Source organism: Dipodomys merriami, unplaced genomic scaffold (assembly GCF_024711535.1).
Source record: "Dipodomys merriami isolate MVZ:Mamm:240054 unplaced genomic scaffold, mDipMer1.0.p SCAF_7, whole genome shotgun sequence".
NCBI classification, from domain to species: domain Eukaryota; kingdom Metazoa; phylum Chordata; class Mammalia; order Rodentia; family Heteromyidae; genus Dipodomys; species Dipodomys merriami.
The window spans coordinates 10,336,572-10,408,660 of record NW_027206290.1 but is presented as its reverse complement, the minus strand read 5'-3'; positions in this window follow the sequence as shown (position 1 = coordinate 10,408,660).

Sequence of the window (72,089 nt, the reverse complement as noted above, 5' to 3'; positions counted from 1 at the left end):
TGACAGTTTACAACTTTTTAGCTTTAAGTTATTGTTCAGAGAGGGTCTTGCTCAATTTCCTTCTTGCTTCAGTCTCAGACTATAATCCTCCTACCTATATCTTCCATATAACTGGGATTATAGATATACACCCATATCAACCTTATTTATCGAGAAGCATCTTGCTAACTTTTTGCCTTGACTGGCTTTGAAGCATGATCTTTCTAATCTCTGCCTCTTAAGTATCTATAAATACAGGCATTAGCCATCATATCCAGACCCAAAGTTCCTTTATCAGTATTTTATTGGATTTCTAGAATATTGTAATAGGTTTATTATAATTATTGTTAATCTTCAGTTGGGAGTGGAAATATGAATTGTGTTCGTTTGTTGATTGAATATTTTTGTAAAAGATATATGGTATTACAGATACTATGTTAGGACTGAGTTATAAATGCAACATTCATATAATTCTGGTCTTAATAGGATGACAGACACATATTCTCTGAAGTAGACCAGCAAGTCTCTCTTATTATTTTTTTTTTTCATTTTTCTTGTTTGGTCAGTCATGGGGCTTGAACACTGGGCTTGGGCGCTATCTCCGTGCTCTTCAGCTCAAGGCAAGTACTCTACTGCTTGAGCCACAGCAGCACTTCTGGTTTTCTAGTGGCTTTTATTGGAGATAAGAGTCTCACAGACTTTCCTGCCCGGGCTGGCTTTGAACCGTGATCCTCAGATCTCAGCCTCCTGAACAGCTAGGATTACAGGCGTGAGCCACCAGCGCCCAGCCTCTCTTATTCTTTCAAAATTTTCAAGTCCAAGTCAGGTTTTTTCTTGTTTTCAAACTGTTTTAAGGTTCCTCCCTGTGTAAAGCTTTTGGAATATTAGAATATGGAATTAATCTGACACTTCTGAAGATTTGTGCCAATTACTGGCATAAATAGAAGATAGAGACCATTCTTTCTAGCTTTAGACAATTTTTCTCAGTATTCATATCTCTGGAGAATGCCTATATCTTGGACACAAATAGTCATATTGTCAATACTGTCCATATGTTGTCTAGATTCACAAGTCCAAATGTTATGTGAAACAAATCTCTACTAAAAGTATAATTGGATGAAAATAAAATCAATCTGCAAGAAAAGTTAAGTCTATAATCCTATATACTGCCATGGGCTGGAAAGGTAGTTTAGTGGTAGAGTTCAACTCCTCAGCACCACATAAAAAGAAGAGAAGTGGCGCTGTGGCTCAAGTGGTAGAGGGCTAACCTTGAGCTGAAGAGCTGAGGGACAGCGCCCAGGTCCAGAGTTCAGGCCCCACGACTGACAAAAAAAGATAAAGTGAAGATAAGCAATTAGAAAACATTGTTACATTTTTGGTAGCAGATATTACAATGATATGGTCATACTTTCGAGATGAGTCTTTTTTTAAATTTTATTTTCTTGTAAAGGTACTGTACAGAGAGGGTACAGTTACATCAGTAAGGTAATGAGTACATTTCTTGTAGAGCATTGTTTTCCCCTCCTTGGTTTCCCTCCTACTATCCCTTCCCAACCCCACCTCCTCCACTTCTCTCCCCCACCAAAGTTATAAAGTTCATTTCCAACCAAGTGTCTTGTGAGTCTTATTGTTGCAATGGGTCATCCTGTATTCTTGTTTTAGCATTTTGTTATTCCCCTTCCGCTCCCCAAATTAGATAAATGTATATCCAAGTTGCAAGGTGCCAAAATCAAATACAGTGAAAACAGGGGAACAATATACAAAAGAAACAATAAAAAGGCAACGTTTTGTAATTTCCTAAAATAACAAGATATTACCTGACACATTTGATAGAAATGAAGTTATTATCAACTTAAAGTTCTTATGAAGTTGAGATTCTCATTCATATTACTGTAGGCTATCCTATATTTCTTGGTATAGGATATATACTCAGATCCAATTTATCTCTATCTGTAATAGATTTGTATTTGTTTTTTTTCATTCATCTTGATTCCTTCTTTTAATTATCCACATGGAAAAACATCTCTTCTGGAATACTGTAATGGCCTTCATGTTAAGAAGATTACATAGCAGCCTTAAATTGCAACATTTGAGTTTGGACTCTTCATTCTTTTATAGTTCATCTCTGTAATACTAAACAAATCAATTAGTCTTCAAATCAAAGGTGTCAAGTATGTTACATACTTCTTATGATCATCCATATAAAATTCCATACACAAATAGAGTGATTTGTGATTGGCATGTAATAACTCATATTAACTCACTAATATTACTTTATCTGTAGAAATTAAAATGTAGTAGTTATATTTGCATACAGCAGTGACATAATCCAAGTTATGTCTTGTACTAACCTATCGTAATCTCCTAATTAGTGAAAAGGCCTAGTATGATTTCATTTCTTAAGTTGATGTTCATAAGCTAGACTACCATAGTATGGGTAGTTTAAACCGTATTCACTTATAGTTGATGTTAAGTCCAAGCTAGACCATAAGCCTGGTTGATTCTAGGTAAAGTCATTCTTCTAGTCCTATTGGCTGAAATTGGGACAAGATTTCAACATGAAAATTTTTGAGTGAGACAATTCAATCCATAGCATTAATGAAAGCTTAGTGTCAGTGGAAAATGAGATGAGAAGATAAAAATAAGATGTGACTCAATTCTGTTAAAGATCCATGGCATTTAAGATCTACTTTGCAGAAAAATGAAGAAAGCCTTCTAATCAAAGATGACTTTAAATTGTTTAGCAGAGATGGTGAGATGAGTGACACCTGTCATATATTTAAAAAAAAGCCCAGCACTGGTGGCTCACGCCTATAATCCTAACTACTCAGGAGGCTGAGATCTGAGGATTGTTGTTCAAAGCCAGCCCAGGCAAGAAAGTCAGTGAGACTCTTATCTCCAATTAACCACCAGAGAAAACAAAAACAAAAAACAAAAACAAAAGTGACAGCTCAGGGACCGTGTGCAGGCCCAGAGTTCAAGCCCCACGACTGATATAAAAACAAAAACCTAAGAAAAGAAACAAATTAAAGGGATGATAGGAGCATATGATGTCTTTGTGACTTACAGAAGTTAGCCCAATCTTCACTCACTGATGCATGGAAGCACTGATCTTAACCAATGAAAATTCTATTGGGTCTTTAAAATGAAATAGTGAATAAGAGATGGTGCTATCTCCAAGGATATTCAGGCCCAATAAATGTTGGACTAGACTAGGAAGGAAGTTTAAGGAATGACTCTCAGGAGATAGTAGTGGAAATGATGCATACTTAGACCCAGAATGAAATTCAGAAGATGGGCTTGCTCTACTGCTCCAAATAATATGGATCCATAGTAGTTTCCACTACAAGAAAAATGTATGAGCACTTGTGAAATGTTTAGAAATTAAAAGATTTAAGTCTAACAGATTATTAAAATCAGATTTACAGATCAATGTAGACATTTTATCCCTAGTGAACTGATCAAAGAACCTCAGTCCTAGTTAATACTAATTTATAATGGAAGATAATGACAATCACATGGTTCCGATGCATTATGTGACTATTCATTATCTGGTAAAACACAAAGCCAATAAATTTTCTACCATATAGTCTGTGCACATAGCTAACATGTGCTACATTTTTAAACTTTAATGTGCAATTCACCAAATAAATTCTTGCCACAGACAGATACAAAACACAATAAAGACCTCCAGAGTGAACTCAGAATGTCTTGATTAGTACTTTGGGCAAAGCAGCATTCTAACTAGTTCATGGACACTTTCAGCTTTACTTAAATTCCCAATAAAAATTCTTTGTGACCCTGGGTGAAAATGGGAGGTAAGTTGGGATTTTATAGCAAAGGGCAAAGTGAGCTCAGGGGGAACAGGTCATAACTTTTGTTTAAAATGAACTTGCCAATTGGAAGAGGGTGGGAGCCAGTTTGTACAGCTGCAATAGAGTGTGAGAATGTTTCCAGCAACTTAATACATGTACTGTCTTTAGGCACCATGCAGTGGAAATTAGAAAATGGTGAAAAACAATTGCATCTGTCTCTCATTTCTTCTTCAAAGAAATGAATTAGTGCAAGAAAATAAGATACATTGCTATTCATGTATCTGTGAGAATTTTTCTGTTTTTTGTCATAAAGGAAAATTATAGACTTCACACACACAATAAAAAGGAAGATATTAGGCATATGTTGTTTTGCTCAATGTTTTACAGCTTAGGAGTTTTGACATTTTCATGATTTTATTAATGACTATATTTTGTATTAAGCTAAAATTTATGATTTTCATTTCTATAGGTTTTTGTGGATACCAAGGAATATTGTTGCAAACAGAATATTCAAGCAAAACCTTTGGGGAAAATAAAAATTTTCCAAGTATCTTGCCAATAATCAGCAGAGCCAGTTACAGAGAATTTGCACTTCATTGTGTGTGTGTGTGTGTGTGTGTGTGTGTGTGTCTGTGTGTGTGTGTGCTTTAAATAAATTAAAGGGTTTACCCCCATACACACACACACACTATTCTATACACTGCAGGTCTGTATTGCTCAAAATCCACTAGTCATATCTGGCTATGTAAGTAAAAATAAATTTTGAAATTAATATCTTTCCAAATGCCTGTGATTTATACCTATAATCTAGCTACTCAGGATGCTGAGATGTGAGTATCACAGTTTGAAGTCAGACTGAGCAGGAAAGCCCATAAGACTCTGATCTCCCATTAACCATCAAGAAGTTAGAAGGAGAGCTGCGGCTCAAGTGGGAAAGCATCAACCTTGTTTGACAAAGATAAGAAACAGTACTGAGATGATGAGTCCAAGCAGAAGTACTGGCATGCAACACACACACACACACACACACACACACACACACACACACACACACACACACACACACACACACACACACACACACACACACACACACACACACACACACACACACCAAAACAATCCTCATGTCCTAAGTTATATCAGCTCCATCCATGTTCTCACTAGCTGTGATATCCTTGAGTACCATGTAATCCAACACACTCTGTAAAACATTTCCCCATCACAGTCATATTGAAGAGTGCGGTCAGTGTTTAACTTTGAGAGAATCATTATTGTCAATGAACTGATTGTTAAACAATACAGAAGAAATTAACTACTTAGTTAAAATGCTTATTACAAATTTCTTCAAATAGCTAAGATGATAGGAATGTAATAGTAAGAAACATAAATTACTTCACATCAATGAGTTTGCAATTCTCAAAACTGCATCAGACCCTTTTGGGATTGTTTCTTCTTTAGAATGCAGTACTATACATTTGTTTAATTTTGAGTTAGTACATCGGATTCTATATAGCCATATCAGTCCACTGATGATGTCTTGCTAAGCATAGGAAAAGAACAAACATGCAAGTAATGATCAAGCAATAATACTTGAAATGGGTATTGTTTTCTGCTCCTACATTGCAATGTCAAATTTACTTATAACTCAATATAAAATCAAGAGGAAATGATGCCCATGTTGTGATCAATTGGGCACTCTGTACTCTGCAAGTTGTTTATCATGCCACTGAGTATTCCAAGACTGAGGAACTTCAAGTAATTGAAGATAGAAGAGTTGCTGTGATGTAATCTACAACTGAATGGACAGAGAAATGCTTGCATGCTGCACTATTACTATATATACATCCCAAATTGACAGCAGCGGATAGATTGACCTTGTATAGAAAAACAAAACATGAAGATAGCTTTGTTTGAGGTAAGGCTCCATGTAGTCAGAGAGATAAAGAGAACAGAATGTGATGATTTCTTAAATATGAATATCTTCCTAAGTTTCTATTTTTTGCAAAAAGATTACCTGTTACACTTAGTAGTTACCTGTAATATATATGCATCATGATATTGTCAGTTGATATTTAAGGATAATTTTTGTCCATGAGGATTGCATACTTAACCTTACAGTTACAAAGGATAATTTTCCTTGTTCTTAAATATTCTTTAAAGATTGTGGGAATAAAATGTGATACATTAGGAAGAGTCACTCTCATCCTTACATTCTATTAATTTGCTTCCTTTCATTTGCTTCAGAGTCCATGTGTCCATATTTGAAATAAATTTGCACAATTATCTCAATCTGTAAAAGATTCTAGTAATTCTACTAGATAGCTCTTAGCCATGGAGAGCTATTAGCCATCTCTGAAAGCCTTGTTCTATCTTTGGCTCTCTGCTCTTCCTTACTGTTAATTTCTAGGATGTTGTTCATTTAGACAATGCATTTTATTCATCTACTATGATCCACGTAAGATTCCATCTCTTCTTTCATGAATACACTTTTATTGGGTGTAGCAACATCCTTGGCTCAAGGAAATAGCAGTGAAAATCAGAAACAAGATCACCCTCTTGAGGCTTAATGTATTCGTAAGAAGTAATAATAATAAAATATTAAGTATCTAAGATTAAAGACAAGGCTATATTAATAAAATAAACTATGTAGGCTAGAAAATGTAAGTGGTTTGTCTCTAGTAGATTGTCAGAATTACATCTTTGAGGAAAGACAAATCAGAATATTTCCAAACAGAGTGCTGGAGGAATCCATAGAGCATTGGTAAGGAGAGAGACACACACACAGAAACAGAGAGAGAGAGAGAAACAGAGACAGAGACAGAGACAGAGACAGACAGAGACAGACAGAGACAGACAGAGACAGACAGAAAGACAGACAGACAGACACCGAGAGACACAGAGAGATAGACAAGTGGAGAGAGATACAGATAGATAAGGACAGAGAGGGATAGAGACACAGAGACACAGAGACACAGAGTGACTGAAGGCCAGACAAATAAGAATGCTGTGAGGCTATGGAACTTTGTTTAAATATGTGACTGAAAGTCAGTGCAAATTATGAGAAAAGAATTGCACAATCTGTTGTAGGATTTTGAGAGATCCCACCTGGCTTCTACAAGAGAAAGATTGGAGGATCAATAACAGAATCCAGAAGAGCCTTTGGCAATTCACTGAAGTAGATAAGTGAAGAAAATGACAGAGACTTGAACTACAGTGAGTATAGTGGACAGGATGTAAATTAATCAAGCTCAAGATAAGTTGGAAAATTAGATGAAATAATATTTGTTGATATGTTGAATATAACAAGTGAGGAAGAGATTATTACAAAAGAAAACTTAAATTCTTGTTTAAAGCAACTAAGTAAAACTCAAGCAGGTACAGTGTATGTGTGCATGCTGTGTATGCATGTGCATGTGTTTGTGTGCATGTATTTGCTGGGGTTGTTATAGAAAAGTCATGCTTGTTGGTGGCTCACACATGTAATTCCAGCTTACTCAAGAATCTGAACTCTGAGGATCACAGTTCAAAGCTATCCCAGGCAGGAAAACTTGTGAAACTTTTATCTCCAATTAACCACTAGAAATCTGGAAGTTGAGCTGAGATTCAAAGTGGTAGAACACTAGCCTTGAGCACAAACAGCTTAGGGACTGTATGTAGGCCCTAAGTCGAAGCCGCAAGGGTGACAAAAAAAAAAGGCATGCTTTACATATGAAAACTTTGAATTGACTTTAGCCATAGCAGTAGATATAACCAGTTGAAAGTTGAAAATTGTGTAAACACTTTGGAGACTGAGAGTTATCAATGTGCTGATGACCTTAAGACACCAAGGAACTGATTGACATGATCTGTACAGAAAGAACAGGGAGCAGAGGCTAAAGGAGTCAATCCTTGAACCCTGAATTATACTGAAAAAAGCAAAGAAAGGAACTGACATATGGGAGTTGGTTCTTCCATTAAACTACCAAAAAAAAATAGAGGTCTCAGCCAAATTATTCAGTGCTATTTTTGTTCCTCATATCTCCCTAGTAGATTCTTACTTAATTAATTAGTGAGAAATAATCTTATCATGAATAAACTCTCATGATATAATTGTGGAATAAACATACATACTTGAATAATTTTGTGATCTGGTAAAATTTTTTGACATATTATGTGAAAAACAAATGATAAAAAGTGACACTTCAATCTAGTAAAACATGGAAGACAATCATGATGTAGTCCTGTCAATCAAATATTCTATTTCTTTTCTCTAAATTCTCAACATTTAAATAGGCAGTTCAACTGTCTTAAATTTGTTTTCACCTCTTCGATTACATAATTAAAATCCCTTCATATTCTGTGTCATATTACTTTGTTTAGAGAATAAGGTCCCTTTCTATCACTACACTTATATCTATTACTAACCATAGTGGAAAGCCATCTATGCTGAATGCATACAAGTTTCCATAAGAGCTCAGTCATAATCCATTGGTTCAGTGAGTCAAATTTTAAGTTCAACGCATGTAAGACTAAACTCTGTGGATATAGTCTACAGGCTCTCTGGTAGCACACCTATGCCTGCAGGCAGGTATCTGCAGATGATTGGCTTCAGGTGTTTGCCTGCAGGAGCTCATTGAAAGTCAATGCAAATGAGGCCATTTTCCATAGCAGAAGATATTAACCTGCAGGAACCTCGTAGGCACAGGTGTATTTTGGGACTATAACAGCATAGTTTTTAAACATATGTATAACATTATACATTAATCATAAATACTAGGTCAGGTAAGTAAGAAGTATCGAATAAAATGGAGGAAAAGGAGGTGGGATAATAATAGGATGGTTCATTTGGAGATAATATTTTAAGTACTTTTCTCCATCTTGTGCTTGATGCCTGCTACAAAGTTACTACTCAAATTTCCATGGTTGTTAGAAACAATAGTTCTTAAAATTATTAAGGTAACATAGTGGTTAATGAGAGCTGAATTAAATTTATTTGAAATTCTAATATGCTTTAATATTTGAATAATATATTTTAATCACAAGAACCAAAAACCAAATTATCTAGTAAATACTTGAAAAAAAATCCTTTGAATGTACTAAAGAGTTAAATGCAATGTATTTTTTGTATTTTTTTTTTTTGAAATTAAGAAACTGTTGGTGGGGATTTGAAAGAAGCCACAATGTCTTGTGCGTATCATGTAGCCTTCAAATTTAAAATGTACATTTGACATTTGCAAGGGATTTAGTTAGCTCCACTAAAATTTCTTATGCAGGTGGGTGCTTAATAAATAATTTTTGATGATGAGCAGGAATGTGCTGTATATAGGATTGAAGCATATGCTCTATGATATTAAGAAGAAAACATATGTTTAACAACATTTCAATCCAAGTCTGGGACATATTGCCTCCATCCTTTATAGAACAACTTCTCCAAAAAGGCCTCCTTCTCTTGAAATAAAAATGTTTTAAAATCTAGGAATGTTCTCCTGATTTAGTTCTTCTTCCTCCATGCCAATAGTATAACCTTCAAAAATATAAGGCTGATGATGTCTGCCTTTCTTAAGAACTTTCAGGGTCTATATGGAGCACCAGGGACCCTGTCCATACACATGATCTGAATCCAGACTGTTTTGGCTTTCACTCTCTCCCGACTACTTCATTCATCAGCAGCTGCATTGTTCAATGTTCTCTGCACACCACATGAAGTTTCACACCTCCATGCTCTTTTTAGTACTATTTAATCAGCCTGGAATGTGTTTTCTAAGCTTCTCTGTATGTTAAGCTTGACTCGGAATTTAATTCCTCTTTTATAAGTTCTTTTCTCAGCATTCTTCCCAGATTTTCTGTTCTTCCTCTGTTCTGTCCCATTTGATTTCTCAGCTAACTTTCAAGTTGGACTCTTATTTGTAACCTCACACTTTCTCTTAGCTTGTATTTATTAAGTGTGGGATAGAGCAGAGGCAGCTACAGGGATAACTATGCTAAAGTAATATTCTTCAAGAGATTATTCACATATATTAAAGTCATTCCAAGTGTTCCATTTATTACTTTTGGTAAATAGCTTTTAAATTTCAAAAGTAATATAGTTTTAGAAGACAAACTTAAATATTAAAGTCATATATAATATACAGAGAAAATATGTAAAGTAGAAAATAGTTAAATTACCTCAGTTTCCTAATTCAATAATTAACACTTATACAGATTGATGTATATAGTCTTTCAGAGCTGGACTTTCTATTTGTAATTAACACAACATTTTTGTACATATTTATTGAGTACAATATGATAATTCAGTACAAACATGCAATTGGTAATGCTCATATTAAGATAATTAGCATTTCTTCTCAACATTTTTATATATGCAGGAAATTTCAGATTATTTTCAAGTATAAAATACATAAAACTGGGGCTGGGAAGGTAGCTTAACAGTAGAATGCTTGCCTCACATGCATGAGGCCCTGGGTTTGATTCCTTAGCACCACATAAGTAGAAAAAGCCGGAAGTGGCACTGTGGCTCAAGTGGTAGAGCGCTAGCCTTGAGCTGAAGAGCTGAGGGACAGCGCCCAGGCCCAGAATTTAAGCCCCAGGACTGATAAAAATATATACATTTGTGTATATATATGTATATATATATATATATATAACTTTTTAAACTCTTGTATTATATTTATATAATTGTATAGCATGGTTTCAATTCAACACAGCAATTTATATAATGTATCATGATTAATATCACACCTTTCGTTATTCTCACTGATTTCATTTATTCACACCACTCACCCCCTAATGTTAATTACTTCTATTTTCCTGTATGTATGTTGAATGTTTCTAATGTTTCTTGATTTTTTTTTTTTGGTCAGTCATGGGGCTTGAACTCTGGGCCTGGGCAATGTGCTTCAGCTCTTCAATTTAAGGCGAACACTCTACCACTTAAGCCACAGCACCACTTCTGGGTTTCTGGTGATTAATTGGAGATAAGAGTTTCCTGGACATTCCTGCCTGGGCTGGCTTTGAATTGTGAGTCTCAGATCTCAACCTCCTGAGTACCTAAGATTACAGGCCACTGGCAGCTGGCTGTGTCTTGATTTTTCTCAACTTGTGGTATACTCACTATTTTTGCAGTGCAATCCAAGGGCTTGAATTCAGGGCATGGGTGCTGTCCCTGAGCAGTTTGTACAAGGTAATGCTCTATGACTTGCACCACAGCTTCATTTCTGGCATTTTTATTTTTAGGTAGTTTATTAGAAATAAAGTGTTTCACAGAATTTCCTGCCCTAGCTGGCTTCAAACCATGGATCCTCAGATCTCAGCTTTCTAGCCTCCTTAGTAGCTAAAATTTACTCTAATTACCAGTTTTTATTTTGGACATGTCAACATTATATTGCATATATTTGTACATATTTACTTCTCTAGCAATCTGTAAGACTCTTAGCTCTCCAAAAAACTGGTTGTGGAACTGTAGCTCAAGTGGTTGAGCATTAACTTTTAGCAAAAATCTACAGTGCTCAGGGCCTGAGCTCAATCCCCAAGACAGGCAGAATGAAGAATGAATGAATAAATACATACATGAATGCATGCATTCATACATACATACATACACAAATAGAGAAATGTAAGAAAATATACAGATAAATTAATAATTGTAATAAAGGATGCTTACTTTGTAAAATAAGAGTACTATGCTTCAACTTGATTAATAATTTTCCCTTATCATAATTACAGCATATTCTTTTTTTTTTTTTTTGTCGGTTGTGGGCCTGAACTCTGGGCCTGGGCACTACCCCTTAGCTCTTCAGCTCAAGGTTAGCCCTCTACCACTTGAGCCACAGCGCCACTTCCAGCTTTTTCAAACCCAGGGCCTCATGCATGCTTGCAAGGCAAGTACTCTACCACTGAGCCACCTTCCCAGTCCAATTGCAGCATATTCTGTAGAGTTATATGCTTCATATTTATCTTAGAAGACAAACTGGAAAGCAGCAGGGAGGGGACATTTTTATCACAGCCAAATATTGCTCTGTGTTCTCTGGGAATATGTTCAATATCTGATGATACAATGGACACAGTGGAGGATGAAACCATGAAGAGGTATCGAGACCTTTCCTTCCCATTTGTGCTAGTTTCCTCAGCCATATCTCCGCAAATAATTATTTTTCTCTGTAGACACAATTTTGACCACATGGCATTGAACCTAACAGCTTTCTTTAATTAATTAATTAATTAATTAATTAAAAACAACAACAACATACACCTGATGACTTAACTTTCCACACTGAGTTGACTCCTAGCCTCTCTTGAATGAGTGGGAAGCCAGCAATATAGTCAGTCTCTTCTGTAAATGTGAGGGGAATTTGCTTTCTAGATTTACTTCTGATTACCAATAATAGTTTGTACAATCAAAGATTCCAGTACAATGGATGCATTCCAATAAAAAATTTTATAGAAGTTGAAAATAAAAATCTTATACATATTTACTCACCTTGCCAGGAACATCTTTTAACATGTTGGGTAATTTAGTATTTCCTGATAAATTGGTGACTATTTCTCTGGTGTTGTAATGATCACTAATTAAAAAAAGACTCATAATTTTCTTTTGTAGTGTGTTTTCTTAATCTCATTTTTGAATTCATGAATTGTAAAACTGGAGCCATAGGGCTTCATATTATTTCAATTGAAATGTTAAATTTGAATATTTGGTTACTGTTCATTTTTCTAGACTACTAATATACTTTTATATATTTTGAATTCTTTCTCAATCACACTAATTATTAGAAAGCTGTAGTCAGAATTTCCCATGATCAAATTCATAGTCCTGCATGCTTGGGATTTGGTCTTGGTGTGTGCATTTAAATATTTCAGCTTGTCCCCTCTGTCCTTGACACTGGAACAGGAACAAATCTATTCACTACATGATACTAGGATTAAAAATATCATAACATATTGGGGTAATATCAATGTAATTCATCCATTAGCAAACATTTTTTCAGCAAGCAGATATCTACAAATAGAAGATTACAAAACCTCATAACAACATTAGTTCTAGCTGAAAGAATTTGCCTGGAAGTCCTGAAACCCCATAGAATTGTATCAAACTGCTACTTGACATCCAATTGTCAATTTTACTTGACATATTAATCCATCTCTCCCTTGGCTATGCTTTGGTGAGTCAACTGCATTGAATTAATCTGAAAGCTAGTGGATGGAATTGGATAATAATTTTGTGAAAGCAGAAAACCATGGGAAAAATGCACAAACTCACTTCTGGGTAAGCATTGTTGTAATAGCATTTAAGTAAAGCTGTGTATTAGCTGTCAATTCATATGCACTATGAATCAGAAAACAGTTATTTCCAAAGATCCTACCTCATTGAATTAAGTGGATATTATATTCAAAGAATCTGGAGATGTAGTATGAGTTTATATTTTCATTAACTGACATACTATCCTAATGTACAATCTCAAGCATACAGAGAATCTTCTGCACCTTAATCCATTAGGGTAACTATAGCTCTGAAGTTGTTTAATAGTTCTTAGCCACTGGTTGTTTACCAATGGTATTATTTGAAGATATTCTAGTCAGTTATTTTCTGGTGAGTTTTAATGAAGTTGATATTTTTTCAAGTTATTATCAATACAACATATGTTAATTGTCAGGAATGATTTGACAGGCCTTCTTTCAACTCAACTCTGAAATTTCCCCCATAACATATACTTTGTGACATAACCAGATTTTACCATTTGATAATAGCCATTTTGTGACTAACTTAATTTGAAATGAAAGAATATTCAAAATACAAATTTAATGTAAGAAAATTGCCAAAGTGATTTCTATTTCTCAGTGCATCTGATATTTTTAAAATACATTTTTATTGTAAAGATACTGTACAATGGAGTTACATTTACATGAGTAAGGTAATGAGTACATATCCTATTGAGCATTGTTACCTCCTCCTTTGTTTTCCTCTACCATCCTTTCCCTCCCAACCTCCCCAACTTCCCAAGCCCCCAAGTTGTAAGTTTGTTTTTAACATAGTTTCTTGTACATTTCATTATTACAATGGGTCAACCTGTTTCATTATTTCAGCATTTTGTTATTTTCCTTCCCTTCCCCAAATTAGAAAAATACTGGAGTCAAATACAGTGAAAACAGTGGTGATACCATGGAGGAAGAGCATACAAAAGAAACAAAAAAATTATAAGTACATTAAAGTACAGTAAAAACAACAGTAACAATAAAACCTCTTTGTGTCCCTATCTTGGGGTTCATTTCACTTAGCCATGACCCAGCAATCCCCTTTTGGGCATTTATCCAAACCATCACAAACAAGGCCATACAAAAGCTACTAGCACAACTATGTTTATTGCAGCATTATTCACCATTGCTAAGATATGGAACCAAACTAGATGCCCCTCAGTAGATAAATGGATCAAGAAAATGTGGTATATATACAATGGAATAATATGCTTCCATCATAAAGAATGACATTGCCCATTTATTAGGAAATGGAAAGACTTGGTCTATATTATGTGAAGTAAGCCAATCCCAAAGAAGCATAGGTCCCATGGTTTCCCTTATTTGCTATAACTAGTATATGTCTAAGACAAGCAGAACAGTCAAAAGCTGTGTACATATGACCATATAAGATGATGCTAAGCATCTGATATTTCCAGGAAAATAATTAAGTTTTTTTTTTCTTTTCCTTCCTCCTAAGAAACTTCAAAATGTTTGTCCAACTTAAAACGTTAAATAAAAATTAAACAAACATTTTGAAAATTCTTGTGATTAACTTATGTTCAGGAAAAACTCTGGAATAAAAAGAAGTTGCAAAAACAGAAGACTATGACTTAGTTGTTTGGAATTTGCCCTTATAAATTTACTACTATAGATATATTAAAATTGTATATAAGGCTTGAATTCTATAACAAATATTTTTATTGAGCTGACAAAAATTAATTTAGCACAGTAGTACATTAGAAGAACACGTCACCTTTTCAATTTTATGAATGGATTCTAGAGGATCAAAATACATTATTTAATGTGTAAATCCCTATATGTCAAGAAAGTTTTTCAAAAGAAAAAAAATTAGTTAAGTGCAAATTGTAGTTGTACTTGTTGTCATGTTAGGATGTTTTCTTATCCCATGTTTAAACTCAAATTTGTTTTAATCTCAAAGTTTTTAAAATATATTTTGTTACCTTTAAGTAGTATATAAAGGAGATGCCATTTAAAAAGCAGTTCATGAATACAATGCATTGCCACTCCTTTCATCTTCCTCCCCCATTTCACCCAACCCTAGACCTTTTCTCAATTTTCTAATTTTGTAGGATATACATTCAGTTCTATGACTGCATTTTCCTTCCCTTCCTCTCCTCATTCAGCTACACTTCCCTTTTGAGTACCTGTATTCTGGTGTTTATTTGGTTGAACTGTGAGTTAGATTTTCTAAAGAATTACAACTTTTGAGTTCTCCTCAAACTCTACCATGTATTGGTTACTCTAGTTGTGTACACTTGCATATCACCCTAGAATATTAGATATTATTGTATATAATATATATCATACAATATGTATAGTTATATATCACATATTATTACTTAAATATTTACAAATTAATTGTAGATTCCACAGATGAGAGAAAACATGCATCATTTATCTCTCTGAGCCTGACTTACTTCACTTAACATATTTCCATGTCCTTCCATTTCTTTCTTTCTAATGGATGAGTAAATTTTCATTGTATATTTAAGCCACATTTTCTTATTCCATTTATCCATTGAGGGGCATGTGGGATGATTCCAAACTTTGGTTATGATGCATAACACTGCAATGAACCTGTTTGAGCAGGTGGTTATATTTTATTCTAGTTTATAATCTTTGGGATAAATGCCTAAAAGTGGAATTGCTGAATCACAGGGGAGTTCTATGTTTAGAGATTGAGGAACCCCCATACTGCTTTGAAAAGTGGTGGATCATGTTTACATTCCCACCAACACTGTACTAGGATTCCTTTTCACCTCCATATCTGCAGCAGCATCTGTTATGGTTTTTATTCTTGATTGTAGCCATTCCAACTGAGCTGAGGTGGAATCTTATTGACAGCTTTTTCTCTTTTTTGTCTGTTGTGGGGCTTGAACTCTGGGCTTGGGCACTGTCCTTCAGCTCTTCAGCTCAAAGGGAGCAGTCTACCACTGGAGCCACAGCGCCACTTCTGATTAGTGGTTTATTGGAGGTAAGAGTCTCTCCTGGACTTTTCTGCCTGACTGGCTTTGAACCGTGATCCTCAGATCTCAGCCTCCTGAGTAGCTAGGATTATAGGTGTGACCTTCTTAACTATGTCCTTTGTCATGTAGACACTCTTTAGTTTGATGAAATCCCATGTATCAATTTTTTCTTTGATTTGTTGTGCCTGCAAATTTTATTCAGAAAGTTTTTGGCCTGTCAGAGTTTCATGGTTTCAGGTTCAGGTCTTACATTGAGGTCTTTGATATATTGCTGGTTAAGAACTTTGGCAAAGTAAGAGGATCAAACCACAGGGAAGGGGGTAGGGGGGAAGGGAACAACCGTAGAATTTGATATGCCAACAATGAGAAGATTGAGATGAAATCAGGAAAATCACTCTATTTGCAATAGTCTCAAGAAAACCAAATACCTAAGATTTCTACCATAATACACACACACACACACACACACACACACACACACACACACACACACACACACACATATATTTATATAATTTTGAAGAAGGAATGGAAGAGGCACAGGAAGTGGAAAGACTTTCTGTGCTCTTGTATTTGCAGAATTAATATTGTGAAAAATGTTAATACTGCCCAAAGCATTCAAGAGTTTCAATGCAATACTCATCGAAATTAGAACATCATTAATCACTGAGTAAGAGAAAAAAATCCAAAAAAACAACAAATGGCTCTAAATCACAAAAGCAATCCTTAGCAGAAAGATATAGGGCTGGAGGTATAATAATACTAACCTCAAATTTTACTGAAGAGTTATATAATGAAAAAAGCTGGTACTAGCACAAAAACAGGCCTGAGGACCAATGGAACAGAATAGAAGACCCAGAAATAAACCTACAGATCTATAGCTACTTGATAAGGGAACCAAAAACATAGGTTGGAAGAAAGACAACTTCTTCAACAAATGGTGCTTGAAAATCTGGATATCCGTATGTAGAACACTGAAACTAGATCCTTATCTATCACCTTGCAGTCGTATCAATTCAAAATAATAATTTTTTTAAACTTGTTAATTTCATAGAATGAGAAATATTAAGTAAAGCAAATGCAATGGTGCTTCAAACCATGTCCACTAAAATTGGCATGCACTCCTAAATTTCTGTGAATGTTGACTTGAATTGAATGCTATGGTTCCAATAAGATTATTAATAAATTCGATGACAAAGTTTTAAAAAAATAGTAGCATTATCCTTAAAACATCAGAAAATTTTCTGTGTGCAAATCGAGTGTGTTCATTTCAGTTTAACATTAGGAAAAACTTTCAGAAGCAATCTGATGTTAGGTGGAAGTAATCTATGTCCTTTGCAAACAAATTTTCAAGATTAAAGGACTGGTGTGGTCAGTAGAATAGGTTTTAAAGTCATAGCTGTAAACTTACTGTTGTTATCAAGGTAGTTACCAAAGCCTCTTCTGTTGTTATTCAAATAAGACTTTAGGATTTATCATCTTTCAAATAAACGATTCCTCAGCACCACATAAGCAAAAAGAAAAAAGCCAGAAGTGGCTCTGTGGCTCAAGTGGTAGAGCACTAGCCTTGAGTTGAAGAGCTAAGGAATAGCACCTAGGCCCAGAGTTCAGGCCTCATGACCGAACCCAAAAAAGAAAAAAAAAAAAAAGAACACTTTGGGCTGGGAAGGTGGCTCAGTGGTAGAGTGCTTTCCTTGCATGCATGAGGCCCTGGGTTCAATTCCTCAGCACCATATAAGCAAAGAGAAAAAAAGCAGGAAGTGACGCTATGGCTCAAGTGGTAGAGTGCTAGCCTTGAGCTGAAGAGCTGAGGGACAGCACCCAGGCACAGAATTCAGGCCCCATGACCAGACTCACCCAAAAAAACCCAAAAAACAAAAACGTGTTTCTTTGAAAGTGTTAATATTTTACAGTGAGCAAACAATCCTCAATTTAGATATATAAATGGAGATGGATAATGTTCCTTATAGTTGAGGGAATAAAAACACTTTTAATTGCATATTTTGTGTTGATGTTCAGGTCTGTAAATATTCCCTTGATCGGAGAAAGCATTAATATCCACTCAAAATACTAAAGACAGTTCAATTCTCTTTTGTTGTTGTTTGTTTTTGTTTTGGTCGGTAGTGGGCCTGAACTCTGAGCCAGGGTGCTGTCCCTCAGCACAAAGCGAATGAGCTACCGCTTGAGCCACAGCACCACTTCCGGCTTTTTCTGCTTACATGGTGCTGAGAAATCAACCCAGGGCCTCATGCATGTAAGGCAAGCACTCTACAATTGAGCCACCTTCCCAGCTCAGGACAGTCTAATTCTAAAGAGGTATTTTGAGTAATTATAGATTATCCTAAAGATAAACACATATACAGTACCATGCTTGAAGTATCTGAGGGATTACCCTGAATGATTATTGCTATACGTGGGGTTTTACATGTTGTACAAGGCCCGTATGTTAAAGGAGCTATCTTCAACTTCCCACTATTAGGAAGTTAGGGATTCTGGAACTTCAATTTCTTCTCCCCTTTTCTCTGCTTTCTGGCTGCCAGGAGTGGAGCTGTCGCCTTTTGCCACTTTTTGCTACCATGTCCTTCCTCCCCAAAGGCCCAGACTCAATGGGCTACAACCTGAAACCTCCAGAAACAATGATCCAAATTAGCTCACCCTTTTTTTTTAGTTGGTTTATCCAACACCAGAAAAGCTAATGCATTTATATCACAGCTGCATCCCAGCTTCTCAAAACAGTATGTTTTACAGTACATTAAATTTGAAAATTCAACTCAGCTCTGTTGTTACTTCCACCATATTAACTTACAGTTGTTCTTTAGAAATGATTGGCAGCATGATTTCTAATTTCACCTATTGCAAGGGGAAATCAATTCTTGTTTCTTATGGAATCATGCATTTTACATGAATTTGTATGCATTTAAATTGTTAGACCCTTTTCTTGTTCAGAGACATATTCTCAGCAGGATTTTGGTTTTATTTGTTTGGGTGTTGTGAAAATTGGTTTAATGTTATTATTTTGATTATCTCCAAGGATCCATACCTCATGATAGGAAAACTATCATAATTAGAAGAATATGTGAAGTTTTTTGGACCCTCAAAAAATGCTGCTTTTTGTTTGTTTATATGCTTGATTTTTGCCAATCTTGGGGCTTAAACTTGGGGCTTGGGTGCTGTTCCTGAGTCTTTTTATGCTCAAGACTAGCGCTCTACCACTTGAGCCACAGCACTACTTCCGGCTTTTTCTGAGTTGTTTATTGGAGATAAGAGTCTCTTGGACTTTCCTCCCTGGGGTTGGCTTGGAACCATGATTCTCAGATCTCAGTCACCTGAGTAACTAGGATTATGAGCCACTGGCGCCCTGGGCGGAGGGAGGGGGTTGAGGGAGTGAGAGGGAATTCAGACTAAATTGCAATTATGGGAACCTGGGGAGAAAGGGAGGATATCCAAGCATCCCACAAAAATCACATAATGCTGAGAACTATTGCGTAACATTTAAGATGTTGGCTTAGCGAATCTTCGAACATTAGTTTTAGGAGAAAAACAAGAGTAGATATCATGTGGATATAAAAGCAAATCATACAACTCTAAGAATAAATTAGTTGTCATGTGTGCAGTCACCTCTGAGTTTATCCTATTTACAAAATACCAATTTAGTCAAAATAAGTGACCAAGCACCTTATGTGTTTTATCTCAGAAGACTTAAAGGTTTCATTTGTACTTTTCTTTTGTATGTTTTGCCCTTGCTACTTTAGGAATACAGATTTTCTAAACTCCATGCAGTGACAAACCTAATCTGTGAGGTAAATTCATGATGATGTGATTGGTGATGAATTCAGATTTTTAATCTGCAAGCTTATTCTAAGCCAGATAGTGCAAAGTTAAAAAACCAAAGTTAATATTAAATTCTGATTAGTTCACAAAGTGTTCTATGTATTATATTTCTTCAGCATCATAATTAAATTAGGTAGCAGCAAAAAAAATAAAAGGAAGGAGCATTTTCATAAAGCCATTGATCAAACTTAAAAAATAGCTCTCATTTTACTATTAAAATCAAATTCTATTCCTGCTAATTTTCTTTGTTATTATTTATTCAATGGCTGTAGGGTCAAACCCAGCCCTCCTTATTATTCAATTAATTATTTATAAATAACTAGTGTTACAGTAACCTTTTTGCAACTCCCAACTAAAACGTCTAAGAAAAGATGTATTCTTGGGTAAATTGATAGAGAGATGAAAAGGTATTGCTGAGTCAGCTGAACATGCCATTTTGCTTAGGGTAAGCATTTCAGTTTCACACACAGAAATCTAGTTTTCTCTTTTTTCAAGTTTGTCAATGTTTAATGGCATGATAAGACTGTTACTTCTCTCGTTATATAAGAATGATTGTGCAATTGCCAATTAAAATCTTACAGCACGTGTGTCTATTAAAATAACTATGTTGTTCATCATTTAAAATATATTCTAATATTAGCATATACAAAATTAATTATGCAGACTGCAATATTCCAAGATATGGATGAGAAGTTTAATATTTATATCTAACAGATAATCATGGTCAGAAATGAGTTTCAAATTATTTAGACTTTAAGAAAGCAAATTAACAGTGGTAATAAAATTAGACTTTGATTTGTGGACTTTGTTGGGGCAAAGTAGCGTTTTGTACTGTTGAGTTCCATTGTACTACCAAGTCACATTCTACTTCTTGCTGATTCCTACTGACTTCCATTCCACTGCTACTTTTTGTACTCTTTCTTTTTCTATGTGCTAATTCTTAGGGAAAATTTAAGCACTCTATTTTGTTTACTTAGTTCTATGCCTGGTTGTTTCCACATGTTCATTTCATGAATTGCCATTTAAATTCCCTGCATTAAGACATTTATCAGACTACATACAAATTTAAGGAAGCTCCCAAGCTCTTCATAGCTTCTGCCCCTACAGACTGTCAAATTTAATGATAAAAAGTAAACTTGTCAAGGTTTTTAATCAGTAGTTTTTTTCTCATTTAACCTTTAATATTTCCTTGAAATATTCTGACACCAGTTCAATGTATTTCAAGAAAATTCATAATGATTTCTCTTTTTTTGAACAGGTTTGACTAGGAGGTAATTTACAGATCATGTAGCATTATAACAATATAAAATTATACAAATCATAACTTTTTGAGTTATAACAAATCTGCAGTACACAGAAATAGGTGAACAGTTATTTTTCTTACATAATTTCACAAGTTACTATGACATTAGATTTAAATAGCTTTTCTATAATATTAAAATCAATTTCTTGAGAGATTTTTAAACCTAGAAAAAAACTAGAAATGACATATGATAACAGAAAAACGATCACTCATAATAAACTAGCACCTATTTGTACAATTATTTCTATTCTTTCTTTCATGTAATTTTTTTTATCACAAACGAGCACTAAATAACAAAATTTGTTCCTGTCTTTAAAATAAAGCTGTTCCTCCAGATTCAGATTACAAACATTTCTTCAGATTTTACAGATATATTTTGTAGATCAATTACACCTGCAGTTTGCAGCCTGTCCTTAAGCTTTATTTCTGTCTTTGCTTTTGTTGGCTGTTTGAGGTTGTTTGAATTGCCTTTTGCTTGTTTGCATAAGCTTTGTAGCAAGCCCTTTCAGCTTCAATTCTATCATCTACCACACAGATATAATTGTAGTTATATGACAAGTAACATCATGTGTCAACGTGAAGGGTGATTTTTTTCATGGTATGAATATTTAATTCAAAAGAAATTTAATAAACAGATGTGGGTAGGTATCATCCTAAAAGTTGAGACTGGACTAGAACAAAAATTCATGCCTCCACAAGTAAGGGTAATTTCTCCATCATATTGCCTTTGGACTCTTAAATAAAGCTGTGCATGTGTGTGGGGGTATATTTGTATTGATATTCTTAGAATATTCTTAGGATATTGGTCCTAGCTGGATATTTGCCTTCAAAGACAAATATAGGCTTCCATTTATTTTTTGCTAAAAATGTGTTATAATGTCAGACATGGTGGTTCATCCCTGCAATCCCAGAACTCAGAAAGAAGAGAGAGAAGGATGGTGAGCTTGAGCATAGACTGGGTGACATAGGAAGTTTCAGGTCAGCTTAGGATATTGGGCTATACAATACTCAGTTTCAAAAGAAAATTTTAAGATGATAATAAAAATATAAAGTATTGGTTTTAGCATTGTGTTCTGAGGGGCTTCATACCTGCAATTTAGCTGTTCAAGAAGATCATGGCTCAAAGCCAGCCTAAGCTATAAAGCAACTAGTAAAATGCTAGGATGTAGCCATGACTCCGTGGTAAAGCACCAGGTAGGCAAGCGAACACAATACTTTGCTTCAAACCCTAGTACTGGCAAATATATATTGCAAGCTCTGCCCTGGGAAGGCAGAGCAGACCCCTCCCTCCTCTTGACTAAGTTTCTGCCCAGTACCTGCATCACCTAGGTAACTAGTACACCTGGAGAGTCACCTCCCTGCTTCCTAAGATGAAGTCCACATCTGGTGTTGCCACACCTTCTTCCCCACCCTGGCCTTGATAAGATGTGGTTCAACCTTTTTCCTGGCTGCATGGGCTTCCAACTTTACCAGAGGCAGCCTGAAGGTCCGAAATAAACCTTTTCCCTGCCTGAATACCAACTGCTGTGCTCTCTTTCCTCGGCTGCCGATTTAATTTTCCTAACATATATGTCCCCGTGTGTGTGTGTGTGTGTGTGTGTGTGTGTGTGTGTGTGTGTGTGTGTGTGTGTGTGTGTGTGTGTGTGTGTAGAGCACATGGGCAGCAAAGATGGCGCTGGGAGAGAGTAGAGTGGGCAGAGCCCAATTGACCTTCCGATCAGTGCCTAACCAGCCCCTGAAGGCTCAGGTGCATGATAGTGACCTTGACAGTGATTGGTTCCTCTTCCTCCCTTGCCATGCCACCCGCCCTTTTTGGCTTTAAAAAGGGCTGCTCTCTGTTAATAAATGAGTTTTCTACCTGCTGTATTTGGCTCCCTGCTGTGTCTGATTGTCTCCCGCACTTACCTTTCCTGGGACCCTGTCTGTCTTTCTTGGGACAGACGAAGACCCAACATATGTGTGTGTGTGTGTGTGTGTGTGTGTGTGTGTGTGTGTGTGTGTGTGTGTGTGTGTGTGTGTGTGTGTGTGTGTGAAAAACTATTCTATTTTCAGCATGGACTGAAAAGCATTGATAATAAAATGATGATTCTAGACTGTTTGGTAGGCATTTGGAACAAAGACAAGATTAAGGCCTCTAAAATAATGTCTTGTCATATAAGAATCAAGAGGTATTTTCTTCTTAATTTACATGTATTATTTCATCTCTCAAGGCTTTAGGGACTTCATGAGCTTTAAAACAAACTTAAGCAAAACAAAATTAATATATCAGAAAAGATAGATTTGAGAATCCAAAGACCATCTTGGAAGTAATTCCTTTTGTCTTGTAAAGAATGAATACAAAGGGATGTGTGGGTATGTTTGGGTGTGTGTCAATATGGATAAGGTGCAACACAAGATAGACATGCTTGTTTTTGTTTTTGTTTTTATTGTGAAAATACCATACAGAGGGGTTACAATTACATGGACAAGGTAATGAGTACATTTCTTATCAAGCATTGTTGCCGCCTCCTTTGTTTCCCCTTCCCATCTCTTCCCATCTCCACCCCCATCCCCAGCTTCCCCTGCCTCTTGTACATCTCATTGTTGCAATGATTTTGATTTTTCCCTTCCCCTCCACAAATTATACTAACATCAAATACAGTGAAAACAGGGGTTATACTGTGGGGGAGGGACATACAAAGCAACAAAGAAATATCTTATAGACATGCTTGTTTTTATAACAACCTGTTATTGTGACTGAGGTAGTCCTGACAGAGCTACATTAATCCTACTTAATGGTCAAAACCCCTTTTAATCATTGTTCGAGCTACAATGCAGGGGACAAATTTTCACCTGCACTTTTAGGGGCACAATTCACCTTCTGGTTTTCTACTAGGAGAAAACAACTTATACATATGAGTACAATAGTCCCTTTGCCAAAATACTGAATTCTAACACCTCAGCTTGAAATATAGAGAAAACCTTCCTCCACTAACCTATATCTCTCATTTTTTTTAAAACTGTGGGGCTTGAACTCAGGTCCTGAACACTATTCTAGAGCTTTTCTCCTTGAGGATAGTGCTCTAACACTTCGAGCCACAGCTTCATTTCCAGCTTTTTGGAGTTTAATTATAGATTAGAGCCTCAGACTTTCCTGTTCCAGATGTCTTCCAATAGTGACCATCAGATCTTAGCCTCTTGGGAAGATAGGATTATAGGTGTGAGCCACTAGTGCACAGCTGAACCTAATTCTTTTATTGAATTTCCACTCAGTTTATTTTGGATCTAAGTTTATGAAACCTTATCCAGTAACAAATAAAATTAGGTTTTTATTTGCATCATTCCTATGGCCTATAAAGTTTAATTCAAATATATCATGGCCTGACTTACATCATAGTACTTTTTCTCATGTAAATTAGTTCCTTGGACAAAAGGATCATTTACTCTTTACTTTTGTATTAAGGTATAAATGTTCAAAAGGCAGTTGCAGATTAGTAGTTGTTACAGTAAAATTAATTAACATAGATTGATAAAATAGAGCTATTATAAATATTGAGCAATTTGGTCAGACTCAAAACAGGAACAATTTCCACAGGAAATCTATTCATGTTATTGTAAGATACCATGGAATCTGGAAGCTTCAAAATATAAGGCAGCCCTCTCTTTGCCTTAGTAGGGAAATAAGTCATCTAATTAGGATCCTTGATGCTGCTGCTTTGAAAGTTATCATCAGAATGGTTGTATCATGTTGTGTCTCTTGCCATATAATTCACTTCCAAATCTAAAACTCACAAAATGCATTTAGCAGAAACTAAATTACAAGAGAACTCTCAATGTTAGGAGTTTTCATTTTCCAGCTTCTGTTGTACATGATAATACACTAGAGAGCATTTGGAATGGAATTTATATGAGCCAGTACATAGTATCTACAAATCTCCTGGAAATGGTACCCATTCACAAACCTCTTTCATCCAAAAATCTAAATGTACAAATAGAAACACTTAGCAGCAATGGGATGTATAAGATCTTATGTCGAAAAGTGGACTGTACAACTTTGGCGTTGTGGGGGAGCGGGGAGTGGGAGTGGGAGATGGGAAGGGATGGGAAGGGGAAACAAAAGAGGAGGCTACAATGCTTGATAAGAAATGTACTCATTACCTTGCACATGTAATTGTAACCCCTCTCTACAGAATTTTCACGCACACACACACACACACACACACACACACACACACACACAAACACTTGTGGTCACATTACCAAACCTAATAACATGATACACTCTATTTATGAAGATAAATGAAAGTCCGCTCCATCAAACATATTTTCCATTTCAGTGTGACTATTTCTTTTGTAACTCAATTACAATCTTTTCTTGATAGCAAATAAGCCAAGGATAAACTATAAAGTTATCTACCCCCCACATAGAATATAAAATTATGTGAGGAAAGAACAGAAGAAAAATACTAATATATATTCATAATGCAACAAAGAATGATACATGGCTAGTAATGAAGATGTCTTTTATACAGTGATGATAATTCTTTAATTGGTATCCAGGACAACACAGGATTCTTTACTTGTAGAAGTAACTTGTATAAGTTTTATATCTGATGAATATGAGCTCCCAGGGGTCTTCTTTATATTGAATTATAAAGAATTTCTATTCTTTCTCACAGCCTACATCAAAGGATGCATTCTGTTCCAAATCATTCCTATGTCCTTAATGTGTAAGAGTTATCCTATTTCCCTTTTAAATGAGGATCAATCATGCTTGCTGACACAGTAATACCCATTGATGCATATTGATTAAATATAGCAAGATATATAAAAATGGTCAGGTGGCAGACCATTAGAAACATCATTATGTCATTTGTTGGGAGAATCACTTCCTTGTGTACTAAGATCCCTAGCCTGGGTTTTCCAATCATAAACAGGATAGTGAAAGAGGCTACTTCTACTCTGTCTTATATCCAGATATCTATGTTTCAACTGTGGTGAAAGAGCACCATTATATTGTTTGTTAGTTAATAAGAATCAATTAGCATGTATCACCAAATGTGACAATGCCATTCTTTACTTGGTACAATATTTCTGAGTAAGTAATCTATAAAATGGTCCATTGACTTGTGTGTGTGTGTGTGTGTGTGTGTGTGTGTGTGAGAGTGTGTGTGTGTGTGTGTGTGTATCAGTCATGGGTCTTGAACTTTGGTCCTAAGCACTCTCCCTGAGCTTTTCAACTCAAGGCAAGCTCTCTACCACTTGAGCCACAGCACCACCTCTGGGTTTCTGGTGGTTAATTGGTGATAAGTCACATGGACTTGCCTGCCTGGGCTGGCTTTAAACTGTCATCCTCAGATCTCAGCCTCCTGAGTAGCTAGGATTACCAGGTATGAGCGACTGGCACTCGGTCCCCATTGACTTTTCATGGTGATAGACATGATTGATTACTGAATGCTGTGCCAATTATTCCCTTAGGCCACATTTGTTGATAAAGCAAAATTCTTGATCAGAAATAATGTGTAAACTAATTAGATTGAACTCAGCATTCAAGAAGCTTATGGATGCTTTTACAAAGAAGACAAATCTTCATAGAAAAAAATGGATATTTCAAAGAGAACAAAATTTAACTTATTCTGTTCTCACAAGGGTACAAGGTAAACAACATTCTACTAGGTTGTAAGTGGTTTATTGTTTAGAGTTATATTGATCAAGATACATGTACTCATAAATTGACATGATGAAGTGAAACCCTTTGTAAAACTAAAGATAATTAAATAAAAGAAGAAAAAAGGAACTAGAACAATAAATATTATAATTTAACAACAATTTTATATCATTTCTATTTATGAAATGTTTAAATATCCTCATATATTTTAGGAGGTTTTCAGTGAGTAAGAAAACCTACACGCATCCTATTGTATTCTAAGTGACAGAATACTGAAGTACACCACAGATCAGACAAATATTTCATTTTAAATAAGCCAGTGCAACAGCACTCAGAAGATTAAAGTGCTTAGTTTCTATGGAATGTATTTGACAGTAAGATTTTTTTAAAGATCTGAGAGACTGACCTTTCTCCCTCCCCAAACTAAGTAGACTTTTTAAAATGAGCACATCTGGTTTATATTTCTAAACTTCTGGCCTTTAAAAGCTTTGCTCCAAATTCACACAAAATACCATTCCGGGTTGTGTGACATAATGACCCTTCCCTGTAGGTGGTTAGAAGAATAAAGTGATTAAATAGATTCAAGAACTTAACATATATGTGGCAAGTTAACATTTGCATCCTGAAATGATTAGTAAACAATACTGTTCTTGGACATATTTTAAACAATTTTACTTTTGAAGCTATAATTATGAAATATAATTTTTATTCAAGAAGTAGATTAGTATTCCTTATAAATAATTTTTCTGGTGCTATTGTATACTAATTTAGAACAAGGGACATCTTTTGAAAGCTGCAGATCTTTTTTGTTTTACTTCAAAGCCTCATTGCTGTTACTAGAAAAATAAATAAATAAAGCCACCAAAAGGTGGTCAGATTGGATCCATAAATCAGATGGCCATTCAACATTTAACAAACTCTTTCGTACTCAATTGAGTTAAACATTAAATGGTGCATTGGCAAGGAAGATTTCATTTCTGTGAAGCCTACTAATAAAATACTCTGAGTTATTTGTGTAGAATGTAATTCATTCTGACTTTCCCTTCCATTTGCCTTGAGGACATACCAGTTTAAAAGTGTTCAGCACACTATGCCATGCATAACAGGTAATCTGCCTAATTAAATCCCGTAAGGATATTCTAAGTACGATGCTGAAGAGCTGCCTTAACCTCTGTTTCACCCTCCCCGAGCACCAGGGCTTCTGAGATTGAGAAACCTCAGCCATTAACTCAAGTGTTTACACTTGAAGCTCCAATTCTACTTTGCTAGAATGGCTCATTTCACATTTTACAAATCTGTTTTCTCATATATAGGCAGAAAGTAATTCATCAATGTTTTTTTAAAATATTATAGTTTGCAACATGTTCTGAGAGTGAAAGATCTAATATGTAACTGCAATTCATATTGCAAAAATAGCACTGTGACTAGTACTGAGAGCTGTAATAAGATTTACATCTGTATGTTGAGTGCACTCATTTGGTATATTTCAATGAATTATTAATTAGGACCAACAATAAAATATTATTTTGCTCACATGCACTGCGATAAGAAAGATGCCCAAGAGTAATTTTTCTGACAACTCAAATCAAAATGGTCAAAATTCACTCTTAGGTTACTCGTGCAACACAGCATGGTGCATATTGGCCCATCAACCACACTCAGTGTGTGTTTTTCTCAGCTTGTCAAACTTTTATCAGGAGAATAACAGCTCAACTTTACCATTTAGGTAAAGAAAGTTCAGTGATTAATAAAAATATGATAGATGAATTTCAATCTTGGCAGAAAAAGTCCTGGATTATACCAGAAATTGATAACAATAATTTTTCATTCATCTGGCATATCTATGACCAGGATTATTACTGTGTATAAACAAACTGTACAAACAAACTGCATATTATATATGATTTGATCTATTTCTAGTGACACAAAATACTATCTCTTATTATACTCCCTTATAATCATCCTTTCCATTCAACTCTGTAAATCCAAACAGGAACCTCATGTTAATCAATGGCCCATCTTTTTCTTTTATTGTACACATTAAGACTGATTGCTGAATCAATCCCCACTTATTCATTTAACATACATCTTTCAGATGTGTTCTATTCAAAATTCTAAAATAGATGGCTTTAGACTAGGCTTTGGGCAATTTTTTTCTCACCTATACAAATGGCTAGGTGATAAACCCTGAAGACTGTTGTCTGTTGGCTGCCTTAATGATATCAGAAATTTCAATTAGGATTCTGGTTAGTTACTTGTAGTACTCTTTAGACTACTTCAGTGCCTTGTAACTAGGGTGTAATTTTACCAGTCTTGGGCAAAATTTAATCATATTCACATAAATAGAGATAAAGAGGCATGTGAAGAGCTAAGGTTAATCTGCTAAACACCTGTATACTTAATTTTAGATTCAAATGATTAGAGGTGAATGATATTAGCTAGAAACCTCAACTTTTGCAGATCCTTCTTCTGCAATATGAATATGATGTACAAAGGTACATTCAGAAGATTAAAATATGCTTATACATGTTTTGCTATGTCCAAGCATTGACAAGGTTAAGAAGCAGGAATTATTAAAATCTGATCCACTATAAGAATTCTAAAATGAACCTTCAAAAATAGATCTCAATTAATACAACAGCATAAACTATACCTGTTATTCCATATTTAGATTTGTAAAAAAAAATCCCTCTTTCTCTTCAAGCCTGTACCTCAGTACACATATGTTGAATTGTCCACCATTCATAACGATTACATTGGACTTTATATGTTCCTTTTATCCCAATCACTTTTTAAAAGCTTTGGAACAGAAGTTAGAGATTGCTAGCATTAAAAGTGTTCAAACCTTAAACTGGTTTTTGTATTACTTCCTTTAAAAAATGCAAAAAATGCAAGTTTCTAGATAATGCTTTTATCTCATGAAAATACCAAGGTTTCATAATATTGTCTCAAATGAGCTCACAGCAGTTTCTCCATCTTGCTCAACATGCATTTCACTTGTCTTGAACAACGTACTCCTTAGAGACATTTGCCCCTGGGCTCACTGTCTTAGAACCTTATCCTAAGCTAAATTATGAATCAAAATGTCTTATATTAGATGGGGTATTGTTTTCTATTCCCCATTTATGTTGTAAACTGGCACAGTATTGTTTAATTTCATTTAGTTTAAGCCTGAAACTGTTAAATTCTTCTCTCTTAATCTCCTATTAAGTACTTTTTAAAAATGGATCTCTAATATATATATATATTATTGTTTGGCTTATATTATATATTATATAATATATAAGAATACATATATAATAGATGTAGATATATTTTAAGAATAATAATATTTTTAGAATATATGTATTCTTAGCTAATAATATTCAATTCAATGAACTTATTAAGCATTAGATTAATAAAAAATGATGGCATTGATAGAAAAATGAATAAAATTTAGGCCCCAGCCTTCTAGGGAAAAGACAAGTTTGAAATAAAATTCTAGTGAAAGATTGAACACACTGTAAAAGACTAAGAATGGATGCAAGGACACTGGAAGCACAGAGGGAAAATTTCACGAAGGCACCAGGGACGGCACCTGGAGATAGTGTTACTTGAGACGTTATGTGAAAAATTGATTTAGAATGGAGAGGAAATAATAAAGAAGAATGGCAAAGGAAGTAAAAAATATGGAAATGCCTATGTGAAAGATAAGCTTGATATTTGAGAGGTTGCAATATTATGGAAAGTAGGGTGAGAATAGTGGAAGATAACTATAACTATCCCCAGAAGACAGTAGGTAAAACAAGGAAGAAAGTATTGGATAAAAGTACCCAAACTTCATCACATTTGTTTTTGTAGTTTATCATAATATGCTTGTAGATGATATCAATTAAAAAGTAGATACCTGGACCTGGTACAAATATAATTGATTTAGGGATATACCAGCTTTGACAAGTTAAGCATCATGTTTCTAGAATAAAAAGCAACAAAAGAAAAGGATTAAATGTCGTGAATTGCTATAACCACTTAATGTTGATTTCTGATTTCCTTCTATAAATTTTAAGACTTATAATGATAATATTTTTTGCTAAGTGTTCATTAATTAATTCAAGTGTTTTAACATCTTCACCAAATTTTTGGGGGGGGGTCTGGTGGTGGGGCTTGAACTCTGGACCTGGGTCCTGTCCCTCAGCTCTTCAGCTCAATGCTAGCGCTCTACCACTTGAGCCACAGCGCCACCTCCAGCTTTTTTCTTTTTGCTTATGTGGTGCTGAGGAATTGAACCAAGGGCCTCACGCATGCAAGACAAGCGCTCTACCTCTGAGCCACCTTCCCAGCCCATCTTTACCAGATTTATGCCAACATTTCTGTGCTTCCCCAAAATGAAGCATGGTTCTTCAATAATCTCTTTCCAAACCTACTGATTTCTCTTTCATTGTACATCTATCTAATTATTCAACTTTTAATTCATTCTGTTCCTAAATCTTTCAAAATTGGATAATAATGTATATCCCTGTTATTTATGTTAAAATAATCTCTACTTTCAAGATTACAGAAATTAATATAATTCATAATTTTATCTACTTAATATTGGCATTTGCTAGATCAACATTACCAATGAACATTCTGCCAAAAATAAACAGACTTCCCTACCTTCAAAGATATTATAAGAGGTATTTTTCCAACTATCTATGCATACATAATACTTGTAAATGTGGGGATCTTTTACTGTTTTATTAGAAATGTAAAAGACTAAAGAGAAATGTAGTGATCGCTTTTGTAGTAAAATTATATTTTGTTTGTTGTATGTGCTGCACATATTTTAGTGTTAAGGTAAGTTCATGAAAAAGTCATGCAATATATAGATTGTTAGGGATTTGATTCTCATCTACAACAACTTAAAACTCAGTTTCCCCTAGGTTCAGTTACTCTAATGGAGTCTACTGTGTTCTGTCTCCCAGAGATATCAAAGATTGGCCTGGGGAAAATCGTCTCATTCAAATCCTCTAGCATTGGTACAATTGTAATCAACTCTTCATATGCTCACCATGCCAAGTCAACCTGTCCCCCAGCAATAGCTGTATGGACCCAGAATAGAGACTAATTAATTAAAATAGAAAATTTGATGGTTGATGACTTCTAAACCTGCAGGAGATACGGAATAATTGCTTGAGAAAAATTCCAACCTATATAGTAACAAAATTGTCAATATATTTTGCTTCTATTGAATTTCAGGAATCATTGCTATGCCTTGAAAACATAATTCACTACTCGACTTTATCAGAGCAATCATAAATCACGAGTCTCTGTTTAAAGATTCTCTCATGCAACTATAGATTAGTAAGCAACTGGAATTTTTATAATACAAAATATGAACATATTGAGCAGTTCAGAGAAACCATTGGTGAAAGACTTTTGACACTTTGACAACTGTCAGCTGTATATGTTTGTATCTAGAAATTTACATAAAATAAAAACAGTGCTATATTTTCCATTTTATCTATGCCTTTCTTTCCTATCATTATCTCCTTAGAAAAGATCAATACTCTATTTGAGTAGCAGAATTTGCTGATTACTCCCATACCCAAATTAGATTTATTCATAATAAGTGAATTGTATCAGAACATAGATGTGTTGGTGGGGAAGGATTGAAATGGTATCCTGGGTAATCCTGCTAAGCACACATCCATAAAGCATTTTCTTAAGACTAACCTTAAATTTATTTCAATTTATTCACATGCATTTGCAAATTGTATCATACTTCTACACCAAAAAGGAGGTTTTTGTTATCTGTTATAGTTTTTAAAATGCAAATGACATTAAATGATTTAACTTTTCCTTTTATTGTCTTTGTGTTGTTGGTTGTATTTCAGTTTTACAGCTGGTTTTCTTCAAAATGTCATGAAGTTGCTTTGTTAATGCTATTTCGATGTCAACAGACTAATATATTTTATTACCAATTTTATTTATTTCTTATTGAGTTTATTCTTTTATTTATTTTTTTGCTTTGTTCTGTTTCTCGTCATTCAAGGGGATTGAACTTGGGGCCTGGTACTGTCTCGTCTCTGAACTCTTTTGTTCAAGACTAGTGCTGAACAGTTTAAGTCATGGATCCAGTTCCAATAATTTTATTCTTAAATTATTCTTAAAATTTTATTCTTGAATTAAAAATAAATTATTTTATTCTTAAGGACTATGGAATGTAAGTAAAACAATATGAATGTTAAAGAAGACAAATGTACGATCACATGTTTAGCTTTCTCTTTAAAACATATACCCCATTATAAACTGCCATGGTATAAAAATTCAAGAATTTTTTGCAATAAAACTTCATTTCTTCTGGTTAACTAAATAAAGCTTTTGTTTCCTGCACCCAAAAGTGATTCATTCAATCATTTCTAAATGTCCTAAAGTTTCATATAACCTCTCAGGCAAGAATTTTAGTGTTCTTTGTCTTTTGATAACTCCTGGATTTCTCATGGAAGACTACAGTTGTAAAATATTTCTTAAATCATTAATAATAACTGCATTTTAAATGTATAAGATTAATATTTGCCTTTAAATTTCCAGGTACACAGCTGATACTAGAAATAACATCTTTTCTTTTTTTTAAATTTTTAAATTTTTATTTTTTGTGAACACAATGTACAGAGGGGTTACAATTACATGGGCAGGTTAATGCGTACATTTCTTATCAAGCATTGCAGCCTCCTCCTTTGTTTACCCTTCACATCCCTTCCCAGCTTCCCCCCCACCCCCCCCACCCAATCCTCCCCGATTCCCCCCCCACCCCTGCACCAACATTGTAAAGCTCGTTTTCGACATGACAACTTGTACTTCTCATTGTTGCAACAGGTCCACCTGTATCTTTAAACCACTTGTTTTTCCCCATCTCCTCTACAAGCTTTACTGACACCAAATATAGTGAAAGCAGGGGTTATACTGTGGGGGAGGGACATACAAACCTACAAAGAGATAATCTTATAAATGCGTTAGAAACAAATGCATGAAAGAAAAAAAACATTAAAATACATATCTAAGGATTCATTTTCTTAACATAACATTATCTGACCTTTTCCCCTTGACTCTTACATATACTAGATATTGCAAATGAGGGAAACCATGGGACCTATGTTTCTTTGGGCCTGGCTTACTTCACTTAATATAATTTTTTCCAAGTTTTTCCATTTCCTAACAAATGGGGCAATGTCATTGTTTCTGATGGAGGCATAGAATTCCATTGTGTATATATACCACATTTTCTTGATCCATTCATCTACTGAGGGGCATCTGGGTTGGTTCCATATCTTAGCTATGGTAAATAATGCTGCAATAAACATAGTTGTGCTGGTAGCTTTAGTGTGGTCTTGTTTGTAAACATTTGGGTAAATGCCCAAAAGTGTGATTGCTGGGTCATAGGGGAGCTCTATGTGAAGTCTTTTGAGGAACCTCCATACTGCTTTCCAAAATGGTTGAACAAGTTTACATTCCCACCAACAATGAAGGAAGGTTCCCTTCTGTCTACATCCCCTCCAGCATCTATTGTTGTTAGAGTTCTTGATTTTTGCCATTCTAACTGGGGTGAGGTGGTATCTCAATGTTGTTTTGATTTGCATTTCTTTTATGGCTAGGGATGTTGAGCATTTCTTCATGTGTCTATTGGCCATCCTTCTTTCTTCTTCAGAGAAGTTTCTCTTTAAGTCTTTAGCCCACTTATTTATTGGGCAGTTGTTTCTTTGAGGATTTGTTGTTGGGGGATTTAATTTTTTGAGTTCAAGGTATATTTTAGATATGAGACCCTTGTCTGTTGTATGGCTAGTAAAGATCTTCTCCCAATCCATGGGCTTTCTATTGATCTTGCTAGCTATGTCCTTTGTCATGCAGAAGCTCTGCAACTTCATGCAATCCCATTTGTCCAACCTTTCTTTGATTTGTTGTGTTTCTGGGTCTCTATTCAGAAAATTTCGGCCTGAGCCAACGAGACCTAGGGTTTCTCCTATTTCATCCTGTAATTTTTCAGAGTGTCTGCTTTGACTTCGAGGTCTTTGATCCATTTGGAGTTGATTCTGGTGCAGGATGATATATAAGGATCTAGCTTTAGTTTTCTACAGGTAGTTAACCAATTTTGCCAGCACCATTTACTGACGAGGCTGCCTTTCTTCCATTCTATTGTTTTAGCTCCCTTATCGAAGATTAGATGGCTATAGGTCTGTAGGTTCATTTCTGGATTTTCAATTCTATTCCATTGGTCCTGAGGTCTCTTCTTGTGCCAATACCAAGCTGTTTTGATTACTATGGTTTGAAATTTGGTATTGATATTCCTCCAGCAGTGTTCGTTCCATTGAGGAGCGTTTTTGCTATTCGGGGTCTTTTATTGTTCCATATGAATTTTTGGATTGCCTCTTCTATTTCCTTGAAGAATGAGGTTGGAATTTTGATAGGTATCACTTTGAATTTGTAGATAGCCTTGGGAAGTATTGCCATTTTCACGATGTTAATCTTTCCAATCCAGGAGCATGGGAGGTTTTGCCATTTTCTAAGTTCTGTTTTGATTTCCTTTTTCAAGATTTTAAAGTTTTCATCATAGAGGTCCTTCACTTCTTTGGTTAAGTTAATTCCTAGGTCATTTATTTTTTGTGGGGCTATTACAAATGGAGTTGCTTTCCTAATTTCAGCCACACTTTTCTCATTGTTGGCATACAGAAAAGCCATTGATTTTGGGGGGTTAATTTTATAACCTGCTACTTTGCCAAAGTTTTGAATCAGCTTGAGTAATTTGGGAGTGGAGTCTATGGGATTCTTTAAATACAAGATCATGTCATCTGCAAAGAGGGAGAGTTTTATTTCTTCTTTCCCTATTTGGATCTCCTTTATGTCTGCATCTTGTCTTATTGCTGTAGCTAGGCATTCTAATCCTAGATTGAAGAGAAGTGGAGAGAGTGGACATCCTTGTCTTGTTCCTGAGTTAAGAGGAAATGGCTTTAGTTTTTCACCATTAAGTTTAATGCTGGCTGTAGGTTTCTCATATACAGCCTTTATTGTATTGAGGAATGTTCCATGGATTCCTAATTTTTCAATAACGTCTTTTCTAACTGAATTATATTTTCAAAAATAATCATTAAAACATTGTATATAAGCTGGGTTCAAAAATTGTCCATATTTTGATTCTCTAAGTTTGAGTGGGTAGTATTTGGGAGAATTATTGTTGCTTAACCCTTCTGCCTGTATTTTGTCCCTTGCCTCTCTATCTTACCGTAAGAGGTCGTTCTGTGTTTCATTGTCTCAGAACAGGTCTGAGGTGATTTAAATGCAGTAGTAACCTGTGAAGTGTTCTGCAATTTGTTGTCTTAGAATGTTAGTAAGTGAAAAAAATATAGAATCTAAGAAAAAGAGAAATATTTAAAGAAAAAAAGGAGAAAAAGATTCTATAAACATTAAGATAAGCTCCTTTTGTTTGCAGAGCAGAGGTCTACAGACTTGGTGATAGGAACTCAAGCCCTATTTTCCAACAAAGCTCTAGTGGAACAGTGAAATCCAGAAAGCATAATCCAAAATAAATGAGGTTACAGTCACAGATGCTCCTACAACTCTGCTTCATGAATGACAAACTATTACAAAGAATACTACCTAAATGAAGTCAACATATCTCAGAGACTTAATGGACAAACACATCTAAGTACAGGGAAGATCTCCAGAGCCAAGTTTCTAGGTTGATGGCTGCATCAGGAAGAGCATCCATAATTGCTCTGTCACTGTTAAATCCAGGAATCTTGAATATGTTACAAAGTTGATTAGGTATTTGTTTAAACAATAAAAATAACAATGATCAAGATTAATTTTGTTCAAATTTATTGGAGGTGGTCTGGATAACAAAAGACAATTAGAAAATGAGGAAAAAGAATTTCTACTTATATTAGTTTGAGAACCAGGTTTATTTTTTATGCTAATGATGGAAATTTAGTTATATACATACTACAAAATGTGACTATATTTGAAGGAGATTCTTATTTTTGTTTTCCAAGTATTATTTCATCATTTTTGAGAGGGACATAGTGAAATATTTGAATTATCAATCACAATTTTATTTTCTAGTCAGTTTTATAATAATATCGACATTTTAAAACAAAAACAAAAACAAAATAAAAATGTTGGCCTAGAATTAAAGTCAAAAGCCATGAATGACTTTCATAACAAATAAAATCTGAAGAAGTTGAAATATAAGAATGCACACAGATTTTTAAGAGCATCTTATATTCTATATCTTTTGTTGATTTCATACACTCAACTATTCAGTATCCTGTATTTCTGTCTTCTCATGAGACTGAATGCTTCAGAGAAATGACCTTCTACTGGGGTAAATTGAGATAAAACTACTAATTACTAATTGTTATTGAAAGTCTTGACCTGGTTTCTAGAGCTAGAAATCAAATCCGTCTCTGGAGTGTAACCAAATCCAACTGGAGGCCTCCAAGTTGACACAGGGAGAGACTATTAGCAATTGAGTGACTTTAAAAGTGTTACCTTTATGAACACCATTGGATATAATGTGTTTTGAAGCTCAAACTAGGAGAATGTACTTTCCTTTTCACTGAAAGTAGTTAAATATGAAATTTCCCTATTCCTTTATGTAGACTGAAGAAGTATATTAGTAAAAAAAGAAAAAGAGAAAAAGAATAAGAAAGTTTCCCATTGGTACATTTTTAATAGCTTCAAGCTGTTAACAGTTACATTGTTCCTAGGAATGAGGTGGCACATGTTGTGGTTACCTGATTAGTACTGAGCCTCTTGACATACAGACATTTTTTTTTTCTGTTACTGGTATTAGCCATGAAAATGTATTTCCAAGCAATTAGACCTTAACTCCTGCTGGTTTGGAAGCTATGAACCTTCAAATTCCCATTCAAATTATTCAACACCTACCACTGGTAGGAAAAAAAAATACTTCATTAGTTAAAGCCACAAAGAAATCTATTGATAAGTTTTTAAAGTTTCGTTAGCATGGGAGAAATGCAAAAGTGTTCAGATTGTAAATTAGCCATTCAACTCTGAAATGACCTCACTTTCCTTATTCATAACTCTAAGGATTTGGTTTATAAGGTCTTAGGTTTAACAGCATGTTTCGTGAAGAATATGAACAGCAAATAAATACATGAGAGGTTATAAACAGAGGAACAGAAAGACAAAGCAAAGGAATAGAATAATTAATAAACAGTGTAAACTCATTTTCAATTTGTCATAGATTATTTAGATACCAAGTTGGAAATTCTAAAACCAAACTGGGATATTGACAAAGTAGATTAAGTAGTTATCAATGGGTTTCTACTATGTTTATGGATAGTTTCTCTTCTTTCCCCTCTGCTCATGCTCACAGCATCTTCTAAAACTCTATCAAAACAATTATAAAGGATTCTGTTATCTTACAGGAATAGACAAAGAAGGTAATGTGAAATAGGTTTGAAGAGATTTTTCCTCAGTAGCAGTTTTCATATTTTTGGATAAGATCTTATATGTTTGCTTTCTTATTCAGGATTATATTCTTTCTGCTACCTACAAATCAACCTACTTCTGTAATAGTCACATTGTACTTTCAAAACATCTACGATATTAGTAAGTCTTCATGATAAATCAATTCATGGAAACTAGGATATATACCCTCACCAAACTATTCGTAGAGGAAAGCTATAATTTATATATGCTTCGTGTTCATATTATACTTCCAGATAGAAATTTGCTGTTTACACGCCATTAAAGTCAAAAAGGTCTTCATTTACTTTGTTTTTGTGTGAGTGTGTTGGTGCAGCGGTTTGAGCTCAGAGTCTGGGTGTTGTTATTTAGCTGTTTTGTTCAAGACTGGCACTCTACCACAATGTCACTTCAGGCATTTTGGTAGTTCATTATAGATAAAAGTCTCATGAACTTTTCTTCCTGGGTTAGCGTCAAACCATGATCTTCAGATCTGTATTCTGAATAAGTAGGATTAAAAAGCTCTTATTTTTAAAGGAAATCAAATGCATCATTATAATGCTCTACCTTGGTAGCTGAATTCCATTTAAGAAGACTTACACTGATCTTCAGTAAACTTACAGGTGATCAAGTCAACATGATGTGTAGAGTATTCTCTCATTTGGTTTTAGCTTTGAGCTTTCAGTTATTACCTTTGATTCTCAAAAGAAGGATATTTTGTTGCATCTTTATCTTTTTAGATGTAAATCTTAACATACACACTATGTCAATCTGTCTTAGGAACTTAGTTTAATGGGTAGATCTCCCTATGGTAAGAAAATAATTTCCCAAGTAGAAGATCTATGACTAATCTATAACATTGCAACTTATCAGTTCTTGGCTGACAACAAGGAATTGTATTTATGACATGACCTGGTAGCACTTCTCACTTGTGGGCTCATAATAGTGGATTTAAAAAGTAGCTGAAATTTGCCTGGCGCTGGCTGACATTCGAAGATCGGGGCTCAAAGCCAGCCCTGGTAGGAAAGTTTGTGAGATTCTTAACTGCAATTAACCACCAAAAAACTGGAAGTGGCACTGTGGCTCAAGTGGTAGAGATCACCCAGGCCCAGAGTTCAGAGTTCAAGCGCCCATGAATGACAAAAAAAGCTGAAATTTAACTTTTGTTGCTGCTTTATCCATTGTTATTTTTACATTTACTTTTCAAGACTACCTAAAGTGCTCTGTAAAAGTTAAATACACAAAGGAGAAGGTATTGCTTTCCAGGAGTTTATAATATATTCTATGAAGTTAAAAAAAACCTTAATAAATTTGAAATAACATCTCATTAAAGATTAAATGCAAATACTCATGAGTAAACTAAGAAGAATTAAGACATAGTAAACTGGACACTGATTGCTTATGCTTATAATCCTAGCTACTCAGAAGGTTAAGATTTGAGTATCACAGTTGGAAGCCAGCCCAGGTAGACAAATATGAAATATTCTTGTCTCTAATTACTCAGCAAAATGCCAAAAGTAAAGTTCAAGTGGTGCAGGCTATACTCATAAAATCTAAGCAAGAGTTTGGAGTCTAGAATTCAAGCCTCAGTACAAGCATGCACACACATACACACCTGTTTTCACTGTATTTGATGTTGGCATAATTTGGGGAGGAGAAGAGGGAAAAACAGATTGTTTAAATAGGGATACAGGTGGACCCGTTGCAACAATGAGATGTACAAGACGTTATGTCGAAAAACAAACTTTACAACTTTGGCGTGGGGTCGGGGGTCGGGGTCGGGGGGCAAGGAGCAGAGATGAGAAGGGATGGGAAGGGAAAACAAAGCAGGAGGCAACAATGCTTGATAAGAAATGTACTCATTACCTTGCTCATGTAATTGTAACCCCTCTGTACGGTATTTTCACAATAAAAAAAAAAGAAGTAGAATTCCACATACAGTTATTGGAATAATGTTGTGTTGGACCCTCTCTTAAGGATGACTAAAAACAAGTGTTTATGGAAAACATGTAAGAATCATAGCAAGAACTTTAAATATTTTAAATATACTAATAAAAGAGGAGCTTATTGAATTCTGAATTTAAAATGTTTGATTTCCTTTCTTAACTGATGGAAAATATGTAATTGCTTTGGATACTGTCAATGACAAGATGATTATAATACCCTGTAAGATTAATATTACAGAGGATGGTGTTACAAAGAAGGCAATCAATTAGGAAAGAAGATGAATGTGTTCTAGATGTGAGTAGATACAACTCTGTTTTAGAACAATGGCCCAGAGAATGGAAATGAGGACGTAATTGGAACAGGCCTGATGCAAAGGTGCTAGGAAACTTGATTATTGATCTTATAAACAGATTAGAGACAAGCAGATGTGATTTGAAATTACGATTCTTCATATTTGGCAATAATTTAGCATGGTAAACACATTATATTCAAGAGATTGTATGATAAAATTGTGCTTTTACATAAATAAAAAAGCAAATGGATGATCCATACATCATCAGTAAACCTATATGTAAAAGATAACAGGTACAGTAGAACTTACTTTGTGACTATACTTACAAAAAGTTCAGAAACAAGCAAAATTAATATATGCTGATAGAAGTTAAAGTTTGTGCTAATTGACCATAGTGAGCAGGCAGGAGGAAAACTCTGAGGTGGTAGAAATATAGATGCCAGGTAGTAGTTATGCAAGTTAATATTTAGTTAATAATTTATTAATATGAAACTCTAAGTATTGTGCATTCTCTTTATGTGTTTATTCAGCCAGAAGCATATAGAAACTGTATTATAAAGAATAACAGAAAATTCAGTAATAAAATAAGTTAATACTTTCTGAATTTCATGGTAATTCAAGTATTTTCTCCATTTGATATTTTTCCAATTTTATAATTTGTACTTTCTACATCTCTAATGAATGTTCACTCTAGGATCTAATTATATATATATATATATATATATATATATATATAAAACATAGTGTACATATAATTATATAGATACATACATATTTTCTTATATATACCCACAAAATTATTTTTATATAAGTTTACAAATGAAGAAGAAAAGCACCAAACTATAAAATCTACATTTGCAGATGTTCAAAGAAAGCAAATGTGAATAGTCAAAAGAAACCTCTGGCTCATGGAACTTCTAGCTATAGCAAAAAAAAAAAAAAAAGAAATTAAATATACATATATATGCATATACACATATTTTCCTTTGTATACAAATATGTATAATTTATAATATCTAGACATAAAATACATTTAGAATTTAAGCTTCAGTACTGGAAATAAAAAAAAATTACTAAGTAACAGCAAGTTAGGCTTGAGAAGTAGAATAAAAGGCATACTGAGTTTAACATGAAAAATATTTCAGGCAAATGATAACAGCTCTTGAAGGGCAAAATCTATTCTGTAAAATAACTGCTCATTGGTAATGATATTGATTTTCTCTTATTTGAAATAAAATCTTCTATTAATCAGTATAATTCCTTTTCAGAGTCATTTTTTTCACTGAAGTAGGTAATTTAACTAGGAATACAGATTGATTAGATTCATATATAACTATATATCATATACAAATGTATGTATGTATGTATTGCTTTTCCATCTTTTGGATATGATCAACTGTAGTACATTTATGTCTATATTAATAGTAAAACACATATGGTGTAACTAGATATTCATATGAATATATGCAGTGTGTGTATGTGTATATGTGTATGGCTTTACTTTGGAATACTTAGTTGTAAAGACAACAACAACACAGCAAAATTACCTTTTTTTTTTTTTTTTTTTGGTCAGTCATGGGGCCTGAACTCTGAGCCTCGGTGCTGTCCCTCAGCTCTTCAGCTCAAGGATAATGCTCTACACTTGAGCCACGTCACCACTTCTGGCTTTTACTGCTTATGTGGTGCTGAGGAATCGAACCAGGGCCTCATGCATGCAAGGAAAGCACTCTACCACTGAGCCACCTTCCCAGCCCCAACATTTAATAAAATAATTAGTGTGTGAACATGGATTTTACTGAAGATGAGGGTTGGTTCTATGGTCTGAGCAAGTTCCCATAAAATTCATAGGTTAAAATCACAATTTTCAGGTTTGGGTACTAAGAAGAGTAGGATTAGGTAAGGATTATCACCAGTAAAAGGTATTTATGAATGTAATTAATGTTCTTGTAGAAAAGACTTGAAAGAGATCTCTCATCCCCTTCTACCATGTCTGAATGTAGCCAATAGATATCCCATAAACCAGAAAAAGGACACTGACTCTTCTGGCTGTGATCTTGGATTTCCCAGCTCACACAACTGAGACATATAAATTTTTGTTAATGGTAAGCTCCTCACTTTGTTTCTTTTTTATATGACTTGCACTAAGATATTTGTGCAAATATTAGTGAAAATAACACAAAAATGATCCTCATTGTTAGTCATTCAGTAAACACAATTTACAACTTAGAATACATTATCATTAGATAACTTTATGAAATATGAAAACAAATGAACCACAAATGATACCAAGAAATTGCAGCTGGTAAGATAAACACTGAAAAAAAAATATGGAGAAATTACACCATTGCCATCAGCTCCATATGTTATCTCTAGTTTAAGTAAGATATTAAGGTAAGAAGTCAGTAAGACACAGGAATTATTTTGGATCACTGCTCAACACAAATCAACTTTGTCACATTTTAACTACACAGTGTATTATGTAGAATCCATAGAAATACAAGCCGTGGAAAGGTAAAAAATTGTGATGCTCTACTATCATTGAAGATGAAACTTAAAAATGGACTCACTAATATGGAATATTCTCCTGTTTCCTTCAAGTATATTCTTACCAGATCCTCTTTGAAGATAATGAGATGACATTACTAAACCTGGAGTTGGGAAAAGATATGCATTACCTTCTTCATACTGACTTCAGCATAGAATTGTGAAACCCTTCATTATTTGTTATTCTTCGACAAAAGTAAAATGGTTTAAGTAAATATTCAAATTAATGGTAATCTCCCGTGGTCCTCTCAGGTGGTAAATATACATCAAAATGGTGACAATTATTTCCCCTTCATTTTTAGAACGTTGACCTTGTCTGCTCGTGAAACTCTTATATTTTAACAAATTGTTCTCTATTATCTTTTTATATAGAAGAAAATTTCTATTTTTCTTCTAGGTATGTAGAAGATAGATTAGATAGGTATGTAGATGATAGATAGACAGATATTTGAAATTGGCATGAAATTACTTTCAGCTGTTTTATTATGTGTCATTTGATTATAATTATTCACCATTATTACTACAGTAATAAAATGAAGCTATGAATAACCACCTTGGATTTTATGAAGATAATTTTGAAATTATATTTGGAATTTCAGGGAGAAGTAGCCTGTAGGAAGAATTTCATTTATTTCTGTGGGTCAGATGTCTTGGAAAATGATCATAATGTTATAAAGCATCATACAGAAATAGCTTTTGAAATCTTTGATCAAAGAATCTAGCAAGTGTAATTGTTGTATACTTTTTTTGTTCTGTTCTTTGTTGTACAAATTTCTCTAAAAATATTATGGCCTCAATTATTTTTGACCCTCCTTAGAATATTTTAAGCTAAAATTTGAAATATGTACTGGAGGAAGTTTAAGTTAGGTAAAAATATCTCACATTACAGTTTACAATAAGAAGCAATATCCAGATTGTAAAGTGATTTTCAGAATGCAAAATAGTGTGATTAATAAAACAGAAAACACTTTCAAAACATGTATTGCAATATAACATAGAACCATATCCAACAAAACATACTATTGTTTAGAATTGTCAATTACTGTATTATAATTTCAGTTTTATATTTGTGGGAGAAAGAGAGGAGAGAGCATATCTTACCATCTATGAGGAATATATATATATATATATGTGCGTGTGTGTGTGTGCACATGTATATACATATATATATTTGAACCCTCTAAGATTATTAGAAAATGACTGTGAACACAGTCAAATATTCATAGATTTGTGATGAGAGAGAAAAATAAAAAACAGATAATGAAAATGAGCCAAATATTTATAATATTCCCTCCTAAAATAATCCAATTTAAATATTTCATTAACAAGAATCAACTTTGGTACTTATATATTAGTACATGATATATTTTGTTATAAAATTGATTAATTTTTACTCTTAAATTTACATATAGTTCTGAGAAATTTCTGTGCTTCCTGGAATTTCTATTAAGAATTTTAGATATTCCAGTAAAATTTCAAAATGCTAAAGCTTCTGACAGTGAAGAAATGTTAGTTAAATTGCTATCAGCCTAAACCATTTCAAAATTTCCATTTGGTTCATAATGCTTTTTCCCCCAAGGGTCATAAATACATTGACTTTTCTTTTAATTTTATTTCTTTTCCAAAATAGTTTAGTATAACCTAGTAGTCCTAATTTAATTGGCTTCAGAAGAAACAGGTACTGGAATAATATAATGTAGTACCATGCAATTTCATGATAAAATCATTTTCTTAAAAATATCTATATTACAATATCTTTAATGTTTAGAAATTGTTATCTTATTCTGTCAAGATACTCGAGGCTCATAATGATCATTTTTAAATCAACCCATGAGGTTTTAAAGTGGAGACGAAGAGATTTTAAAATGGAGACACTAAAGAAAGATGCGTCTAAGTGCATCATATATCATGTTGTTGCCAAGACTGGGTACAAAACCAATGTCTAGTTTTCTAAATTAAACTGAAGAGGTTGTTTCATCTAAAAAATAACAATAGCAAATCATACAGTGACATAAAATCACAATTGCTAAGTCTTCTGAGGTCTACCTAGTTCTTTTAAAATATCTCTGAGGTTTGCTTACTATTAATAATTCATTCATCAATTAATATCTGAATATTATTTAATAGCAGAAAAAATGATGCTTTGATGTAGACTAAGAAACAGATTATGAAATAAAATAACATGTACAATGAACATATTATCTTTAGTTTCAAAATTTTTGTGAGTCTATCTCTAAAGTATTGCTTCAACTAATTGAACTAATTTTCTCCAATCGGTTTTTTGTGTCTCTTTATGTTTCTATCTCTCTGCCTCTTTATCTCTCTTTCACACTTTTACACACTCACACACACATACACACACGCATGCACATACAATTCTAATTTCTTTCCTCAAAAACACAATAGTTAGCAGGCACGGGTGACTCACACCTGTAATCCTAACTACTCCAGGAGGCTGAGATCTGAGGATCGTGGTTCAAAGCCATCCTGGACAGAAAAGTCCATGAGACTCTTATCTCCAATTAACCACCAGAAAACTGGAATGGCACTGTGGCTCAAGTGGTAGAGCACTTGCCTTGGGTTGACGAGCTGAGGGACAGAACTCAGAGTTCAAGCCCCATGACTGACCAAAATAAACAAAAACAATAGTTACGAGAAGTAAATTTTAAAATAAAAACAATTAGTATGGTCTTAGATATGCAGAAAGACATAATCACAAACAGGTAGTAATGGTTAAGCTTAAAAGAGATTCTATTTAGCTATTAAACTATTTAATATAATATCTAAAATGGATAGTCTATGTGTAGTCTTCCATGTCTCTGTATCTCTTATTTCAATTAAAGACACGTTAACAAAGCATTCTTGGCTGTTCAGTTCATAAGTCTTACTGTAGCCTGTTGGACATTAATAATATGATTGATAATGTAGTTCACTTAAAACCTTTCTTCAGAGGTTTGCCTTTAATGCCCATATTTTCTACAGCTAAAAGCTGAAAATCTTTATAATTCTTGTCTCTGAAAATACCAGTAACTTATTACCAAAATATTCCAGCAATAAACATAGGCAATCCCTTTGATTTGATGCTGTTTCTTCATCTATGCAAAACTCAATATTGTTTCTTCAAGACATCCTGCTTTCATTTCCTCCTCCTTGAAAAGAGTTAGTTTATTTAATCAACATCATTATTTTTTCTGTACAGGTCTTGTTATTTTGTTATGAATCTCATATTTTAGCATAACAAATAATCATGTCACTTATGAGCCTAGCATTTTAAATTTTATCAAATTTTATTATGTAGAAAAATTGGAATATGATAGAATACATTAGTTTTAGTAGAATCTTTTGTTTTCTTCCTATAAATGTGTGTCTCATTTCCTGAGTCGTTACAGTTGTATAAATTATTGTTGAGACTTTTGTCTTGCACCGTCCATTTGTTTCTTTTTGGTACTACTAACCATGCTTCTAGCTCTGTATTTTGCTGGCCATTTTCAGGATCACATCATGCTTCCACTATGGACACATACCTGAACAGCCTACTTTAAGCTTCCTGTAATTGTTAAAATGGCTGGTATAATTTGTTTGCACATAACTCACCATGACTCTTTCCATATTTTACTATTACTTTGTGTTCATAAATATATTAGTTTTTTAAGTAAAACAACATCATGTTTAAAAATTTTCAAAAAATAAAATACTTGTCCTTTTGTCCAAAACAAAACAAACAATAACAACAAAAACAAATGACTGGTGTACACCACTGCCTCCAGCTTCCAGCCATAGAGATGGAGCCTTTAGGACTTTACTGTCAGGCTGACGTAAGAGACCGTGACCTTCAGCCTCCCATGTAAATGGGGATGATGGGAGCATGCTACCTTGCCTGGCTATGGGATTATAAAGCGATCTGACCAACTTTTGTCTCTAATGTTTGCAAATTCAGTATCTAGAAGTATTGGTGTGAGCTGCTCATGCCCAATCTTGAATGAACCTCTAATTCAATTTTTTGCTTGTCTAAAATTTTTGGCTACTTTTCATCATGTAATTCAGATTTTGAAAATTTTAACATATAACAAATTGACATTTAATTTACATATTTAAGAAGACCTTATTCTTAATAGCATATACATGCATCTATAACCTCATTGACAATATTGTAGAAGCTGAACATGTGCCAGGTAGGTTATTACATTCAATTACCTAGAGTCACTTTCAACCTTTATCACCTCAACCACTCTGATGCTGTATGTAGAATAGCCATCTTTTATATATTCTTCCAGATGGTTTTGGACCAAAACTTGGCTCCTTGGAATATCTGAAATTCAGTTACAAATTTTGTTTTCACAAAACTGTTGAAATTTAACAGCAGTAACAACAAAGCCTGTAATATATCACACATGATGGATGTCAAATTGAAAGTATATTATGGGCCCTGACAGTTGTGGAGGACCTCTGGCTGTGGACATTCACATTGTTTTCTTTGACTACTCGCCACCCCAAACAAAATGAACTCTATGTACTTCACTAGTTCCCTACTTGTGTTTGCAGCAACAAGCTTCCACCAAGAGAACAGAACTTAACCTCGTTTTCTTGTGTTTGGCATCCTCAGCTTTTATTTATTATTCTTAGTTTTACATTTTTTATTATTTTATTGTTGTTTTAGAGGTGATATACAGCAGGGTTACCTTTACATAATTAGACAATAAGTACATTTCTTTCCTTTTGCTTATTGTTATCTGTTCCCTCACTCCCATTCCCTCCCTCCCATCTCTGCTCATGAGTTATGGGGTTCAGTTTGATCAATGTCCAGTGTAGCCACTGGACTCCACTGCTTCACCTTTTCATCCATTTTCCACGGATTCTGTGCCTCCCCCACCTTCCCTCAGATGTGCATGTATATTCACTGTATAGGAGGTAAAGAATATGGAGTCATCTATAAAAAGAAAAGACAAATTGAGACTAGGTCCTTTGTTTCCTTATCTTTGGAGTTTCAGTATGTATATTATTTTATATACATATATAGAGGTACCTGGATATTACAACTTGGTGCTTTTCTCCTAAGACTATCTTCTTTTGGTTTCACTGTCTACGGGTGTCTGGAATCCTGTATACTTTGCCATATCCCATGACATTTTAAATCAAACCTCCACATACCAGGGAGAACATGCTCCATCCATTTCCCTGAGAATTTCATTATTCTATCCTTTCTAATGGCTATGTAAAATTGCATATACATAGCTATATACATACTGGGGTTGTTTCCACATCTGGGATATTGTGAATACTGCTCCAGTGAACATGGATGTGAATAAGGTAATGAGTACATTTCCTGTCGAGCATTACCCCCTCCTTTGTTTATCCCCTATTATTCCTTCCCTTCCTACTTTCCCAACTCCTTCCCCCCTCTCCCCACCCTAACCAGAAGTTGTAAATTTCATTTTCAACATAGTGTCTTATATGTCTCATTGTTATAATGAGTCAACCTGTATCCTTGTTTCAGCATTTTGTTATTTCCCTTCCCCTCTCCAAATCAGAAGATATATACAAGATCTTGTATGTACAAGATGCAAGGCACTGGAATCAAATACAGTGACAACAGAGATTATACCATAGGGAGGAGAACACACAAAAGAAACAACCAAAAAAATCACATAGTACATTAAAAACAACAGCAACAAATATAAAACCTCTTTTGTATATATCTTAAGGTTCATGTTTAGGTTTTTGATGAGCCTCCAGATTGCTTTCCAGAGTGGTTGTACTAGTTAACATGTCCACCAGCAGTGCAGTAGGGTTTCTTTTCCTCCACAAACCTACCAGCTTTTGTTGTCTGAATTCAAAACATTGGCCAGTCTAACTGGGGTAAGGTGGTATCTCAGGGTTGTATTGATTTGCATTTCCTTTATAGCCAGAGATGATGAACATTTCCTAATGTGTTTCTTTGCCATTTTTACCTCTTCTTCTAAGAAGTTTTGCCTTAGCACCCTCACCTATTTAGTGGAGAGGTAAGTTTCTTGAGCTCCCTATATTTTGGATAGTAGGCCTTTGTCTAATGTATTGCTGGTTAAGATTTTTTTTCCAATTAGCTGGCTGTCTTTCTAGTTTGATATCTATGTCTTTAGCTGTGCAGAAACTTTTTATTTCAATGTAATCCCATTTGCTGAGTCTGTCTCCTATTGCTATGCCCCCTGGGAATCTATTAAGTGAGTTCCTGCCTGGGCCTGTAAGTTCTAATGTCTCTCTTACTCTCTCTTTCAGTAGTTTCCAAGTTTTGGGTCTGATGTTAAAGTCTTCAGTCCATTTTGAGTTGAATGATGAAAAGCAGGGATCCACTTTTAGTTTTCTGTATGTGGCTGCCCAGTTTTCTCAACCCCAATAGTCGAAGAGGCTATGTTTTTTCCACTGTATGTCTTTGGCTCCTTTGCCAAATATTAGATGATTCTAAGCATATAGTTTTATTTCTGGATCTTCTAATCTGTTTCATTGATCTCTGGATCTATTTTTGTGCCAATAATATAGCCGGTCTTTTGTTATTTAATATGGATTTTTGGATTGTTTTCTTTATTTTAGTAAAGAATATCATTGGGATTTTCATGGGGATTGCATTGAATTTGTAGATCATTTTTGGCAATGTGGCCATTTTCACAATATTGATTCTACCTATCCATGAACATGGAAGGTCTTTCCATTTCCTGCTGTCCTCTTGATTTATTTCTTTAGATTTTTATAGTTTTCACTAACTAGATCTTTTACATCTTTGGTTAGGTTAATTACTAGATATTTAATTTTAATTTTTATATTTTTATTATCATTTATATATCAGTATCTGAATATCTGATCAACCTCTTTATTTTACTGGTTATTTTTTATCCCACAGTAGATTTTCTTAGTTTCTTTTAACAAAGGTTAATAAAAAAAGGAAAAGAAAGCCACAAACATAGCTTGAAATCTATCCGCTTAGCTGACTTATAAGTTTAAAAATCAGTATTGATAACTATAGAATGTTCTGTAGATCTGCCCAAAGATTCCATTTTTTGTGTTACTGTTACTTTATTCCCATTTGATAGTATTTCCTCCTTTCGCCTCCCTTAGTCCTTACTTTATTTCCCCTTCTTTTCGTGTTTCTTCTACTATCATTTACTTTTAAGTCACCTAATAAAGTTCTATCCTCCATCTCCCAGTACTTACACAACTTTTGATTTCTTCAATTAACATAAATATTTAAATGACCAAAGCATTTTCTTATTTAGTGGGCATTCTTACTTCCCATATAACACTGGATTTTGTTATGGCCACCACAATTCTATGAAGGGTGTGTTGACTTATTTCTCATGAATATAATTATGAGATCCAAAGGTACAGTGTGAGAATCATAACTGGAATTGATGAAAATCAATGGCTTGTCACTGGAAAGAAAAATTAAGAAAATAAATTTATGAACAGTGGAGTAATGGATCAAGATTTTTTTTTTCAGGTAAGGGGTAGGTTTATTCAGTATACCTGCTGGGAACAGGCAAGGTTGGCACTCCATGTGGCTGGGAAAGGCCTGGGAAAAAGAGAGAGCTTGAAAAGAGAGGAAAGAGAAAGAAAAGAGCTACTAGAAAAGAGCAGAGAGAGAGCATCTGGGCCTGGGCTAGGCCTTATCTAGGGTATGGGTGGAGAAAGGTGTGGCCACATCAAATTCAGATGTGACCTCAGCAGATGCAGATGTGACCTCTTCCAGGTGTCCCAGTTGCCTAGGTAACGTAGGTACTAGGTGGAGACTTTGCTGCGAGGAGGTTGTAGTCTGCTAGCCATCCAGGAGGGGACCTTACATTCCAGCCTTTTAATAATCATGAAATAGGGCATGGATTCTCTCTGGCTACTTCCTGCTGACAAGGAGCATCGACAATAGGGGTAAAAGGCTGGAATTTGGTCCCCTCCCAGAGAAGGCAGTGAGCAGCAGCTGTCCCTTGGTGGCATGAGTCTGAGTCCTTAGATGAAGTCTGGAGAAGTCTCATGAGGCATTGAGAGGCTGGAAAAAAATACTGGAGAGCAAATAAATGGCATGAGGAAGGACTTGGGCCTGAAAATGTTGGTAGAAATGTCCCTAGCTACTTCTGACATCTGGTGACTAGGTAGAGAAGTTAGGTAACAAAGGCAAGAATATAAATTTTTGTCCAGTTAATAAGTAGACAGCTATGGACACTAGATGGGCAGGCTTCTTACTTCCACTGACCTCCTGGCTCTGGTTAATTTTGAAAGGGCAGGCACAAAGTAGCTGATGTGACATCATCTCCTCTTACTCCTCTCCATGTTCCCTTGTTCCCCAGAGTGGCTGAGTCTAGTTGCTCGTTGCTGGAATGGCTTGTCCCAGTTGATACTCAAGGAAGATTGAACTCAAGGCCTGGGCATTGTCCCTGAGCACTTCTGCTCAAGGCCAGTGCTCTACCACGTTGAGTTATAATAGCACTTCCATTGTTTGGCTGGTTAGAGATAAGAGTCTTGAGCCGTGCTTCCAGCCTGGCTTTTTGCAGGTTAGTTGGGAAATGGAGTCTTAGGGATTTTTCAGCCCGGGTTGGCTTTGAACTGAAATCTTTGCCACAAAAGCCCTTTATTATTTCCAATTAAAGCAACAAGGAGATCAAATAGAATAAGTATAGCTTACCTGGTCCTTATCAAGAATTGCCAACAAATATTCTGCAATGACAAAACTTGTTAGATGTGATGGGAGTTTTAGTACAGATAGGCCCAGTATTTTAGAATCATGTAGTCAGTAAAATATACAACACAACACAAAAAAGGCAAAACTCAAAACCTAAAATTTTTGACAACAATGTTTAGAAAAGAGCAACTTGTTAGCAAGGCACCTTAGAATAGATGGATGGAGTAGTAAGCTTGGTGGAAGGTTAAAGGTCAGATGGGGCCAAACCCACCATGTGGCCAAGATGGCGAATTTCTGAAAAAAATGCAAAGAAAGCCTGAACAAATAGATCAAGCCTACATTGGCTAGCCTTTGAGAGGGAACCTAGAGGGGGGTCCCTGCATTGCACTCTTCAGGGCACAAGCCAAAATGTAGAAAAGAGAAAGGGAGAGATAGGGAAAGTTGGACATGAATGGCAGAGAGAGCAAAGAGAGCCTGAAAGTAAACAGACTTCTGACCATTTACCATTGCAGTGGCAAAAACTGTGTACATCTGAGAGTGGCATAAAATTAGGTGCTCTGGCTTTCCAGGGAGCACAGGAGGCATTTCAATGGGGTTTCAAGGCTCAGGCATAATTTACAGCACCCCATTAAATGGGTAGGGAGTCAGTCTGGTGAGTGAAGGAGAGCTGACCAGGCAGAAGCGGCATCCCGACTTCCCCCAGAGCCCTCTAGAGAGAGATGCCAAGCCCCCAAAACCAAGTGTCCTTGGCTTCAGAGGTGACTGGCCTTTCAGCTAAAGGCCATAGGAGCTCTCTGGTGTGGTGCCAAGTCTGGACAAAGACTGAGTCACAGAGAACCGTAGAGAGTAGTTTCACTCACCAGAGTAGAGAATCGGTGTGGATGTGGATGTGAAGGTCAGCAATGTTATCTATGCCAAGGCACCATTTATGTTAGGTTTTTAAAAAGAGGTAGCTGAGTAAGAACTGCACCACGCACGTGGTATTCAGGTAGGTTTATTCAGTAGACTTGCTGGGACCAGGCAAGGTTGGCACTCCACATGGCTGGGAAAGGCCTGGGAAAGAGAGAGCACTGGGAAAGAGAGGAAAAAGAGAGGAAAGAGAGAAAAGAGCTAGAAAAGAACAGAGAGAGGTGGATCTAGATTATTTAAAGCTACCATGACTTGCTAAAAGGTAGTGCTTTTGAGATACTTAGAGAGCTTTTGAAACAGGAGTTTAACACATCTTAAAGAATAAATCACAACCTGTTTGAAATTTGATTTCTGAAAAGAAACTGAAATTAAGACTTGATTTTAGCCAGATACTGGTGGCTAATGCCTGTAATCCTAGCTACTCAGGAAGCTGAAGTCTGAGGATCACAGTTCAAAGCCAGCCCAGGCAGGAAAGTCCATGAGACTCTTATCTCCAATAAACTCTAGAAAACCAGAAGTGGCTCTGGGGCTCAAATGGTAGAGTGCTAGCCTTGAGTTGACGAGCACAGGGACGGCGCCCAGGCCCAGAGTACAAGCCCCATGACTGGCAAAAAAAAAAAAAGATTTTATTTTATGAGTACTTTTATTGTCTTTGAATAGCCATCTATATTTATTTTTAGACAATTGTTTCATTGTAAGGAAATAATTATGTGTACTTCATGTATTTACAAATGGACAAAAATCTGTCAGTTACTGCACTACCAAATGCTACTTCAGTCTAACTATCAAATGCTATTAATCAAATAGTATAAGTTAAAACTAATGTCCATAATGTTTCATAGAAAATGATAATACTATCAGAAAATTACATAATTTTTCTTTCTCATTAAAATATGTATTATTCCTTACTCCTAAGCAGTTCTTTTACTAAGTAGTGGTAGAGCACTTGCCTTGAGATATAGAGCTCAGGGATATTGCCCAGGCCAGAGTTCCAGCCCCATCACTGACAATAAAAAAAGAAAGAAAGAAAAAAAAAAGAAAAGAAAGCTAAGTTTTTAAGAAAAAATACTTAAATGAAAGAAAAGATTCTTGGTAAAAGTTTTTATCTAGGGAGAAAAAAAATATTTTGTTCTGATTTGATAGCAATGTAGTCTAATAGAATCACCGGTCTCTGAAAATTGGAGGAAAGTACAACTTCTCAGTAATAAGACATTCTGCTGGTTAAAGTCAATGAGATTTCATTGGCAAATAAAAATGTGTTTAAGCACATAAATGAAGTAGAGCCTGGTTTAATGGTTGAACTACTTAGTAAAAGAACGGCTTAGGAGTAAGGAATAATACATATTTTAATGAGAAAGAAAAATTATGTTATTGACTTAGATTTGGAACAAATTTGAACCCTTATAAAAATTGGTATAATCAGTGCCACAAATGAATCTCTCTTTATGTTTGAGAACTTAATAAACTCTATTTGATGAAAGGGCAGCTGTAAGACAGGGCTACTTAGTAGTTATTGAATAAAATGTTATTTAGCAATCTTACATCTTGTATATGCTGCTAGTCATACAAGATTAACTTTCACAGAAAGTAAAGTAAGGCATTTGACAGAGTGAATATTCCATAATCCAATGCAGAAGTTGCTGCTGCTGATTTAATCACCATCTACTTACTCCCTAATCAAATACTTGTAATATTCTAGGTAGTCTTAAATATAAGCAACAATTCTCAAACTTCTGTTGGTGAGAAATCACCTGATTAATTCTTGAAAATTTGAAGTGTATGTATATAACATTCATCAGATTCCCAAAACTTTGATACAGAGGTCAGAGTACTGCCTATATTTCTTCCTAATATTTATATTTGCCTTAGATTATTTACGGGAAGCAATGACTTAAAAAATGAAAGAAAAGCAGTCTAAACCTCTACCTTGATGCTCCCACGGAAACCAGTGAGCACTACAGAATTTGAGAATTTGATTCCATAGAAGCATGTTGATAGATAGGTGAATGCTCTGAGTAGAAATAGCTATCACCCATATTAGTTGGGACAAATGGAATATGTTTCCAGTTACATTCAATTATTGCTGAGACAATTTCTATGTGTATCCCAGTGGGTCATGGTAAAAGTTATTGAAAAAAAAACATAGTCTGAACACATTTGGAGGAAGAAGAAGAAGAAGAAGGAGAAGAAGGAGAAGAAGGAGAAGAAGGAGAAGGAGAAGAAGAAGAAGAAGAAGAAGAAGAAGAAGAAGAAGAAGAAGAAGAAGAAGAAGAAGAAGAAGAAGAAGAAGAAGAAGAAGAAGAAGAAGAAGAAGAAGAAGAAGAAGAAAGAAGAAGACGATGACTATGAAGAAAGAAGAAGAAGAAGAAGAAGAAGAAGAAGAAGAAGAAGAAGAAGAAGAAGAAGAAGAAGAAGAAGAAGAAGAAGAAGAAGAAGAAGAAGAAGAAGAAGAGGAAGAAAGAAGAAGACGACGACGAAGAAGAAGAAGAAGATTGCAATGGAAGGAAAACATTAATTTGTGAGCAAGATGGTATGGTAGTCTACATAAAAATTCAAACATGTTTTCAAGTTTACATGTTTTCAAGTTTACATGTTTTCAAGTTTACATGTTTTCAGTAAGGTGGTTAAACATGAAGTCAATCAATGAAGAAATAAAAAAATCTTGTACATCTGAAACGAACTTTACAATTTAGATGTGTGTGGGTAGTGTAGTTGTGGAGGTGGGAAGGAAGGGATGGTAGGTGGTAAACAAAGGAGGAGGCAACAATGCTTGATAAGAAATTTACTCATTATCTTGCCCATGTAATTGTAACTCCTCCGTACAGTATTTTCACAATAAAAAACTTATTTAAAAATAAAAAAACACAAAAAAGTCTGTTTAGCATGGCCATAACCTATTGCATATATTTAGTTATGATAAAATGTAAGAGTCGCCATTATAAAAAAGTTAAGGTTCACACTGTGTGAACAGAAGCCAATCATAGTATTTAGTCTTTGTAAAAATGTTCTCAGATTCTCGGATTGTAATTTTAAAAGTTCAGTAGAAGGCTGATGCCAGTGTCTCACGCCTGTATTCCTAGCTATTCAAGAGGCTGAGATCTGTGGATCGCATTTCAAAGCCAGCCCAGGCAGGAAAGTCCGTAAGAGTCTTATCTCTAATTAACCACCAGAAAGAAAACAAACAAAACAAAAACAAAAAAGAATCGGAAGTGGCGTTGTGGCTCAAAGTGGTAGAGAGCAAACCTTGTCCTGAAGAGTTCAGGGATAGTGAATGCCCAGGACCAGAGTTCAAGCCCCACGACAAACAACAACAACAATAACAACAAAAACGGTTCAGTAGAAGCTGGGCATCAGACTCCAGGTACTCTGGAATCTGAGGCGACTTAGACAAGAAGTCAATGTAAGTTCAAAATATTTAATGATACTTTTTTTCTTCTGAGAATCAAATCTCGTTGTGAGTGATAGAATTGGTACAATATTCTGCTTAGGACTTTGGATTGGAGAAATGCTTTTATTTAAAAGTTTGCTTTCAAAAAACAATCCCCCCCCACCCTTTGGGAATGGATATATGTCTCAAAGGTAGAGAGTTTGAGGTCTTGAGTTCGAGTCTTAGTGTATCACAAACAAAACAAGACAAAACTTTCTTTTTCCCTTTAAAGAATTTTTCAGAAACTTAAAGTGAAAATGCTAATAGTGGAGCCCTCCTGCTTCCAGTGAATGTTGAAAGAGAGGATGGAAAAGCTCATTCTGGAGACTTTTATCATGCGCTCATGACACTTCTGACATGTCTCGAAGAAACACATAAAATCTTAGAGTTGTGAGACACTTTGAGAACTTCTGCGTTAGGACATTCTGTACCTAATTTCTTATTTTATTATTTGGATTATTAATTAAATAAGTGCAGTTGACTGAAGAGAATTATTGTAGAGAATTATTTTAAAATATTAAGGCATTCTTTGGGTTCCATTAATCTTATGGATGCATACACAGGATTAACCCTAAGGGTGTGTACACAGGATAAGTATCTGTACTGTTACATCTACTGCATAAAATCCAAGATGTAAGTTTGATATCAGAAGTGGGGAATTGATGACATTTTCACAGAACTTAGACCTCCAAATTTCATACTAGCTTCATTTTTACACTCATAAATGAACAGCATTGTGTATAAAATATTCTGTGTATTTCTATATCTTCATTATATTTAATAAATATGGATTTCACCAGCTCCAATCTCAGAAACAAATCACTATGATTTTCTTTTAAGCCTTCGTCTTTTTTGTCTTTCTGTGCAACACTTTATAATAATAGTCTAATCAGTCTCAACTCCTTTGGTATTTATTGTAAAGACATTAATTCTGATGGGTTCATTTAGTATTAATGTGGATGTCATAAGTACTTCAGTAAGAATCGGATTTCTACTGGAATTCAGCATTAATTAGCTGGGCCATTACTTCAAAGTGTTACCCTCTCCTTTGGAACAGCTGCACTTCAGCATACCCCTTCCTTGCAAAATATGTTAAATCTCTTTCTGTCAGAAGGGGCACTTCTAGATACTTGAAGCTGTTAAGACAAAGTTGGGGAAGTGAACAAGATATAATAGACAAGGTGTGGTAATTACTAGACAACTGATTAATATAAAGCTGATGTTTTAATTGAGCTTCTGTGGTCTCTCCAATAGCTTGAATTGAATAAAGGACTTGATTGCACTTTAAATCTCTGGAGCATTAAAAAAGAAAGAGGACTAGTATTAACTGAAAGGTTCAAATAAATTCTTTAATTTTTCTTGTAAAAATTGTCAAAAAAAGCTTGCACACATTTAAATTGACAGCAATCGCTGCCTTAATTAGAGATGATGTTGGACTAGAAATATTTGTATATTCATAACTGCAGGTTATGTATAATGAGAAAATATGCTTTGGATATTGCAGTGCTTATGTGAAAAAATATAAAATTTGTATGGTATTGTGTTATATGTTATTATTTTGTTGCATTATTCTAATGTTTTTCAGTGTCTAAGGGCAATTATTTTTAAGTGCATCCTTCATGCCAAGGTCAGCATATTACTCAATAAAATAACCAGTAAGTTTAAGTTTCTCTACTATATTACTGTGATCTCAACAACATCATGCATCTTTATAAAAAGGACTGACTTGATAAAATGAAAAATTAGCTTAGAGTTCATAAATAGGAGGGTGAATTTACTCCTTCCCCTAGAGCCCTTGCAATAACTAATTTTCTATAACATTACTGAAAAGCCTTTCTTTTATTCTGAATTTCATCCAAATCTAGGAACACTATTCCACAGCTTGGTGAGAAAGACATTTCACTTTGTAGCATAGGGATTACAGCTTCAGTTTCAAAACACCTTAACATATTTTTTCCTCCTGAAATCATCTATTTTAGGCCTGCTTTCCAATGTTCTATGAGTTATCAGTGACCCCAATTCAAGGAACTTACAGATTTAAAAAGTGGTAGGTAATCCTTCAATGCTACAAAATTGTCAAAACAAATATCTTAGTCATTGAGGTAGAACTTAAAAATTCCTAGAAAATCTTCAGATAAATGAATTAAATTATGTAAATATGTATATAGATAGATGTATCCACACATATAGAGAGAAAGATTTTAACACTGAGTAACCACTTGATTTTGAAATAATTTAAATTGAGACGTGTAAGTTTTCTGATGTAAACAAAGAATTGTAGACTTTGTTCCAGAATTACTACATCCCAATTATAGGTTTAGTGTAAGTTGTTACAATATGAGTTTTATCATTTTCCCTAATTATTTGTGGTAAAATAAAATAGTGAAATAAGATTCTAGTATGTGTTCACTTCTTAACATTATGGTAAATATTGCCACTGGCAGTTTTACATTTTGATATTTATGTATGCTACAAAACGTTGGTTGATAGATGTGTCTCCATATTTGGGATTTGTAAAACATCTTTTGCTTCTCTAATATATAGAAGAGTTCAATTATAAGATCCTTACAGTCCAAAGCTTTCAGGAAGGTCATACTCTGGCAATTTTTCTGTTGACTTTTAGCTGTTTATCTGTACAGATTTTCAGTGGGATGAACTTGTCTTTTGTGCTCTACTGTCTATGGGTGTATAATTATACCAGTATTAGTGCTGTAATCAGTATAGCTTTGTAATATATAGCAAATGAAAGGCATTCATATTTATTCCCTTTAAGATTATTTAATTTTGGGTTCTCTGTGGTTCCACCTGAGTTTTAACTCTATTTTCTAGTGTAGAAATATGTAGATATAGAGTACCTTTTCATTTATTAGCAACTTCTTAAATTTCTTCTATATTTTGTAGATTTTAGTACTTAGGCCATTTTTATACTTACATTTTAATTTTAAGCATTTTTTTTTGTTGTTGTTGTTCTGTCATGGGGCTTGAACTCTGGGCTGGGCGCTGTCCCTTGCTCTTCAGCTCAAGGTGAGTGCTCTACCGCTTGAGCCACAGTGCCACTTCAGATTTTCTAGTGGTTTATTGCAGATAAGAGTCTCACGGACTTTCCTCCCGGGGCTGGCTTTGAACCACGATCCTCAGATCTCAGCCTCCTGAGTAGCTAGGGTTACAGGCATGAGCCATTGGCGCCAGGCTAGCATTTTCTTATTTTTGATGATTTTGAGCTAGTTTATTGTTAGGGTTGAGAAACACTAAGTTTAAAGATTAATTGGTATCCTGCAAACTCAATGTATTTGTTTATTAGTTATAGAAGGTTTATTTGGCTTATTTTTTGTGGATTCAGTAGTGGTTTTCTATGGCTTTGATGAGGTCCGTCTCTAAAGCTTTATATCTTACCAACTTGATACTGAGAATGTATTGAAGTGAAGGGAAGATTAAGGTTTGGGAACTACTCAAGAATAATTAGACCCTGGAAGCATTACCCACACATGTGGATTAGTGTTGGGCCTCACAGTGGAGTCAGTTTGTAGCAGTAGCTCAATTTCTGTGAGAGTAGGTTGCTATGAAAAATCAAGTATGTTCCTACTCAACATCCATGCATTCTTGTCTACACATACATCTTCTATATATGGCTTTTTTTTCTGCTCCATCATATTGTGATAAAGCCAGGAGAATCCCGCCAAGATGTCGATGACAAAATTGGATTTGCTATAATTATGAGACAAAAAACATCTTTGTCTAACCTAAGGTATTCTGATATAGCAGTCCATGAACAAAGGCAAGATTCTGTATCGAAAAAGATAAAAATGTAAAACTCAGGTCATTTCTTTTCTTCTTCTCTTTGATGATGTTTCATTTTTCTTTTCTTTTCTATTTTTCTTTTTTTCTTTGTTGGTCTTCAGGCCTGAACTCTGGGCCTGGGTGCTGTCCCTCAGCTCTTCAGCTCAAGGCTAGTGCTCTACCACTTGAGCCACAGCACTACTTCCGGCTTTTGCTGCTTATGTGGTGCTGAAGAATCGAACCAAGGGCTTCATACACACAAGGCAAGAACTCTCCCACTGAGCCATCTTCCCAGCCTTCATTTTGATTTGTGTTGACTATTGCCTTGGTAGGACTTAAACTTCTATTTTGAGCGTAAGAGTTGTGTGTGTGTGTGTGTGTGTGTGTGTGTGTGTGTGTATGTGTGTGTTAAGAAAGAACATTTCCTTATTACTGTCTTACACAAAACAATTTCATGTTTTCTAGAGTATTTAAGTAGTGATAGATTTACAGACATGGCCTTTATTATTTTGAAATAATTTCGTTCTATGACATTATTCTTGAGTTTTTCTTTTTCAAGTCATGAAGGTGTATTGAACACTGCCAAAGCTCTTTTCTGTATCTATTAAGATAATCATGTAATAATTATTCTGTTTATATGGTGCATGACATTGATTAATTTTTATATGTTCAACCATAAGTTTAAAGCGTTAGTAGTGCTGGTAATGTTGGCTATAAACTCTTACCCATCCCTGTTTCTAAAATACACACATTTTTCTAACTTCTGTAAGTTATACAACTTCATGTTGACCACAGAAATCCATTGTCATTTTTCTGTGTCAAATAGCTTTCAGGTGACTAAACTCTTCCAGTTATGTCAGTTCTTTGAGAGTTGACATGAAAGTTGATCCTTAGGATAGGCATGGACATTAGATATTTGTTCTCTTTTGTCCTGTGAGGAGAAGCTTATTGAATGACATTCTCTTTCAACACTGAGGAGTTGGCAGCTCTGGGGAGAAAGTAAATTAGATAAAGTGAAATTGCTGTGTTGACCCATTCCAATGCTGTTAGTCTCAGCATTGAACTTTTCTAGGGCAATACAATGTCTTAACTAAGTTTGGGACATTCATTAAGACATTTGAGACCAGGTACTGTTAAATAATTATTTCTGTAGCAGATCAAAAGACATGACATTTTATGTTTTGTTACTTTACTGATGTCACTCTCACAGATAGGTTGCTTTTGTTTCTAGCTTTCTGGTACTTTTGCTTCTAGGTTTCTGGTACTTTTCTACAACACAAAAAGGAAAATAGCATAGAAATATTTAAAATATCAGATAAGAATTTATATTAAGTTTGTTTATGATTAGCAACATCAATAGAATCAATAAAACAAACAAAAAGTTAGATCACTCAAACAAGTGGTGATCACACATGGTAATCTGAACTGGATAATAATTAGCACTGCAATAAGAAAAATAATATTTTCAGTGATTTGTGCTGAAAAGCTTTGACAGTTACATAGAAAAATGACTAGATACCTAGCTCATGGTATACACAAAATAAATGTTGTTATATCATAGATATAAATGTAATGGATCCACTGAAGGTATAGGCAAAAAGCATTTCTATGGTATAGGAATACATAAATATTTCTTGATAAGGACATGAAATTTCTAAATTGCTATGGTTGAAAATTATGAATGAGATTACATTAAAATTGGAAATTATCCATTAAAACAAGTAACTAAAAGGATGAAAAGGTAAATTCCCTAAGTTGAGAAAATATATCATTAACATGTATGTCAAATAAAGGAAAAATAATGTGCTAAAAGTTTCTTGAATAAGGAAAAATTAATAGACTTTATAAATATCCAAAATATTTGAATATACATCTCACAAAAGAATGCACACAAAAGGCCAATGAACGTATGAAAAGTTAATCAACATTAATACTCTTTGGGGAAATGCTAATTCAATCCAAAATATGATATTATACTTCTGCAAGTCTAGTTAAAATGTAAAAGATGAATAATACCAAACGTAGGTGAGGATTTGGAATCTTATGCAGTGCTAGAGGATGTGAAATATTAGTCATGTTAGAAAGCTATTTGGCATTATCTATTAAAGATACATATCTACCTTGTGATTCAATAAACTATCCCATGGCAAATCTCCCACAAAATTGCATTTATGTGTTTCCCAAAAGAAATGCATTGGAATCTTCCTGCCAGCTCTACCAGTAAATTCTTTGTTTTCCTTAAGCTTGAAAGTGGTATGTCCTCAGTAAGACTTTTTTTTCCCCCAGTGAGATTCATTTAATACAATTGGGAGATCAGTAGTTGAACATGAAGTTGTAATGTGAGAAAGACCCAGGTCTTCCTTGTCATGATAAAAACAGAAATTTGGGATTTGTACCACAGATTAACCTAACAAGTATATAATTAGTATAATTAGTAATAGTATTATTAAGATATTTGTCCATGTATTGCTGGAATAATTTTCATACATTAGAAGTATTTGAAGACCTAGCTTATTTGAATATATTAGAAATATCTGAAGCCCTAGGTTGTCTGTATTCACAAGAAAGTAGTGAATGTTGTTTTTAATATGTGAAAATGCTAATTAGTCCCCTCAAACAATCCATGAAATGCTTTTAGTAAAGGAAATAACTAAGCTCCATGTCAAGGAGTTCTTAGATCAAGTTAGAGCCTTGGTTACATATATGTGTGTTTACACACACACACATATATACTCTGAGTGAAAATCAAATCCAAGGAAGCTTAAATATTATACTACAACATATCTCTAAAACTCACTGGTTTGTCTAATGTGATTCCCAATAGACTTTACTATTTGTGTTTTCAAGTGTTATTAAAGTAAATTTTAAGAAATAAATTTTAAAATAGATAGAATTTATGGGAATTAAGACTGTTTAGTGGCTTGTTATTTTATCAGGTGTACTTTTAGTTGTTGATGTATAGAAGAAACTAGGTTTAGTCAATTGGTTTTCACAAAGAATATTATTTTTGCTTGATTATGTTAATAAAATTTAGACATAGTGTAGAATGTTCAAGTCATCTTCTAGATACTAGCAATAAAAATTTTCCAAAAACCAAGACGGATGAAAAAACAGACAATGAAATAACTTTAACAGTGGAAAATTATTCATTTAAGAATAATAAAATAGTACTAGAAACCAATAACAAAAGTATAAACAGAAACCTCAGCCACTTAAAATTTCTTAAGATGCTTTCAAATAATTATTGATTTAATAAAAAAATCAAAGTTGCAAATATAGAATACTTAGACCACAATAATTACGAGAAATTCACTTATCTTAAAAGGTTTCTAATATGAATTGTCTAGAGATTCAAAGTCATAAATTATTAGTATGAAACTTGCCATGGTAGACATTCTTGTTTCTATATATCTCACCTGGCTCCATCTTTTTATTCTGTCAACATTGTCTTTTTCATGAGTTCCAGCTATTTAAGAAACCAAAATGTTAAAGAAAGCAATCTATTAAATTGTACAGTGCTATTTTTATGTAAAACATTAATGTATTGCTATTTATTAGCTTCTTTTCAGAATTTTTATGAAGTGAAAAAGCATTAAAAGTTTTATTTTACGAGGAATTAGATGATGCTTCTTTAATAAGATGCACATTACTTGAGTTTCATATCAATAACACATTATACATATAACATGATTCCATATATAATGAAATGAATAAAATTTCTCACATTACATGACATAAATATACAATGCATCTTCCCTTTAATTTGTAAGGCCAATCCTGTTCAAACTGGGAAACTAGCAGAATAGAAGGTAAAGAAATCTGATTATTGCTATTCCTTTTCAATACATGAACTCCCATTGTTTTGCTTTCTGAGAAATGGCCTTTCCCAATTTCTCACAGATTCAGATTAATGGGAGGGCTCTTGCCGTAACTGAAAATCAGCACCTCTCTTTTCTCAAAAAAAAAAAAAAAAAAAAAAAAGAAGTAAAAAGAAAATTCATGGAGAAGGTTCAAATGTGTTCCACAATCATCTCTGTCAGGAAGAGATGTGTACCATGGTGATAGCATCAGCAATATTTGGGGTTTCTCTATATCAACATGTTTTTACAAACAAGAAAAAGTGTATTCTTAACACAATCATTAATATAATTGGTTTTGCTTTTTGAACAAGAAATTAAATTTTTAATTGCAAATCTCATGAATTAAATGTGAAAATTAAACCTATCTGACAGTAGTTTTGAGGGTTATTATATTTGGAGTTTTAAAAGCTGAGAGGAGTACTGGAACCATTCTCCGAATTCTGATGGAACAAATGATGGCCCCTTGGGAGATTAATAACTCTTGTCGACTTCAGTAACTAAGATCATGCAAAAATGACAACCAGAAAGCAATTCCTGGTCTCTGCAGTGAAGCATATGCTACATGTTTGGGCAGTACCTATCTGCCCATCTGTTTCTGCAAAATGCTATCTTTAGGAGCTTTGGCTTGCTCCAGAAAGCCCACTGTTTAGCTGAATGACTAACTTAGAATGTTGTAGCAGTGTTGACTAAAATCCATTTGTCAAAACAACTCCCTGAAGAATTGTCTTTCTATAAACTTAGCTATATTTTTTAATTGCAGGAAATAACTGAGATTCATACAACAAACTCATGGATATCTACTATCCAGTATTAGCAACTGCTAATATTTTATGGTCTTAGCTAAGATCATCACAGAATTAAATTTATTATTCAGAATACATGTCCATCTTTTAAAATCTCATAGGGTGTTAAAAGGCTTTAAAATACCCCCCTCTTTATTTCCTTTCCAATATTCTGTTATGAATTCATTGAATATCTATCTTGGCTATATTTTAATTCATTTTATCTCTATCACCCAGGAATAATATAGAGCAGTACTTAATGAGTTTCTTAACACTTATCTAAATGATATTCTACTTGATTATCTGTGAGAGACAAAAGGGATAGGATCTTATATAGTGAAGTAGATCTTTGTATCATGCACAAGAATTCACAAGGCTGTTTATTCACAATTCTATTTAAACAGAAACATTCCTCATTTGGAATGAAAGGAGCAGCAAAAATAAATAAATAAAATATATTATATTATCACAAGTTCAACACAAGGCTGATAGAATAACTTAATTCCGAAGATCTGTTACCTTCTATGAAAAGGGAACGACACTCCTGAAGGCAAAGATCTAACATGTTCAGGATTATTTTTACATCTTTGAAAGTTACTGGGAATTGTTAGGTGGATGTTGTTTGTGTCAGACCCACCACCTCCAAACTTTCTCATTTTCAATTAAGATGTGCTTAATTTTTGTCCAATGATTGTCCTGCCATTAGATATAAGAACATATAACATGCTTCCGAGACAGAGACAGATCATGCTAGAGGATAGATGAGTGCTTACTCATGCAACTTTTTATTCTTTTGATATGCTGAAGAGCTAGAGAAATGGCTTAAGTGGTAGAGGGCTTACCTAGTTAAGTTCAAGACTCTGAGTTAAAACCTTAATTTAGTATACATACACATAAAGACACACAGTAAAATTGTGGTATCATTCTGATTGGATATAATTGCATTGATCACTGTTCAAAAAGAAATGCACTCATGAATTAACTTACATAACTGTAAACCCTTTATATATTACCTTTACAATAAAAATTTAAAGAATAATTGCATTGGTAGCTTTGGGCTTTGATGATACAATAAGTTGAAATTTTGGAGACCTTAGGAACACTATAATTGTATTTGGGATGGATTTGCATAATTATGTACCAGATGTGGGACTAAGCTGGCTAGAGGAAATGTTTCCGAAGACATATGCACAATTCACTGAAATCAATGGACATGTTGTCATACAGAAAAAGTAGTTGTTATTAAATTTTAGAACTTTGAGATAAGTAGATAATTTTAAATCCTTCAAGGGTACAAAATGTAATCTAGTGAGCCATTGCATGTTGTCAGTGTTTTCTGTCTTCTGTAAGACAAAATATACAGTTACATAGGGCAGTAGTGTTAGTCTTAAGATAGTAATAGGACCATTGAACACTTGTTGATGGTTCTGCTGTATAGAAGTTATTTTCAAAGACCAGAGAGATGCCTCTCTGGTATGTATCACCACATGAAGATAAACAAGAAAAATCCTTCTCTAAAAGCCACAGAAATAATGCAGCCCCAAACTGTATTGTTAGACTCATGGGTTCTATACCAGATTCCTGCCCTAAAGAATATTTACATAACTGTAACTCCTCTGTATAGCACATTTACAACAAAATAAAATAAAATTTTAAAAAGAATAATATTATAATAAATTAGTGATATGTAAATTTAAGGCTGTGGAAATTTTTTGAGAATAAAGAAAATTAAGCGTATGCCTACTTAACATTATTAGATCTGTCTAGGTATATATTCACAGGCAAAATGAATTTGTATTAATTTATTTTATCATCCAAATATGCCACAGGATATAAACTTTTGTCCTAATGGATATTCCATTGTTTCTTGTTTCTCTACAAAATAAACAATCAGAAATAAATATCTTTCTTTTTATCCATTCATGTGGGAATATAGGTAGAAAGCAAGTTTCTGAAGAAACTGTAGGGAAATATGTGTTGAGGGATTAATTATGCACATTTTCCAATGCCTTGTAGAGTGGTTAAAAGTGCATCACAATTTAATGGGTAGCAATTACTAATATATTTGATTCGTACCGTTCTTTTCATGTTTTTTCTTAGATTGACTTAGTTTGCATTCCTGCCATTCTGCCCTTGTGTTAGAGATTCAATAGTTAATTTGCATTTATTTTTAAAAATTTTTATGTGCGATTGCCATGCTTGAAACATAATGCTCTTATTCATTTCTCAATTTCTTTATTAAGTTGTCGTATACCTTTCGTGTGCTGATCTTATACTTTCCAATTCCTTCTTTTTCTCCTTTTAAATCTACTTCTTTGAAAGCCTTTTTTTTTTATCAATGCTGGTTCATTTTTTCCCCCTTGGGAATTTTAAAATGCCAATATAAGTTTATTTTGAAGAGAATTTCATTCCCGTCAAACTCTTTTTCTGTTACTGTTCCTACTCCAAGAACCCCTCAAATGACAAACTTTTCTATTGCTTATAGCAAAATCAAGAATAATCAAACTACTGTTTGCCAAGGACATAATATGAGGCAGACATCCTATAATATTTTTATTCTTGCATCCAAACATACTTGTAACAGATTTTATTACTGTGTATTTTTCCTATGTGAAGAAAAATAAGAATAAAATTGAAGAAATTTCCAAATACTTTCTAAACAGTAAGCAATGAATGCAAGGTAGAATTTAAATAAAAAATCAACTATAAAGCCTACACTAAGCTCTTAAACAGTATACCATATTATGCATACTTTAAAAATCTAGTTTTGTGAATTTTATTGTATCTATAGCTGTACTAATGCTTTACAGACTACGATTCACTTTCTCATGGATAATGAGCAAAAAAGAAAAAAAAAGAATAAGGAGCATGATTATAATCATTACTGGAAATTAAACTAAGATTTGGAGGCATTAACTTTCTCATGATCAATATACTCAGTAGCAAAAGGTGATTCAAAGTAAAATCCATCAGTAACTTGAAGGCTTCACCACTATTCTTTTACACATTCTCCAAAATAAACTGCCTTGAATTCTCAGTGACTTGCTGAACTTTAAATAACTCCTGTGGATTATCATTTGCATTATATTTCATGTTCTTCTTCTAAGGCAACCTAATAGATAAGGATGGTGCTATGTTTAGAACCAGTTTTCCTTACCTCCACTTACCCTTAATCCTTGAACTAAATTTTTGTCTTCAGTAAATTTTCCAAAGGAGAAATTATTTATCCCAGATATGAGTGTAAATGGATTCCTACTTCACTGATCCTTGAGGATGACTGAAACTGGATCAGCTTTGGAGAAAGGTAATCTTAAAATAGTTAATAAAGTGGTAGACCGCTAACTTTGCGCTGAAGAGCTGCCCAGGCCCAGAGTTCAGGCGACACAACCAGCAAAAAAAGAGTCTCAAGGACTTTCGGGGCTGGGAAGGTGACTCAGTGGTAGTGAGTTTGCCTTGCATGCATGAGGCCCTGGATTCGATTCCTCATCAACACATAAGCAGAAAAAAAGCCTGAAGTGGCGCTGTGGCTCAAGTGGTAGAGCGCTAGCCTTGAGCTGAAGAGCCAAGGGACAGCGGCCAGGCCCAGAGTTCAGGCCCACGACCGGAACCAAAAAAAAAAAAAAAAGTTAATAAGAAATTGTGCTCTGGAGCAAAATAATTGAACAAAAAGCAGGGTTGACATGTTTAGCAATTCTTATCTTCATAGCAAAATGGCTCAGTATTCCAATATGTTGTTTTCATTTTATGAAAAATTAACAAAAAGTTTTCTTAATATGTATTTTATATAATACTTTATATAATTACTGAAACTATAGGGTCACCAACATGGTTTCATTTTTAGCTGGTTTGAACTGTTTCCAAGAAAAAATGGAGAGTACACACTTCGGTTTTTATGACCTAATATCCATAGAAAAATAACAAATAGTTAACTGATCCTTTGAAAAAATGTTGCTGGGTTAAAATGGATTTTGTGATTGATGCCTTTTTTTTCAAAACCTGTATCAATATACATGCTATCTAAAATAGGCAAAATAAGTTCACGAAGTAAAAAGTATTCCTGGTAATGCTAAGTCAAAAGTATTATTTTTCAAATGTAATTAAAAACAAATAACAGTATAAAATATGTTTTCCCACTGCTCTCCAATACAGTAATGAAAAATCCCTGGAGGAAGTTATAAATGTTTCCAACAAACAGAATGAAGAGAAACATTAGTCAGTTTCAAGCCTCATTTACTCAATGATGGGTGGTAACAATGTCATAAATCATGAACTACCTTTTAAGTCATATGATCCTTTGTGCCATAGGCCTTTTAATAATCTTTTCTTTTTACCAACATAGAAATATGTGAAAATAAGTATTTTATGATACTGAAAATTCAGAATATGAACAGTGTATTTGAGTTACAAAGAGTTCTAACAAACAATCAAACACAGTTGGAAACTTGCAGTTCATAAAGGCCATTTATTAATTATAGTTGATAAAAAACCATTTTATAAAGAAATATGTATGTCAGAAAATGCACATTAGTGGCTGCTAGGAAATACATGGTACTGTGTTTAGAAGATAATTTCAGAATTCTCAAAATGAAGTACACCTTCAGTTGGAGTAAACAATGTACTACTATTGCTTAACTAATTAACTACATATGCTTCATATCATATATTAAAAGATGTTTGAATATTTAGGATGGAAATGGCATTTTATTGAAGCATGGGATTATGAACAATGGCTCTTGCTTCAAACCTAAACTATGTAACGAGAGAATGTATTTGAATTGTATAACCCCATGTAAATGCCAGATTTAAAATTGTAAATCATATGCAATTTATTTAAAACTTATATTCATTCCTCATTTCAAAATGTCACATCCTTTTATTAATTGGAAACAATGTTTTAAAGCCAAAGGCATTGCTAAAAGAAAATGTTATGTCTGGAAAATCATAAATAACTTTAAGCATTTTACATGATATATCTACTAAATATGCAAAATAATGATATGCAAGTTATATTTAATGCACATTACACATTTGAAGGGTGCTAGTGATACTTTTGAAAACTCTCAACTCTGGAATTTCTGTGTCATTTTGTGTTTCAGTGTTTAGGATAATTTAAAGTTATCTTTTCAATTAAATTTTCTTTTTATTAAAAATGATGTCATTAACAATACAACCAATTTGCATATTTTCAGTTACAATCTAAATACATTTATACATACATAAAATTTTAACACACGTGTATTATTTCTATACTTCTTTGTCTCTACAAGTAATCTTGGCTACTACCACCTCTCTCCCTGGATACTATTCTATAGTAAAAACTCACATTTCCTTACTGATTTTTTTGCCCAGAATATGTTCTTCAAGTATGGAGTCTCCAAATTTAGAAAAGGAGGAAAGTTTGATTCACATGAAGAGAAAAAGATATTGTTACAGAAACAATATCTTCCATGGGGAGGGGGGGGGAGAGACAATTTTAGAGTTTCTGAATGTTTTGGGCAAAGCCTATTACTATGGCTTTCAAACATTGGTAGTTATTGAATTCATAAAAACATGACAATGTTTTGTAAGAAATGTTCATTTGTCCTATCTACTGTTTGCTCTGAGAGCACTCAGAAACAAATGCTACAGAAACCAAATTTTTGTCAAATGTGGATGTACTCTGTACTTCTAAAAAAAAAATTAGGGTTTGATGTGAAAATGTGGTTGCTTAAAAATTGTTTCAAACTATGTTTAAATCATCATAGACTTAAAATTTCCTTTTAGAACTAGTGCATATTTTTTCTTTAATATAGCAACCCATTTAACTTTTTACTATTCAGTTATAAACATATTTAATGTATATGGTATAAATCCTGAACTACATGACTTGAGGGCAGGAATGAGAGGGGAAAATGGAGGAGAAATAATGAAGACGTGACCCAGCAATTCCTCTCCTGGGCATTTATGCAATGGCCCATAAAACCGGCCACGCTAAAGCCACCCACACAACTATGTTCATTGAGCACTGTTTACCATATCAGAGATATAGAAGCAATCTAGATGTCCTTCAGTAGATGAATAGATCAAGAAAACGTGGTACATATTCACAATGGACATTTACTCATCTATCAGAATGAATGATATTATATTGTTTGTAAGGAAATAGAAAGATTTGGAAAAATATGTACATTAAGCAATGTAAGCTGGAGTCAAAGAAACATAGCCTTCCTGGTTTCCCTCATTTGTGGTAACTAGTATGTGCCTGTAAATCTACAAGTAAACAAACAATTATTTAAAATAGAAATATAGAGACTGACAGATGGGTAGATAGATAGATTGATATGCACATACACTAGGACATGATAAATTATATAGTACTGTAGACATTCACACACAAGTAAAGAAGGATATAGCATGGGAGTGGTTGACAAAGGCTCAAGACCTATGTGCAAATGATCATGTAAAATAATATTTTATGTAATGAACTCCAAGGAAAGGAAACAAGAAACATTTTTCAGTTGCCATTGTTGCTATTTTTGTTTTCTTTCCTTACCTCTTGTTTGTTAGTTTATTTATAACTGGAAGGGCAAGTGAAGAAACATAAAGGGTGAACAAATACAACAGTGATACTCACTAGACACTATGTGGAAAATAAATTGGGTATCTTATAGGAGGAAATGGGAAGGAAAAACCCAGACAGAACAACAGAAGGGGAGGACATGTTCCAAAAAGAATTGCACTTATTACCATGACCTGCTTTATGTAACTGTAACCCCTCTGTATATTAACTAAACAATAAAAATAAATAATTAATAAAAGCAAGCATTTTAGAAAGCATTTATATTCATAACCTGACATATAATTGTAACCTCTTTGGAAAGCTGCCTAAATTAAAAAGCGTGAATTGGTTAATAAATAATTACTACGATAAGAAACATATAGAAAATTGTCAAACATTTTAATGCCAGTCAGAATAATCATTTAAAAACACCACCCTTAAGACAAAATAAAATTAAAGATTTTTTTTTCATTTTATTGTAATTGTTTTTAAGTAGTTGTACAAAAGATTTTTTTCTTTTTTTATTAATTGTGAAAATACTGTACAGAGGGTTTACAATTACATGAACAGGTAATGAGTGCATTTCTTATCAAGCATTGTTGCCTCCTCCTGTGTTTCCCCTTCCCATCCCTCCCTGACCACCCCGCCCACCCCCAGCCCCGCTCCCCGCTCCCCGCTCCACGCCAAAGCTGTAAAGTTCATTTTTCGACATAAAGTCTTATAGTCCCATAGTTGCAAGTGTCCACCTGTATCCCTATTTAAACAATTTGTTTTTTACCTTCCCCTCCACAAATTATACCAACATCAAATACAGTGAAAACAGGGTTTATACCATGGGGGAAGGACATACAAAGCAACAAAGAAATCATCTTATAAATATGTTAGAAACAATCGCAAGAAAGAAAAAACCATTTGAGTCCTTATCTTGGGGTTCATTTTGCCTAACATCAAATTACCTGACCGTTTCTGCGTGTCTCAGACATATACTAGTTACTACAAATAAGGGAAACCGTGGGACCTATGTGTCTTTGGGCCTGGCTTACTTCACTTAATAGAATTTTTTCCAAGTACAAAAGTTTTTTTTTAAGCTACAGAATGGTATGCATTTAGTTTAGCACAGAGTCTTCCAAAAACTGAAAGAAAGGAAAAAAAAAA